Genomic DNA, 60,369 nt, shown 5'->3' on the forward strand with positions numbered 1-60,369 from the left:
GTTAGCGTTCATAGTGTTAATTTGATATCTAACGGGTCTAAATCTCCAACGTAGACATTAACACTACTGTAAAGACTTAACCACAGTACTCAAAACTTAACTCTAACATCTAAGAGTTTAGACAAAATACTACAAAATCTGTAGGTGTTAATTCTATAATCTAAGAATTAGTTTTAAATGAACATTGTAAGTGTTTAGACTTAACTCTAGGTGATAATGCTATGTGTTAATTCTGAGTGACTTAAGGTTTGTAGGTGTTATTTTGACACAAAATCACTAAGGTTAGGGTTCTAATTCATGTGACACCTATTTAAAATGTAGTTTAATTTGATTTATTTAAACATTCCATGAGTTACTTGTACACACAAAGAGGTCATTCTACACAGTAAAAGTTACCAGCAATTTTGAGTCAATAGTGTAGGTTTTAATTGAACAGTTTTGTTAATTCTTCAATAAAAATTAAACACAATATTATAGGAGTTAACGCTACATACTAGCTGTTAATTCTACACAGTAAGAGTCAACACTGTAGCTTTTAAACTCTACACACTAAGTGTTAAGTCTTGTCCATTCATCATTAAGAGTTAAGCCCAATACTGTATCCTGTATGACTTCATGACACACTAGAAGTTAATTCTACACGCTAAGATTTGAACTCTACACACTATATTTTAATTCAGCACAAAAATACATTAAAAATAAAAGACACTTAAGACACTTTGGTCATCTGTCCTTGCGCGTGTCCTCACAACTTCACCAACCTGTTGAATGCATTGATCACAGCTGTATTTTCATCCACACGTGTTTAAAGCCTCTGCGTTCTTACCTGGCCGAAGACTGACTTTATGATCGGACGCAAATCCTCATGCGTCTTTTCTCGCGCTGGCGCTGGTTTCGGGTTCGTTTTTGCGCTTTGGCTCGATCCCTTTCGCGGGTTTGATGCATTGGTTTCGTCTTTCGGCTTCGGGGTTTTCTCACTCTGGGGTTGATTAAGCGATTCCTTGCGTCTCGTCCTTTCCTCCTCCTGCTGGCTCTTTTGGCCGCGTCTCACGCCTCCGTTCCGCGTGTTTCCGCGCGCGCCTTCTGCGGGCTCCTCGTTTCCGGTGTCCCCGGGATGCTGGGGATGCTGATGTTGACGGTGAGCCGAGGATCCTATCAAAGATGTTTTAGACTCGCTCTTAGGAAGCGACGAACTCATTTTAATCTAGCAGTAATATCAGTAGAAGTAACCTTGTGTGTGTGTGTGTGTGTGTGTGTGTGTGTGTGTGTGTGTGAGTGAGTGAGTGAGTGAGTGTAAGAGAGTGTGCTTCTTTTTTGAGAAAGAAATAGAGAGAGAGAGAGAGAGAGAGAGAGAGAGAGAGAGAGAGAGAGAGAGAGAGAGAGAACAAGCTGTAAGATGGTACTGGAGGAGTGTGAAAAGAGTGTGCTGGAGAGTGCTGTCTACACTCCTCCAATAGAATCCCTCTATTATGATGAGGAGTATATAAACAGCCTCCACACACACAGATGAACCATTTACAGAGAGAGTGAAATGAGATGCTATGTACAGCTGAACCACTTTATCTAAGTGTCAAACACAAAACAACCTCAACCTATGTTAAGTTAGAGCTGAACGGTAATAGTGCGTATATGAAGATCATCATATCTGATCAGAGGTGATCAACTTTTTGGGAACAGTGCAGACTTTCAGACCACTGCTAAATGTGTACCACAAACAGTCACACACTACACATTACATACAGATGTGATCCAAATAGCTTCAAGAATATTATTCATTCATTCATCAGCGTGAGAAGGACACTACTACATTGCATCAGACACACATGTTCACACGCTCATTCTCATCTAGTGGGAATACTTTTGGGAGGTGGGAGAAAATCCAGAAAATCAGGATGTAGCATCATGCTGCCCTCCAAAAAGATTCCTCACTAGGTTCTGCCTCTACAACCAACAAAATGACTGTTTTTACTGTAAAATAGAATTTTATGAGTTTGATTTTAAAGAAGGGGGCACGGTGGCTTAGTGGTTAGCACGTTTGCCTCACACCTCCAGGGTCGGGGTTCGATTCCCGCCTCCACCTTGTGTGTGTGGAGTTTGCATGTTCTCCCCGTGCCTCGGGGGTTTCCTCCGGGTACTCCGGTTTCCTCCCCCGGTCCAAAGACATGCATGGTAGGTTGATTGGCATCTCTGGAAAATTGTCCCTAGTGTGTGATTGTGTGAGTGAATGAGTGTGTGTGTGTGCCCTGCGATGGGTTGGCACTCCGTCCAGGGTGTATCCTGCCTTGATGCCCGATGACGCCTGAGATAGGCACAGGCTCCCCGTGACCCGAGGTAGTTCGGATAAGCGGTAGAAAATGAATGAATGAATGATTTTAAAGAAAGCAAAAGCACCTTTAAAAACTGCAGGAGCAACAACAAAAAAACAAACGAAAAAGTGAATCATGAAAAATGTGTAAGAGGTACAAATCTATCCAAACAGAACTAAGATATTTGTTAAATAAAACAATCAGAAGATTATGATATGAAACACTAGAAACGCTCAGTGAGCATTCATTCATTCAGTCATTCATTCATTCATCTTCTACCGCTTATCCAAACTACCTCGGGTCACGGGGAGCCTGTGCCTATCTCAGACGACATCGGGCATCAAGGCAGGAGACACCCTGGATGGAGTGCCAATCCATCGCAGGGCACACACACACACCCATTCACTCACGCAATCACACACTAGGGACAATTTTTCCAGAGATGCCAATCAACCTACCATGCATGTCTTTGGACTGGGGGAGGAAACCGGAGTACTCGGAGGAAACCCCTGAGGCACGGGGAGAACATGCAAACTCCACACACACAAGGTGGAGGCGCTCAGTGAGCATGAAAAACAAAAATAAATGAAACATCAAAAGAGTTATGAGAGAGAAACTTTTTTAATACAGCATTAATAAAAAATCCCTCTTGACCAACCAGTAATTAGATGAACTGAGCCTTAAGCTTATATATTTAAAATTTATTTCAATCCAATAAAACTGAGTATGAGCTGAGAGCACCAATACTGAAATACTTAAATACCGAACACCTGAGCTACAGGAGGCTCTGCTCAAATTATTCAACCCTATCCACAGCTCAAGATATTTTCATGACATCCGGAGACTAGGGCTTAGTCTATAACACCATTAAAGTACACACAAACTTTACTTGAATAATTAAAAAGGCATTTGTTAAGCAGAATTTTGACCTTGCTTTCTTTTCACCAGTTTAGACTGAATTCCTTCCAGTTCTTCCATCTTAAACCTGAACACACTTACACTCTACTCACTAATCCATCACCAAAAAAAAAACACAGTAAGATCACAACATGATCACGGATCACAGAAAGATCACAGTTTTGATTAACTGCGTAAGGGCGTCTGCTACATGCTATGAAATGCTAATTGTTTTTCTGCTGCATTGTTTTTCTGCTGCTTTGCTAACATTAGTGTTGGATACAATGGATTTATTTATAAATCTTTGGAAGGAGCATTTACACTACACATCTGAGAATTTTAGAGAAACGTCCATTTCTTACTTGTGCTGCTAATTGTGTGTAAATGTCTGGTTTACCATCACAATCCATCAGTGACCGATATTCTCCAACAAACACCAACATTCTCAATCAAACACCAACATTTTCCAAGACAAAATTTCTCCAGTATTGTCTCCAGATTTTCAGGTGATTTTAAAATGCTGAATAATTTAACTGCCTTTTCGTTCACCATTCAGTAGTCATTTTGTGTTTCCAGTTCCTTTTTGCACTTGAGCTTTTATGCAGTTTTAATGGTTTCATTAATTGCAAATGAGCTTTATCAGGAACATGCTTTGCAGTTGATCCCAGATTATCAACAAATGCAGGAGTAAGAAGAAAATCAGTGTTTTCAAAATATTTAGTACCTCCAAATTTCAGTTTGGTTAACCTACTCACCTTTGCTAAAAAGAATTATAAATGAGGCTCAATGTTTTACATAAGGTCAGTCGAGGTCACTCTTATTATTCCATGGCATGGCATCTGTAGCAGGTGAAAGCTCTTCGGTTCAATATGTTTAATAACTGAGGTAAGCACTTTAAGAGAAACACGAACATGCTCTCTCTCTCTATTTCCTTCTTTTTGTCTCACCATCTCTCTGTTTCCTTCTTTTCTTCTCTGTCTGTGTTCATCCTTCTTTTTCAGTCTTTCTTTAGCTCTTTCCTACAGCAACCATCAAATGAATTATTATGCAAATGCCCTCTCTCTGTGAAAAATAGAGAACAACAAAACAAAACAGGAAAATGATTCATACAATGATAAATCCCCAGAACATTAACACCTACAGTTCTGAATTAACACTTAAACTATCAAATATTTCCCTCAGTGTTCATTTAATAATTAGCAAATCCAACGCTTACATCCACAGATTACCTGAGGTTAAACAGTTACAGTTGACGTCATTGACGTATGATAGGTAGTTAAGTTCATTCATTCATTCATTCATTCATCTTCTACCGCTTATCCAAACTACCTCAGGTGACGGGGAGCCTGTGCCTATCTCAGGCGTCATCGGGCATCAAGGCAGGATACACCCTGGACGGAGTGCCAACCCATCGCAGGGCACACATACAGTACACTCTCATTCACTCACGCACTCACACACTAGGGACAATTCTCCAGAGATGCCAATCAACCTACCATGCATGTCTTTGGCCCGGGGGAGGAAACCGGAGTACCCGGAGGAAACCCCCGAGGCACGGGGAGAACATGCAAACTCCACACACACAAGGTGGAGGCGGGAATCGTACCCCGACCCTGGATGTGTGAGGCGAACGTGCTAACCACTAAGCCACCGTGCCCCCCAGGTAGTTAAGTTATAAAAGCCAATTCTTCTCTCTAGTGAAAATTACTATAATGTTTAGTATAGTGTGGCCTAGGAGTCTGTAGCCAAAGAACAAAAGGACTTTTTATTTCATAAATGAAATATTCAAGGATTTTGAGTTATTCATGGACATTTCAAAGAGAGCTGACCTTAAAAAATCCAGCTACTGACTGTAGCCTAATTATTAAGGATACTTTGCATCCTGTCATCACCTAAAATAGAATCTCTGGAAGAAAATGATATATAACAGGGTATAAAATCTGTGTACTAGTTATCTACGTATATAAAAGGATTTTGAAAGCCTATAATCATTAATAAACAGTCAGAGGCTCTAACTTGAAACTTGATAATGAAGAAATGTAACAGAGGTTAAACATTTTCAGTTTCCTATGCATCTGTTATAAAATTGCTGGTGTGTCCTAACATATGCAGAAAAATTAATTTGGTATTTTAATGTCCAGCACCCTTACGTAAGAGTGCAGAGGATACAGCGTACATTTTAATTACGTCCTTCAGCTGCAGTCTGCAACAGAATAAACAATATATTTAAGAGTGGACATACTAGAAGTAAAATTCCGTAATCCTGTGGAGCAGCTGGATTAAAGTTTGATTAAATATTGAATATAAAACATTCCTGATAGAGACTTTGAACCCTGCTGTAGATCTAATTAAGTCCCAGGGAGCATGTGTGTGTTTGTAAGAGTGTGTAGTGATGATTTTTTTTACTCTTTGATTTCTCTTGGGAGTTTATGTTCGTTGACATCTGCGTCTCTGTTCAGTTCCTGGGAGAAACAGACATTCTCTTAGTCTCTTTCCATCTGCCTTTTACAGATCATCACACCAGCACTGCAACATAGCAGTTCTCTAAAAAAAAAAACACCAACATTCCAAATAAAACACCAATAAACCCCAGCAGAAACATTCTCCAACAAACACCTACATGTATTAGCACTAACCATAAAACATTGACATTCACCATCATCAATAACCGATAGTTAAGGATAAATGATATTGTTGTCTGATCGAGAATGTTGGTGTTTGGTAGAAAATGCTGATGTTTGGTAGAAAATGTTGGTGTTTGTTAGAGCATGTTGTTGTTTGTTAGAGCATGTTGGTGTTTGGTAGAACACGGTGTTTGGTAGAGCATGTTGGTGTTTGGTAGAACATGGTGTTTGGTAGAGAATGTTGGTGTTTGGTAGAACATGTTGGTGTTTGGTAGAAAATGCTGGTGTTTGGTAGAACATGTTGGTATTTGTTAGAAAATGTTGGTATTTGTTAGAAAATGTTGGTGTTTGGTAGAACATGTTTAAATTTAAAGAATTTGGCTGTCGTCATTTCCAGAGTGACTTACATTTATCTAATTTTATATAACAAAGCTGTCTAGGGGTTAAGTGCCTTACTCAAAGGGCCCACCATTGTTTAAGCAGTCTGACATCTTAACCACCAAACTAGTGCTTTCCACTTAGTGAGTCTTGGTGTTTGTTAATAAATGTAGGTGTTACAGAATGCTGGTATTAGAATGCTGGTATCTAGAGAATGTTTGCGTTTGATAGTAAATGTTGGTGTTAGAAAATGCTAATGTTTTCTAGAGAATGTTGGCGTTTGTTAAAGAATATTAGTGCTTTATAATAAATGTTGGTGTTAGAAAATGCTAATGTTTTCTAGAGAATGTTGGCGTTTGTTAAAGAATGTTAGTGCTTTATAATAAATGTTGGTGTTAGAAAATGCTAATGTTTTCTAGAGAATGTTGGCGTTCGATAGTAAATGTTGGTGTTAGAGAATGCAAATGTCTTCTCACAGAAACAAAGAAAAAAAGAAAGAAAAAGAATAACACAATGGAATTTTTCCTCTCATATGCCAATAAAAATAATCTGATTGCAGTAATGTTCTTTAATAAAGAACAATTACTGCCGTTGCTTATTTTGGTTTGTACCACTGTTTACTTTGGCAGTGTTACATGGTGCAGATATACAAACCTTAGTTCTTTGTAAGTCTAATCATCTTACTTTAGTATTATAGTCCAGACAGCAAAATATCTAAAATATCTTTTTTATTTTTAGTAACATTTAGTATTAAGGAAAATTAATATCATGTTCATGGACTTGTGTATACAGATACTGTATAATGACATGGAATGAAATTATATTAGTAACTGCAAATTGTTGTAAATATCTATTTAATATATCTTCTATTCCAATATCCTAATGATATTGTGTCATATATTTTTATAAGTGTGCAGGTGTTAATTCAGAGATGTGGTGTTAATATATTGGGGATTTTGCGGTGGATAATTCCACATCAACAGATTATGAAGATCCTTACTGTGTGTGGGGTTTATTTATTGTCTGTACATGTCACACATTCACTCACATTATCATCAAAACCTTGGAAGCTTACTTTGTGTGTGTGTGTGTGTGTGTGTGTGTGTGTGAGAGAGAGAGAGAGAGAGAGAGAGAGAGAGAGAGAGAGAGAAAGAAAGAAAGAAAGAAAGAAAGACAACACAAGGTTTTATTTTATTTTATCTTATTTTATCTAGCTTCATACAGATATGAGCTAAAGATATGAGCGCACACACACACACACACACACACACACACACACACACACACACACACGTGCACTCAGTGATACTTATTTCAGTTTGTAGCACTTAACAAACAGTATCATGTTTCCATCCATCTTGTCTGACATTTCACACACTCCTGCAGCTTACAAATAAATATCACATCAGCTTTGAACACACACAGGCTCATGTGTCTGAATCAGGTGTTGTTGTTTTTTTTCATTATACAACAAGCTCTCTCATATGACTCCACTATTTGTTACCACACTCACTTCCTGTTTTAGCAAGAATCAAAATAATACAGTTTTGCACCATGTTACACACTCTCCCTAGTTCTTAGGGAAACTTACAAAGTGAATAAGAATCACTTGCTAGTCCTACAGTATTCCTGTTACTTCCAAGTATCCCTGTTATCCCATCTTAATGGTCAATCATAGCAGCACAAGAGATAGTGTGCACCTTCAAGTTCATGCATGAGGAAGAGGATTGACAGAGAAGGATGAACTTCTCTGAGGGTGACGCAGCATGAACAGCTGTTTGAAAAGATGCAGTTAGTCTGCATGGAGGAGGTACATGCTAGCATTTGCCCTTATGTTAGTCTTTCCTGTTGTCATATATTAGCAGAGAGCTGGAAGATAGGTAAGAATTGGCAGATGAACAAACTCAGAGAACAATGAGAAAAAAAATTGTTATGTTGATGGGACAATTGTTTTGCTGCCATGATTTGGATCCACGTGTCAATCTATCTATTCATTTTCTTGTTCCACTTTTCCTACACAGAGAGCCTGGAGACTATCCCAGGGAACTGGGGGCACAAGGAGGGGGAAACTCTGGACAAGGTGTCAACTCATCACAGGACATAATCATACACACACGTACACTCTTCACACACCCATTCACTACAGACCGATACCAATCACTCTGCAACATATCTCTTCATGGTTATTCAATTATTGAAAATGTTAGCGATTGGTTAGAGATAATTACTAAGTTAATTTTAAGCTTTACATTTTTTATTGCATTTATACTTCTGTAAAGCTGCTTTAAGACAATGTAAATTTTAAATGTAAATTTTTACAATGTAAAGTGCTATACAAATAAAGTGAATTGATTTTAGACTTGGTTAGGAAACCAGAGAACCCAAAGGAAACCCATGAAGAAACATTTCTATCCTGATGGGATACCAAATTTCTTCCAGCATGACCCTGCCCCCAATCACAGGGTTTAAGAGCTCACTGAATAGAAATGCTGCAAATTTTATTATTATCCTAACACTCACCAGAAATTTCCATATCACACTGTTTATGATAAGTGTCCAAATACACAAATTTAAAGCCCCAGTGCTTTATCTCATCTCTGAACGACTGACAAACAGCGTTTTAACATCATCTACCTACTTCCGTGTCTGTAAATATTTGTGCACATTTGACCTCTGTGTTAACCTGCTGTTTGGAAGAATATGAAATATTCATCAGCTCTGTGAATCATTCAGCGGTTGAATTATCTCATGAACTTGTCCCTGCTCTCACCTGATTTCCAAAGGGTGCATGCCAAATCACCAAATGCACTACTGCGCTTCATGAATAAAACAATGGCCAACATGACAGACAGCAGTGTGTGTGTGTGTTTCCATCCCCTTCATTTTACCGTAATAAATACTGCATTATAAGTGGAGCATATTATTTAGCCAGCACCATTTGCTATGCTAGCTGAGCCTTTTGTAGTTGCTGCCACCAAGCTTTCACTGTTACACTGACACCAGGCTGTGTGGGGCTGCGTTCTAAAGTGCACACCAGATAGTATGACAATATACCACCCAAAACATGGCTATGAACTGCTTGTTGCTTCTTATCAGAATGCTCACACATTCAGCTGGAGCTTTCACAATGGCTGGTTGTGATATTATATAAGATATGGGAAGCACATTGGCTTAGTGGTGGCTGCCTCATACCTCCTGGTTTGGGGATTTGACTTTGGTATCCTCCCCAGTCCAATGACATGCATTGATTGGCATCAACTGGCATCTAGAGATGCGCTTGATTGGCATGTCTAGTCCAAAGACTTGTCTGTAAGGTATGAATGGGTGTGAGAAGTGTGTTTGTGATTGTGCCCTGTTATGGGTTGGCACCCCATCAACCGTGCCAGGATTGGCTCTAGTCCCATCATGACCCTGACCTGAATGAAATTAAAGTTTTTTTTCTTCTTCTTTATTAGAAGAATGAATTCTAATAAACACTGCAATGGATTACTAATGAATTCTCAGTATTACGCAAGTCTTTGTGCAATGAGAATAACAAAGCATGAACAATGAACATAAAATAATCACGAATAAAATAGACAAATGAATAAATCAGCGCTAATAACTGCATATCTGACAGAGCCTTATATCGTGACCGAATACAGTTTCATTTATGTTTGTACTGGGTGTGGCTTATCATTGGCAGATTGGTAAGTGTGGAGCCAAAGAGAGAGCATTACTGAGAAAGGGGGCGGGGCTTCTGTAAGTGGCACAGGGGGACAGAATAATTTGCATGGTTGTTTACAGTGAGTGTAATCCCTTTTATCTTGCTAGCAATTACCCATACTGCCTTTCTTGGGTTTCACTTTCAATAAATATTTCATTCTGTAAATTAAATTTCATTTAATCTGATACTGTGAGACATTTGATACCATTGTAAGCCACTTAAAAAAACATTGACCTACAGTGGGAATGGGGATCAGCTTTGTTGTTGAAGTGGAGATACTTAAAGTGTATAGAAGCTTATAGCCACCAGTTTTCTAGTATGCATAAATCATTTGACATGTTGCCTATGCAGCTCCTTGCACTGTTTGACATTCTGGTATCTACACTGGGAGGGCTAATAAACAACCGTAACTTAACATCACAGCCATTTTAATGCACTTGGGTCATTTCTTCTTTGACCTGCTGTTTGTAGCAGGCAGGGCCCTATATTTGAAAATTTCCTGATATTCAGTTTGAACATGAACATGAACCTGAATTTCTTCAGTTTGAACATGAGCTCTTGAACATGAGGTATTGTGGGTACTATGCAAAGTTTTTTATACATGTTCTCACCATTTTCATGTGGTAGATGGATAGGTAGACAGACTGATGCCCTTCCAGAAGGTTTCCCAGTATTTCCTGGGTGGTGGAAGGACTGGAATCCCATCAAAGATGGTTTGCCATCTTGTACGTAGTTAGTCCAGAATTCCCTGGCTGGTGGAAGGACTGGAATCCTGTCCAGGATAGATTCCTATCTAGTATTTAGTAATCCCAGTATTCCCTGGCTGGTGGAAGGACTGGCATCCTGTCCAGGATGGTTTCCCTTCTTATACTTAGTAATCACAGAATTCCCTGGCTGATGGAAGGACTGGTATCCTGTCCAGGATGGTTTCCCTTCTTAAACTTAGTAATCCCAGAATTCCCTGGTTGATGGAAGGATTAAAAACTTATCCAGGATGGTTTCCCATCTTGTACTTAGTAATCCCAGAATTCCCTGGCTGATGGAAGGATTAGAAACTTATCCAGGATGGGTTCCCTTCTTGTACTTAGTAATCCCAGAATTCCCTGGCTGGTGGAAGGACTGGTAACCTGTCCAGGATGGTTTCCCATCTTGTACTCAGTAATCCCGGATTCCCTGGCTATGAATTCCCTCTCTGAACAAATTAATTGACTTTGACCAAGATAAAGTAATTATTTTAGATGAATGAATGTTCATTCAGTGATGTTCAGTGTTTAGCCAATCGACGCTACAGAGATGTTTTTCCTAAGTGTTTCTGTGTCCTGTCTATCATGTAATATGAGGCACATGATGGTCAATATCTGATTGGGTGTCAGTTGCTAAGCATTTAGTCGTAACATACTAACACTTTCCTTTCACACTGTACAAATTTTGTACCACAATGTTATCACTACAAATGTGCTGCTAGTAATCCGTAGTCTCATAATTCAAGGAAAAATGCTGCGCTAACCTCACAAGACTATCGGTGTTCCAGGGATAGTCAGAACCTGATTAATTCTTGAAAAAATGCTAATGCATTATTTTTTTCGTCTGAACGTGTAACGACCCACACACAGAGCTCTCATTTACCGTAAATAAAGCGGGAAGGATAAAGGATAAAACACTGCAATCCAGACCAGGATAAAGTAGTCATGGAAGAATTAGATGAATGAAAGAATGATGAATTTCATTTCAACACTTTCAATTTCTGTAGAGATTTAAAACATGTTTCAGGACATACAAGACATGTCTTTGTATAATACAACAGTGTAGGTTGTCTGTCTGTATTTTGTGAATACCTGCAGTATTTACATATGTTGGTGTGTATTTGTTGTTCTTTGTGTACTTGGTTGTGTGCTTCTGAATTAATTGTAATTGCGATTACATGCTACAAGCTGCGTTGACACTTCGACACTGAAAATATGATGCAAATTTCCCTAATGAATAATTGAATTAGGTGTATGTTGCCTGCATAAATTATTCATTAAAGCAAACAACAGAGAATTTGACACTCATCCTCACTGAACAGCAACTTTTCCTATCACTCGGAGTGACAGTTTTCAGTATCTCCTTACAGCTTCCTGTTTAAAGGACAACTTTATACACCATCTAAAAGAGTGCAGAGGCTATGAGAGGGACATCTATCTATCTATCTATCTATCTATCTATCTATCTATCTATCTATCTATCTATCTATCTATCTATCTATCTATCAATATTAGTATTGAGCATTTTACCACAGCATTTGACAGATGTTATTATCCAGAGCAATTGCATTGATCTCATTTATATAACTGAGCAGTTGATGGTTAAAGTACTTGCTCAATGGCATAAAAGTGGCAGTTTGGTGGTCCTGGGATTTGAACTAATGACGATCAGCCCTGTCATGTGATATCTGATATTCCTCCACTCCCACCCTCATAAAAGTTTCTTAACCTAAAACAATGTTCTCTTTTAATTGACCTCTTTTTTGTGATGTGATTGACATTACTTCACAATTGACCTCACAAGCATCCATCAATAATCCAGCAATTTAAGAACTGAACTTCCACTTCTACACTTCCTCGCAGAAAGATAGTTTCTGTAATTTCTCTTTACCACAGAGCAGTAGTGGCTCAAGTGGTTAAGACTTTGGGTTGTTGATCAGAAGGTTGGGGCTTAAGCCCTCGCACTGCCAAGCTGTCATTTTGAGCATTTGAGCAAGGACCCACCTACTCCAGGGGCGCTGTATCATAGCAGCTCCTGTGCTCCGACCCTAACCTCCTCAGTTGGGATATAATAATGTTGGGATGTGGCAATAATGAAGGCTTCTATGCCCCAATTTTATTTACTGATAATGATAAAACACATTTAAAACAACCTAAAAATGGGTTCTTTGTCTTTTAATTCCTTTTTGTGATTTTACTGACATTACAACAGACTTTCCATAACCAGCCACAAAATATCACCTACAGTCAAAAGATTGAAGATAGAAGATTGAAAAAAGACCAACAGTTGTCTTTCCGATCATAAGCAGTTCAGTTTTGGTGAGCTCCTACTGTATCCTCAGGTTCTTGGTCTTGGCTTTTCTTGTTCCTGCTGTTCTTGATGTGTTGTGCTTTTTGAAATGTTTTTGTGTGCACCATGGATGTAAAGAGTGGTTTCTAGGTGGAAACCTTACAAAATACAATATTTATACTGTATTGCATGGTGTAAAGATCTCTGTAAACATGGAGTGCAGTCGAACATGGTGTTATCTCATACTGGTACTAAAGTTGGTGGACTACACAGATATTTGCAAAAGAAAGTGCAGAAATGAACGGTGCAGTAGAGAAAATGTGTTGTGCTCGACAGGCATATCGCTTCTGCTGTGAAATTAGATTCTCCTTTCAGTTTTATTTCTGCCACATGCCCACACTAGCATGGATTTAAGCTAGAAAAATAAATATGGCATCCAGTATTTAAGCTACATTCTGCAGTGTATGTGCATCATCTAAACAGGGCTGTGTTCCAGCTTGTAGCTCTACTAATGCAGCTCATCATCTGGTGTCTGGTAAACAAACACTTAGTTTTCAGTAGACAGATTGTGATCATTAGTGATATGGTGAGTTTATAATTATCTGACAACCAGCATGTACTGTATACTTGAACATTATGTACAGTTGACAAAACCAGGGCAAAAGAAAGCCCACAGTAATGAATGAACACTCTACATGCAGCACAGTGACAATCCTGCTGACATAAAATCTGATTAAAGAGAAACATCCAGTCATTTGGGATAAGCAGGTCTAATTTTTCTAAACATTTTTTCTTGTTAAATCTTTCTTCTTTTCTACTAAAATCTACGCACGTTTTCCAGTGGATATGCGCTATAAAATAACAACAGCGCCCTCTGCTGTTGCTCTATTGCATATTCATACAATCACAGTGACCTGACCTGATTGCTGTTAGTCTCTGTAATATGAACTTTCTCTCTCTCTCTCTCTCTCTCTCTCTCTCTCTCTCTCTCTCTCTCTCTCTCTCTCTCTCTCTCTCTCTCTGTGTGTGTGTATGTGTGTGTGAGTTTATTATATATTGTCACTTCGGTGACAAATTTATTTTACATTCGTTGTAAGATTGTGTTTTTTATTTTGTCCACCTGGATGGTGTGTGTGTGTGTGTGTGTGTGTGTGTGTGTGTGTGCATGTATGTGTGAGCATATACCCTAGGATTTGTGTGTGTGTGTGTGTGTGTGTGTGTGTGTGTGTGTGTGTGTGTGTGTGTGTGTGTGTGTGTGTGTGTGTGTGCGTGCACGTGTGTGTTTATATTGGGCTTGCCACAAATTTATTTTGCATTCCTTTTTTGTAGGATTATGTTGTGTGTCTGTGTGTAAGCATGTATGTGTAGGCATATACCCTATGATTTGTGTCTGAGTGTGTGTGTGCATGTTGTGTAAGCATATACCCTATGATTTGTGTGTGTGTCTGTCAGTGCGTGTGTGTGTGTGTGTGTGCATGTTGTGTAGGGATATACCCTATGATTTGTGTGTGTTTGTGTGTGTCTGTGCGTGTGTGTGCATGTACTGTATGTGTAGGCATATACCCTATGATTTGTGTCTGAGTGTGTGTGTGCATGTTGTGTAAGCATATACCCTATGATTTGTGTGTGTGTCTGTCTGTGCGGGTGTGTGTGTGCATGTTGTATAGGGATATACCCTATGATTTGTGTGTGTGTGTGTGCATGTTGTGAAGGCATATTCATTATGATTTGTGTGTGTTTGTGTGTGTGTGTACAAGCTGTGATGGTGTGTTTTATCAGCTGTGTTTGTGTCCTTAAACCGCTCTACAAAAATCACTTCTTGGTTTTGTACATTTATGGTAATAAATCTGCACAGGGAGATGATGAGGATACTGATCCACATGGCCATGTTTGAACTGCAGAGTCAGCGTGTTTCAGCTATGTCTCAACAGGCCTTTTTACAGGTTGTCAATCTCAAAATACAGAGCTCTGTTCATTTCTTCCACCTTTACAAAACATGACGATCGGTGGATTTGGTTACGATAAAAGACCTCTAGGTGGATGTGAATGTGTATATGTGTGTGCAGTATGTCCCGTCCTGGACTAATGTCCCGTCTGGTGTGCATGCTCAGTGTCCCTGCGATCGACCTGGTAATGTGGTCACTGAATATGAATGTATAAATGAAAGAAGGAATTTTAATAAAGATTCTGTATTTAATGGATTTGAATATTTAAGAGTTTACACTGTTACATTATCAGCATTATATTTTGCATTTCAGTCACACAAACTACTTAATGATTGAATCACAGTAATGTTTGTGATCATTGAAGATTTGTTTGAGAATGAGGACCTTTTTCTTTTCTTTTCTTTTCTTTTCTTTTCTTTTCTTTTCTTTTCTTTTTCTGCAGTGGTCTATGTTTGCAGGCTTCAAACAAGATGTGATCTGCATAGAAACTCTTCACACACACTCACACACACATACACACACACACACACACACACACACACACACACACACACACACACACACACACACACACACACACACACACACACACACTTTTTCAGCACCTTCTATGCACTTGCAAACTTTTTAGCTGTTTAAAAAAAAAATTAAAAAAATAAACAACTAATAAACATAGGAAAAAAAAATTTCGAGGGGTCCCAATAAGGGCAGATATTCCTTTCTGGCACCTCTAGCCCCCTCCCAAGGAGTAACAGCACACACACAGGCACACAGACCCAAACACACACAGACCCACACACACACACACACACACACACACACACACACACACACACACACACACACACACACACACACAGAGCAGCTGTGTTTTCAGTCAGTGAGAATTTGATGTTAATGCCAGCAGTAAAATGTGTTTGCATGATAATGTCAGCATTATTATGATGTGTTTCTGAAGTCAGCAATTGACTTTTTACTCACTTTATATAAAATGATGATTTTGAGAAATGTGTTGGGACACGAGAACATACAGTACACTACACTCTGTTTACTGAAATGTGTAAACAACTGAGAAGATTAATTGCAGTCCAAGCCTTGCTGCTTGGTTACTGTCGCTATGCAGCTCAAGGAGCTGAAAAACGGGAGTTTGGCTTTATTAAGTAAAGTGGCTAGCACAAGGGATGATCAAATACCTTTTTGCATTTAAATGTAAAATCAATGATCTGGCCATGTACATGTATTGCTGTAACTCATTTAAGGTGTATAGTGAGATGTTTCTACTTCTGTTTTGCATGCACTAACAAATCTTCATTTTTTTTTTAAATATATAGTCCAGATGTTTTGCGATACACCTCCACAGGGATTACTGTGATGATTGCTAGTGTCAGAGTTAGTAAACTGGTGAAAGAAATGATTTCTGAGAAACAAGGCTGCAATTATCTACGGCTGTCATCACCATTCTCTCTTCACTTTACAAAGATCATGAAAAGAGAATCTTCATTGTGTATATCAGTGTGATGGCCACAGCTAACCACCTTTTAGGTGAGAGCTATAGCCTGAGATCAGTCAAAAAGCTGACAGTTTTTTATCTTCTAAACAGTTAGACATGAGTAGACATGAGAACGTGCTGTGACTGTAACTTCATGTTTGCACTTTATTTACATTTTTAAAAAGTGCCCTTTGTTTTTTATACAATACTACTACCCCTATATATACATATATATATATATATATATATATATATATATATATATATATATATATATATATATATATATATATATATATATATACGTATATATATATATATATATATATATATATATATATATATATATATATATATATATATATATATATATATATATATATATATTTTAAATGCTTAGAATAAATAATGAACCAATATCAGGATGTATTTTTTGAAAGACTTTTTCTAAAGACATTGTCCGAATGTTATAAATGTAAATAAACACATTATTTAAATATATCACATAAAGGTTTATCATTTTAGTATTTTGCTACATAATTAGCCAAAAATAAATGAATTAAATAAAATGAATAAATAAATAAATAAATAAATAAATAAATAAACAAATAAATGTTTACAAAAAATTAATATTAATAAAAAAAGGGGAAAAGATATTGTAGCTCTTGCCATCTCTGATAATAGTTTTGTTTAATACTTAGTTAATTGCTAGTGTGGTAGTCGTGGCATGTTAGCTTGAGTACTCCATTTAAGTTACATTGTTAACTTAGCTATGTAGGTACATAGTCAGATATGTTAGCTATGTCATTAAATATGATCGATGTATGCAGATATCTGTGTATATGTAGATGCAGTGTTAGCCTCCTGTAAGTAAATCCTGCTATATTTTAATGAATTGTTCACACTATTATTTTATTTTAAACTGAAATAGTAAATATTTACAAATCTATTTCTTTTCTGTTTAATGCTAATCACTCAAGACCTTCTTCTGTGGTGATATTACAGTGCCTTGCAAAAGTATTTATACCCACTGAACTTTTTCACATTTTGACACGTTACAACCAAAAACAAAAATGTATTTTATTTGGATTTTATGTGATAGACCAACACAAAGTGGCACATAATTGTGAAGTGGAAGGAAAATTATAAATTGTGTCCAAATGTTTTTTTTTACAAATACATATCTGAAAAGTGTGGCGTGCATTTGTATTCAGCCCCACTGAGTCAATACTTTGTAGAACCACCTTTCGCTGCAATTACATCTGCAAGTCTTTTGGGGTATGTCTCTTCCAGCTTTGCACAACTAGAGAGTGAAATTTTCGCCCATTCATCTTTGCAAAATAGCTCAAGCTCAGTCAGATTGGATGGCGAGCGTCTGTGAACAGCGATTTTCAAGTCTCGCCACAGATTCTCAATTGGATTTAGGTCTGGACTTTGATTGGGCCATTCTAACACATGAATATGCTTTGATCTAAACCACTCCCTTGTAGCTCTGGCTGTATGTTTAGGTCTTGCTGGAAGGTGAACCTCCACCCCAGACTCAAGTCTTTTGCAGACTTGGTTTTGATCTAAGTTTGCCCTGTATTTTGCTCCATCCATCTTCCCATCATCTCTGACCAGTTTCCCTGTGCCTGCTGAAGAAATGCATCCCCACAACATGATGCTGCCACCACCATGTTTCACGGTGGGGATGGTGTGTTCAGGGTGATGTGCAGTGTTAGGTGTCCGCCACACATAACGTTTTGAATTTTGGCCAAAAAGTTCAATTTTGGTCTCATCTGACCAGAGCACCTTCTTCCACATGATGTTTGCAAACTGCAAACAGGATTTCTTATGGCTTTCTTTCAACAATGGCTTTCTTCGTGCCACTCTTCCATAAAGACCAGATTTGTGGAGTGCATGACTAATAGTTGTCCTGTGGACAGATTCTCCCACCTGAGCTGTGGAGCTCCTCCAGAGTTACCATGGGCCTCTTAGCTGCTGTTCTGATTAATTCTTGCATGGCCTCTCAGTTTAGGTGGACGGCCATGTCTTGGCATGACTCTTTCCATTTCCATATGATGGATTGTACAGTGCTCCGTGAGATGTTCAAGGCTTGGGATATTAATTTATAACCTAACCCTGCTTTAAACTTCTCCACCTGTCTGGTGAGTTCTTTGGTCTTCATGATGCTGTTTGTTCACTAATGTTCTCTAACACACTTCTGAAGGCTTCACAAAACAGCTTTATTTATACTGAGATTAACTTACACACAAGTGCACTCTATTTACTAATTAGGTGACTTCTGAAGTCAGTTGGTTTCACTGGATTTTAGTTAGGGGTATCAGAGTAAAGGGGGCTGAATACAAATGCACACCACACTTTTCAGATATTTATTTGTAAAAAAAAAAAAGTTGGAAACCATTTATAATTTTCATTCCACTTCATAATTATGTGCCACTTTCTTTCGGTCTATTTCATAAAATCCCAATAAAATACATTTTTCTTTGTGGTTGTAAAGTGTGAAAATGTGGAAAAGTTCAGTGGGTATGAATAATTTTGCAAGGCACTGTAGCTAGCTAGTTATTCAGTTCTAGCTAATATCACCATAAAAGAAGGTATTGAGTGATTAGCATTACAATCTGAGGTCTCTTAGTTTCACAAGCTGTCATTGAGGTATATTAGCTAGAAGTGAATAATTATCAATCGAATATACTTCAATGACAGCTTCTTCTTGTGACGCTAGCCTTTTCACAAGCTAACCTGTATTAGATTTAATGATTGAAGTACTGTTATAAATGTAATCATTTTTTCTCACATGATTTCAACATCTTGTGAAACCTTCATTTAAGCAATACAAGTAACCACTTTCCTTATTACCACAAACTTTTAAATAATCACAGCTTTTAATAGTATGAGTAACAAACTCAGAGATTTTCTCAGACCTTGTTTAACCTTACTCTCAGACTGCACAATGTTAAAGTAGTAAGACTGAAACTAGCTGAAAATTACATACATATGGTTTACTTGTCAACATCTGGACTCTGTTTAAGCCCAACACTGCTGTGATTGATATTACAAGATTCTACCCAAATGTTTGTGTGGGTTGTTGATTTTTTTATTTATTGTTTTAAGCTTTACTTTGTTTAATAGATCTCTGTGTGCAATCTATTTTCAGGCATGTTCAGGCAAGATGCATGTCTTAACAATATTTACAAGATTTGATAAGGGGGTTTAGGGGATTTCCTGGGGGTTTAAAGATATTGACTCACATTTTGTTTTTCTTTCACTCATTTTCAGTAAGCACTTTATCTTGGGGATGAGGAAATGGTTCTGGAGCCGAAAATGGGAACGGTGGGCATGAGATAGGAAAAGATCCTGGACATGAACCCATCTCTGGATAGCACCCACATACACATGCACTAATATGCAAAAACATGGATGATGATGAAATCCTGAGCTCATCTTCGATCCCTTGACCTGGATGCTATGAGGTACTGATTCTACCAGCTGCACCACAGAATTAATCAAGTTTATAAAATGTACAGAATGTCAGCTTATTCTCATTCATGTCTTATTATGTCTTTCAGCTTAAGTATACAGAATCTTGATATTTACATCTTATTGCAAATGAAAAGCTCTTCTTTTCTATAGAGAAAATCGAGGAGAGGATTTTATCCAAGATGTTCTGTATCTTCAAGAAACTTTGTGCATTATGTTCAACTTTTACTACATCTGAAGTGTAGCTACTTCAACATACCACACATTGACCAATATTATTAATGTGTCTAGCATAATAATCATATTTTATATCAAATATTACAAGTGTAGTACTGGGAATGTGAACATCTTGACATTTGATCAAAATCAAATCAAATCAAATTTTATTTGTCACATACACATACATACAGGGTACGACATGCAGTGAAATGCTTTTTGCATCTGTCCGGTATATAAGCATTAAAAAAAGGAATGCAATTTAGGATAAAAAATAAACCAAACCCAAAAGGAGATAGATAAATAAAAAAGTATAAACTATATAAAATATGAAAATATAAGTGGAAAAATAATGTATATACATATACAGTACTGTGCAAATGTTTTAGGCAGGTGTGAAAAACTGCTGTAAACAAAGAATGCTTTCAGAAATATAAATAATGAGTGTTTATTTCTGTCAATTTACAAAATGCAAAGTGAGCAAACAAAAGAAAAATATAAATCAAATTAATATTTGGTGTTTTTTTTTTGCCTTCAAACCAGCATGAAGCGATGGCATGGCCCCCACAGAGCCCTGATCTCAACATCATCGAGTGTGTCTGGGATTACATGAAGAGACAGAAAGATGTGAGAAAGCCGACATCCACAGAAGATCTGTGGTTAGTTCTCCAAGATGTTTGGAACAACACCTGCCTTTTCAACACCTGCCAACTTTTTCACACCTGCCTAAAACTTATATGCATAAATGTGTATGGTTTTTAAAGATAATTTGAACACTTAATTTTTGGAATTGATAAGACTGATGTTGTGTATATACTAATTAAGGGTATATACATATCTATACATAATGTGTAAATCTGGCAATCATCGCTCAGTAGAGGTATAAAACAGCTGCCTACAGTATATGACATGCCATCATGATGTCTGTGTTTTGCATGAGTGAAAGTGATAGGGAAAGTTTAGAGATACACTTCACCCTAATCTGATAAATGTGGTGTGGGTGTGTGTGTGTCTGTCTGTGTGTGGTTTTGTGTGATGCATGAAGAATCACTCTCAAATTACTTTTAGATAAATAATAATAAATAAAAAATAATAATATAATAATAATATAATAATATGGTGGAACAGTTTTTTGCATTGTGATGGACAAGGGTAAATATACCTGATACCAAGGGTAAATATACCTGATACCAAGGGTAAATATACCTGATACCAAGGGTAAATATACCTGATACCAAGGGTAAATATACCTGATACCAAGGGTAAATATACCTGATACCAAGGGTAAATATACCTGATACCAAGGGTAAATATACCTGACAAGCTGTAATTGAGGTTCATGGAACAGTAGGAACAAAAATGCACGTTTGACCTTTTGTGTTTCTGACAAATTGGGTTCTTTTTAATTTCTCATTTATACATTTGTAGTAACTGAATTATCCTTGTCAGGAATATCGAGAAAGCGGAGCTTGTCTTTAAGGAACAATGGGAATACAGCGAGTGAGGTGGGAATACAGGTTGAATGGGAATTGCACCATGCACACACACACACACACAAAAACACACACACACACAAACACACACCCATTCATACACTCATTCATAATCTAGCAGTACATTATCTTCATTTGGCCTGTTTTTCGGTAGGTTGGAGGAAATCAGAGAACCCAATGAACCTGAGGAAAACTCGTAGGTGAACATTCTGATTGAAAACCATTTTGGAGCTGCCTTTATGCTGCTTTTTTATTTATATGTTAATTGCAGTTCAAATGAAGCTCAAATCATCTTTCACAAATTGTCTTTTATATGCAGTTATTGAGCAATATTGAGCAATAATACACCTAATAACCTGACTGGCCAATCAGAATCGACCACAGCGTCATGATCTCTATTGACAGGCTTGAAATGTTACTGGCTTGTGAATAAGATTACAGTAAGATTCATGATGATCCTCTTATAAGCTGTAAATTAGGGACACTGTAGGGACACAGACTCTCAGCCCTACATTTATATATATTGTTACATATTGTTACGCACTGTAAACCTTTCAGAATTACAGAAACTAAATGAAAGCATAAATCTAGTTAGAATTGGTCTTGAACTTTATTAGCCATTTGAAGTATTCATGAACATCTCTATTTTACAATGACAAGTCGGATAAATAGAGTTATTTGCAGTGAAGTGCCTTCATCTTCACATTTCGTTTAATCCACGCGAGGGGAGCGGCTTACAACTGTCTCTCTCTCTCTCTCTCTCTCTCTCTCTCTCTCTCTCTCTCTCTCTCTTTTCTCTCTACTTAAACTCTCGCATTTCTCCGTCTATCACTCACTGTGTGTGGATGAAAATGAAGTCGAGGTCGAAGTCGAGGCTTGCGTGCGTCTTCTGCGTAACGCTTGGGTGCGCCGTGGCGCTCATCCTGGTGTGCGCGCTGCTGCTCATGCGGATGCATCGGTGTTGCGAGGATGACTTCACACATGGCGCAGTGGCCGCAGACTCTCATATGTGCTCGGAGATAGGCAGGTAAATGAAACGAAAGGCAACCGAAATGAGAGTGAGCGCGAGGAATGGAACGGGCAGTGGGTTTCCGTTCCTCGCCCTCAGATTCGTGCACATACTGTAAAGCCTGTTTCTTTTCTTGAATTGCTGTTTCTTACCATTGCTCTATTATATTTATTTGTTGTAAATAGCAGGGGATCTCAACGTGGGAACAGGGGACCCCTGGGGTCTTTAAAGTGCTTAAAAATAAAGCCTGCTATTATCAAAGTTTTTTTTTTATTATTGCTGAGGTCTTATAGTTACTGTGCAGTTTGACTGGACATGTGATTTCTTTCAATGCAACTATTGTGATCATTCAAACTTACAAAGTATAATTAATGCCTAATTGGTTCTTGAAAAATCAGGAATAAAGCAGCTACACATTTACATTTAAAGAGCTTAATATTTGAATAGCCAGATTATGTTTGAAGGGGGCTGCAAAATGTTTGAGAAACTCTGGCTTAGGTTCTGACAATAATACCTTTATTTTCTTGATTATTTTATTCTCAATACTCAGTTAAAGCTGAGCTGAATTGAATTTTATCACCCGATTAGTTACTTTAACTTTTGCAGTGTTCACACTCATGCACCTGGAGAGAACCCAACACTGTGGGTAAAACTGAAACTGAGCCAAAAATGTGCTTTTTGGCAGAGAGATCCATGATCCATGATCCATGAGCATCAAACCATGATTAATTAATGTGAATCTTTTTTTTTTCATGTTGAGTTTTCATGCATTTTTAAGGCACAATGTAAAGAAAGCTATGTGATAGCTATGCAATGAATTTATATATATATATATATATATATATATATATATATATATATATGTGTGTGTGTGTGTGTGTGTGTGTGTGTGTGTGTGTGTGTGTGTGTGTGTGTGTGTGTGTACAGTATATTGATATTGATAGCTATGCAATGAATTTATATATATATTTAGAAACATATATATGAAACTGAAACATAATTGTCAGTCAATAGGATTTTCTAATCTGTGTTATACAGTGGCCAAACAAAACTACACAGACATTTGTTTATTTATCTTAAAACATTCATTCATTCATCTTCAGTCACGTCTTTATCCTAGTCAGGGTTGGGGTGTGTCCTCAGTCTATCCTGGGAACAATTGGTGTGGGGTGGGGACAGAACCTGAATTAGACATCTGCCCATTTTAGGGCACCAAACATTGGCTTTACACTTTGGGGCAGTTTAGCATAGTTTAACGACCAGCATGTTTTTTTGGGATTTGGTAGGAACTTGGAGAAAACATTTATATCTATGACATTTAGCAGATGGCCTGATCCAGAGCAACCAAAAGTGCTTTCTCTTTCTATCAATAAATGCATCCTGATGCTGGTTCACTAGGTCATGGACCAAGAATACCACCAGGCACAGGGAGAGCATGTGAAACTGCAAAGATGATAACACATCTCTCAGGAGGTAGCAACACTATCCACTTCACATCTCTATCAAAACATTATTTTAAAGAGAGTATGTCAACTGAAGTTTAGTGTCAAATGCCAAAATAAATTCTTTGAGAAATGGAGCTGCCATTTTTGTGTTTTATTTAAGACTATATATAATTCTTCAGATAACTGTATATATTATCAGGTAGAAAAAGCATGTTGGTAGTGTACGTTTTAATCATTAAGGGAGAAAAGAATCAGTTGATTGAATCTGAAATTACTATAAAATATAATATTCAAAGCTACAAAAAAATCTTGTATTTTGTACCAATTTTCTGGACCTTCCTAAATAATTTTGAATAAATGTCCATGTTATAATTTTCAGACTTATGGCTCATGACAACAATCATGGTTTTAATGTAAGAAAAGTTTTAATGTGTATTTCAAGAAATGTGTATTTCAAGAATTTCAAAGGTTTTAAGAAAGTTTTAATGTGTATTTCACATCACTGTGCAAAAAATCACTAAACATTTTACTTTTGACTCGACAACCAGACGGACAGGGTGTTTTGGCTTTGATATGCCATCAGGAGCATGTCGCTTTAAATCATCCATATACATAAAGTATGTAGGCTATTATATCATTTATACTGCTTGTGTTGTGGTGCTTCCGCATGAACCAGGCCCAGGAAACACTTAATCCTGCAATTAGTACAGCAAATGCTTCAGAACATATTGCACAGTAAACCCAAATTTGGAGTCAAGAATTCAACCCAAGAGAATTAATTCCAAAATGAATGAAAACACACTGTTGGATCCTTGAGCAAGGATAGTGACCCTATCTGTTCTAGGGGTGACATATCATCACTGAACCTTTGCTCTGACCCCAACTTCCTAACTGCCACAAACAGTGAGTCGAGACAGATGCAAATGCAGTTCAACAGTTATTTTAAGAGAGAAAAGCAGAGGTATCTAAAATGTTAGGCGAAGTCAAAGTCAAAACACAGGAAAGGTCAAGCGATAAGCAAACAGGAAACACTAAGCAAACCAAACACCTAACAGATAGAGAGACTGTAAACACAAACGTCACAGCTTACTGAATGTTTTTGGTCTGTTTATATACTGTAGCTGCAAGTGTAATTGTGAACAGGTTTGCATGGTTAAAAGTCTGGTGATTGTAAATGAGTAAACTGCGGTCATGTTTGTAGTGCGTTGTGTCTTCTGGGAAGTGGGGTTTTTGGTCTTGACACAAACAAGCTGCCGAGGAAAGAATCTTTTTGTGTTGTAATGTACTGTATATTTGGCAAATGAAGGCTTAAAAAGGAGAATATTATTCAGCAACACTTTGCTGGCTGGGGAGCCAGTGAGTAAATGCTAAAACTGTTAAAATCTGTGCTGAAATGTGAAACCTTCTAGCTTCTTATTCACTGTGATGCACCCAAGATAGGGTTAAACTATATACATCAGTGCTCGACATGCTCGTAATGATTCTTCTGATTAAAGGGATTGAGCGTGATGTTTTTGAATTGGGCTGCCATTATATGGGAATACAGGACACAGACACAATCATTACAAATCAGTCACTCTTGGTATACACAATCACAGGTGCACAATCTGTACAACTACACACACTAATAATAAAAGAGTAAAAGGGGTAATCATGAGGTCAGTGAACAGCTTGAGGGTAGCAGCATAACAATAGAGAACACACCTAGATAGTCAACACACACGCACACCTTCATTAGGAGAGAGCTAGATGTGGATAAACAGCGGTTTTGTAGTTGTTTTGTGAAGGTTGAGAGATAATTATAGACTTCAAGCCTGTACCATGGATCTGGTTTAGCTGGTTAGCCATTGGAGATTAGTTATTTTTCATCAACCCTGGGTTTTAGGTACCATGGAAGTAGCTCAGCTTTACTGGTGCTCATTGCCATGGTAACTTAAGCTCCACGTCTTACCTGATCTGGGGCAGGTTAAGATCACCGACTGTAATTTGACCAATCAGCTATGAGCAAAGTCACATAAAAGACCCAGTATCTGTTGCAATGGCATCACCTTTTCTTCCAGGTCCTGTGGAAATCTTTGCACAATTGTTAGACTTTGCTAGATTTGTTAGATTGTTAGATACTGATTTTCCATGGAAGGAATCTCATATCTTTACTAACTTCTTGAACCACACATTAAGAATGTGACACATCAAAACCATGCCCTTACTGTACCACAAATGGTGTTGTATTGCGTTGCCTTTTTTTCCAAGTGCTAAAACACAGTTTGCCCTCGAACTGCAGGAGCACATAAATAGCTTCATTGTGTTCAACGGACATTTATTGGCCATGTACATAAAAGAGGGCTTTTACAATATTGCCGGTAAGACATACTGATTTGAAGATTTTTCAAAATGTTTTTTACACATCTAATGACAGGATCCTCGTCAGGAGTCATAGGAGCAATAGACTGTACGCATGTTGCAATCTCCACAGCTCTAGGAGAACATGAGGCAGATTATTGCGAATAGAAAGTCATTTCACAGCCTTCATGTTCAGGTAGGCCTATACATGACTTGAACATTAAATAAATAATAATAACAGATATGACAATGAATTACTGTGCATTTCATCTGCAGAGGAATGTATGATCACAGGCTTTGATGCCAAATCGCCTGGATCAGTCCATGACTAAAACATTACCTGTGAGTCTGTGTCATGTCAGCGCTTTGAGGTAGCCTGGGGATGTGGTAGTCTAGTGGTTAAGGTGTTGGGCTGATAATCAGAAGGTTGTGAGTTTGAAGTCTGGGACCACAAAAATGTTAAACTTATATTCTATGACAGGGCTTTTTGATGGCCTTTTGATGGGAAACAGTGTTTATGCATGCCAGAGGTTTTTGCCAACCCCCTATCCTGAACCTCAGACAGGGCCAAAAAAGTTCTTCAGTCTGGCCCTCAGTAACACCAGGGTGAAGACTGAAATGACCTTTGGCATCCTTAAGGCACACTTCAACTGCCTTTGGTGCTTAAGGGTATCACCAGAAGGGGCATCATAAACAGAGACTGCATGTGCCATTCTGCACAATATAGGCATAGAAAGGAGCAAGTACCACCACAAAAACAGCTTCTCCCTGCTGAAATTCACCCCATCACATTTGACCCAGCTGGTGCAGCTGACAGGGATGCAATCACTGCACAACATTTTACTCTATAAAAGCACATTAAAACTGCAGATAGGTCTAAAACTGTTTTATTGGTTATCTAGAGGAAGAGGAAGTTGCATTAATAACTAGAATGTACATTACATGAAGAAAATGTGAATGGTGCTTGCACGTGGCAGGTTCCCATCATCGTACTGAGTGTTTTGATATGTCACATGTCCATGTTGTGCTAACTTTTTGATTTCGCTTATTTTGGGGGCGGGGCTACACGTGACGTACACGTAAGTGTTTTGATATGTCACATGCTCATGTTGTAAAAAGTTTTTTGATTTGTGATTTGATTTGTGACTGCGGCACAACCGAAAGGCCAGTCGGTACACCAATTTAAAAGTTTGTTCAGAGTATCACCCTAAAGGAGCTGGCTGAGTTTGGTGTAGATAGTTCGAAAGTTTGCCAAGTTATAAACCTCCAGAGTATATGGGAAAAAAGGCCACTTTGAGACCCGGTACCGGAAGTACCGGTACTCGGATCGCTTATAAAAGTCATAGCACACCTCTCCTCAATGAGCCGGTCGATTTGACATGTCGTTCATGGGTCTAGGGCAAAAGCTGTGGGACAAGTTACGCGCCGAAGTTTTGTCCGGCACAACAGTAATAATGTTGCTTTGCAAGCACCATTAAATATTTATTATGTGCATATTAAAATGCTACTTGGTTAAATAGGTTCACATCCTGAGACCTGTTTTTCCAGCTGTCTTATCCCTAATTATTTTTTTGAAAATTTGACCCCTCCTCAGCTCACAGTCCAGCTCCTTTAGGGTTACATTTTCTGTTAAAAGTTCTGGGGCCCTTTTATAGAGGGTCCTGACGGAGTCTGTTTGCACCTGAACAAACATTCATTACAAGTTTTTTTGGAGGTTAGTTAAATCACAAAAAAATTGCAATAATTTCTAAAAACACAGGACTTACTGTAATTTTCAGTATGTCAAGGGTTTAAAACGTTACTATGTTCTCATTCCTTCTGAAGCCAATTGAGGTAGAGGCCGCAGTTTCTGGGGCAGTTTGCGAAGTGTAAGTGCCAGTCAATTTTTTTATGCCACACATTCAAATGTCTCAGAACACACCCTAATAAATAAAAGTAGGCCAATTTTAAATTTGTTTACAGTGTTCTGTCTGCTGCATGCTCAGCTCTGTGTGGGAGACTGTGTGAATGTGTGCTGACTTCAACAGGTACACTGTATTTTCCTCTACTACAGAACATATAGTCAGCTATACTGAAAACTTTTAAAAAGCAGTAATGCATTGCATACATACCCAGAGAATCCAGTACCAGGATCAGATTGTACAGCACCTGTAATCCCATCCATAATCGGCTGCCCCTTACTGCTACTCAGAGCCAACTCCTTCTCCACAGTGTATTCTGGAGATTCTATTCACACATTTTATGTTTGCTGCAAAGAAATGTTTGTGATAAAATGTTCACACACAAAAAAATAAGGTTATGGTAAAAACTCACCACTTTGAATTATATGTTATATTTTGTCTTGATCTACTGGAAGAAACATTTGGAGTTGTGGAGTAATCATAGCTTAAGTATCAAAGCCTGAGTTAAACGAGAATGTTGTTGAGCTGCATCATGGTACCAGTAACGCCTGATTTTATTGGTTTGGTTTCGTCAACTCAAAACTAATCCTGTAACCTTAAGTTTGTTCAGCTACCTTCATGGTACAGTGACAAAAAAAACTACTAAAAAACTGGCCTGGGGTTGTAATATTGTCACTGTATCAGCAACGGATAAGATTTTTTGTTATTGTTTTGTTAAAGTGGCAATGCAAATGAATCAATGAGAATATTCATTTTCCTGGCAGCTCCCATGAACAAATTACAAGATACACTATATGTCTGAAAGTATGTGGACATACGTTTTGCTGAACATTCCAGATTTAGTTCTCCTTTTGGTTAGATTTACTGCCACTCTTCTGGGCAGACATTCCACTAGGGATTGTGTAGGGATTTGTGATTTGTGATCATTCAGCTACAAGGTATTAGTGAGGCACTGATTTCGTGTGAGGAGGTCTGGGGTGCAGTCAGTGTTCCAGTTCAGCCTCAAGGTTTTCAGAGTCAGGTCTGGACATTTGAGTTCTTTCACTTCAGCCATGGCAAACTATGTCTCATTGAGCTTGCACAGTGTGTGCAAAGTGGCATCATCATGCTGGTACAGGTTTGATCCTCTTTGTTCCACTGAATGAAAACTGTAAATCTACAGCATACAAAGATATTCAATACAGTGGTGTGCTTACAACTTTGACATGTAATGGTTGGTGTGATGGTTGGGTTTCAACATACTTTTGTCCATATAGTATACACCATGTTATGTTATGTTACCTGATAATGTAATAGTTTGGCTCTTAAATACAGGGCACACCAGAAGGTGTATGTAAAGGTGGATGGCTCAATAAAGTGCTTATTTCTTTTAAGAGATTAGACAAAATTGCTTATGCACAGCTGGAAAGAAACAGGGAAAAGTCAAATTCCCAATTTCCCAGAATTCTCAAATGCCAAATCTCCTCAGTAAACCCTTAATCACCCGAAACATGCACGATGTTGGGTTGTTCAGGCTTGTGTTCAGACTCACATCATATGACTCAATGAGAAGAGCTGATTTCCAAATCCGATTCCTGTTTTTTATCTTGGTTCATCTGGCAAAACGTCAGCTCTTAGGCAGTCAGTTGTGGTGGGAGGGTATGGCCAGTGTACTTAAGTCAAACTGCATAGTTGTGTTTTTGCCAATATCTAGGACACTTTAATCTACTTGAATCTACTTGAATCTACTTGACCCCCCTTTTTGCAGCATATCCTAAAAAGTTTCTGTTTAATTCATGTTTTTGTTCCATCGATTTCTCCAGGTATGACATTCTCTCTTTTTCATCCTCCCTGTTGTTTTGCAATATAAACTCACCCAGTTAGCATTTTGTCTGCTAGTATGCATCACTACTGTCTCAGACAGTATTATTTAATAATACAAGTTGCATGATTCTAACCTAAATCTATGATTAATCCTTACTCTGGGAGTGAGATCAACTTTGTAGCTCCAATACAAAAAAAATCACTGAAACATGACAGTAAACATGGCTTGATTGATTGATTCTGCTTGAGGTAAGTAAGACATTGTGTACATTTCTTTATTTGGCTTTATTCTTTATTTAAGGGTCAAGAAGTTATACAGGCATGAAATCAGAGAGACATGCCTGAAGCTGTTTGGTCTTTGTCGGAGTTGGTTACTCATGCTCACTCATTTAGATCAGTGCAAATTAAATGCATTTCACCATCATTTTTTGCACAGAGAGGTTTAGAAATGAGTCCATCCAGAACAGCACAGGCAGATTGACCGCACAGTACAATACAAAATTCCACTAACAGAGTTCACATGCTTTAGCAACTTTTATACCTTTGTATTTTATACCCCATTTCCTGAATGTGGTGCCAGTTTACAGGTTGTGTTTCTTTGATCTTTGGTCCAAGTATCTCTTGAGGCCAATTATCACATTTTATAGTGAATACACACACGTACACATACACACACACACACACACACACACACACACACACACACACACACACACACACACACACACAAGGGTCGGAAAGATCATGACTCACTAAATATCCTGAATCGTTTGATCATGCTAACAAGGTTCTTATGATTCAACTCAGTTTAAAAATTTTGGTAATTAAACCAACCAAAATAAGTAAACTCATTTTCATAATTAGTCCAATACTGTTAACTCAGTGGTAAATCAGTCATGTCCATGTAGCCCCCATAAACTAGACAAAAATATCAAATTTATTTGAAAAAATCAGTACAATGGAATCATTTCATTTTTCTTCAAAAATTAATGCACATAATTTAAGAAAAATATGGGAAATATTAAAAAGTTACTGTGAAATAAATAATACTATGAAATGGTCTTTGTAGTCTTATAGCAGAGCTTTTTTTCTGTACTTTTACTATGCTGCATGTGAAGATATATTCAGTCTTGTCTGCTTAAGAAAGGATTTATTATTTCTGTCCTGGCTCAGGTGGAAGGGGTTAACAATGTTTTAGACACTGTGATTTGTGCTTATATAAAAAAATCTGATGGCATTATAAAAGGAAATATATGAGTTAATTTGATCCTGCCAGCCAAGCTCCTCACCATAACTGGTTAATAAGACTCTCACCGTCGGCAGATAAATGAGAAGACAGTAAAGCTTTTGATGATTGCATACAAACTGCGATTTCTGCTGTGCTTGAAATATTTATGGGTTTTTGGCAAAGTGCATTATGAACACTGGATTACCTCCAAAAGCGGTGAATTTCCCCTGCGGGATTACTAAACTATACCTCTGTACTTTCTTATGAAAGCATAGTTTCTTTGGAATTTATCAAGTTTGAACCGCATTAGCGTGTTTACTGCTCAGAAATCCAGAGTTACATGTGCCATTTCTGCCCCCAGGAAGGGCAAATTTGTTGAAACCTTTGTAGACCGTGACACCCAGGTAGCACCAACACAGATGTCCTGGTGTAGCATGCAACTAAGTAATGCCCGAGGAGACACTTGAGCGACGTGTCACAGTCAGGAAGCACAATCGTCTCATGTGTAGTCCTTGGTGATGCTGTGCTTCATCCAGGGGGCAGGTTTCTGTGTAGACGGCGAGCAAGTCCTCAAGTCTTTCCTCCATCACAGATGAAAATTTGATCTGACAAGTGAATTATAAAAAAAACTTTGTAATCATTGACCAAAACAGAATTCAGCAGACTTCTGGGCTGACTGAATTTATCTGTTGTTATCTGTTGAAGTTATCTGTTATACCCTCCACACATGACGTTGCTCATGGAAACGTATCAATTTCCATAGTATTGTCCTGATATTTCTAAATAAATTGTTTTATAAATTTTTGTGGTTGTTAATACCAGCTGTACTGTAGGTTGGAGCATTTCATTTTGCACTTTAATTCATATATTTTCTCATACATCTCTTACATATTCTCCCACTGTTTTACTTTACTCATCAAGGGTTAAATGTGTATGAAATGTGTATGCTTATTTTTTTAGAATATGTTTCTACTTGCAGTTTTTTTCTGTCCTGGCCAGCATTAGGTATAAAGCACTGGACAGCAGCCATGTGTTCTAGGCAATCTAACTGTGAATGTGTGTATGTGTGAGTGTACCTATTTATGAGATGTCTTGTTTCCTCATGCACAACCTGAAGGCAGGAATATCACACTTATTTAAAAAAACATTCCTATTAGTCATGTATTCCATGCATGGAATTAAAAATTACTTGTAACTTCTAAACTGACATTTATATGTCTGTTTATTCTGTTTATATTCTGGACTACATGACTGGACTTACAAAGAAAACAGGATAAGGATTTATTAATTTTTTTTAATGCTTGGTGTGCACTTTTTTAATGCTGTGTGTGTATGTATGTATGTGTGTGTGTGTGTGTGTGTGTGTGTGTGTGTGTGTGTGTGTGTGTGTGTGTGTGTGTGTGTGTGTGTGTGTGTGTGTGTGTGTGTGTGTGTGTAAATGACCTCTGGGATATATCCCTGTGTCACCAGATCAGACTTGCCCTGCTCTATTATGACAAACAAAATGTAATAGTACCCCTGGAACTGTCTTTTGTGTGTGTGTGTGTGTGTGTGTGTGTGTGTGTGTGAGTGTGCGTGTGTGGGTGTATGAGTGTGTGTATTTATTGACATTATTTCTGTAGAAGACTCATTTATTCAGGATATACCCTCATGTTCCAATAACACACTCTTAATTGCTTTTTTCTCTTTCAGTGTCCACGACTTGATTTTGGCAAAGTTTTTACATACCTAGTGAATGCAATACAAAAGACTACGTCAGATTGATACCTGGAACGGAAAAGTTAACATTAGATTGCTTTGTATGATCTAGGATAAGTCTGGCTTTGTTAGGTTGAATTACAATGGCAAGCCAATGAATTGAAACGAGGTGCTAGTATTGTTTACAAGTTTGTGAGTGGTGGATGAAATTTGACCTGTACTGTACCCTGGGGCTCTCCTTTAAGGGAAATTCCAGGATGAAGAAAAGCAAAAATTGTTAAAACCAGTACAGCTGATATCCTTATTGAAGTCTGATGGGTATATCGTAACTAATGTATAAGATGTTTTTGAGAAATGATGAGCCATGTGTTATGAAGGATGTTGAAGGTACATTTCATTCTTGTTAGTCTTCTAGCATCATAGTGGAAGAGCAGAAGATAAGCTCAGAGAAGTTAGAATCAAACCCAAATTAATTCATACAAAAATAAAGGTTAGTCATAAGCTGACCCCAAATACAGATCTATCACTATATAATCCTCTAGCTGATCTGAAGGAAATAATCTAGAAGGTCTGCTGGCTAGCTATCTAAATAGCATGCATGTTAGAGGCATTTCCTTATTCTGTGGGTCATTTAATTCACACCCAATAATACTAGTCTAGTTAGTTATGTGAGCCAAAGCTGATTGTACATTAAATTGTGGTAGATATCTCATTAGATAGCATGCATGTTAGAGCCTTTGGTCATTCCATTATCACCCAATTATGCTAGTTTAGTTAGTCTAATTAGTCAGTTGAACAAAATCTAACTACATACTACTATATTTGTTTGAAAGATAACTAAATAACAAGATGGCTAACTAAAGAGCAAGTTTATTTAAGGATCCTTTTGCATGTTCAACTCTATCTTAATAAATCTAGAAATGACGTCTAGAAGCTGAACTTTAGTCAGTTCAAAATGAAACATGTCTGGAATTTTGACACCACGCAGTCATTATCCGCTGTGTCTTTTCCCTTCCTTTGTACTCCTTTATATGTCAATTATTTGATGAATGTTTGTGTCCTAGTACCCTTGTTAATATCATTTTAGGGATTATCATATGTGATATGGATATGATATGTTTATGGTTCTATAAAACAAGGGTTTAAAAACCCTTGTTTTTAAAAATAAAATCAGTGTGAGGTGTGAATGTTCAGTTTAGCATGACAGTGTAACACGATATCTTAAGATGTTAAGATGAGATATTGTATCTGTATGATAAACAATATATCATGTATGTCTTTGTGTATAGGAATGTACTTGCCCTGATATAGATATATAGATATTGTCAGATCCCTCCCGATCTAATTTGAAATGTCTTGTAGAAGTGTTTTGTTTGCTAATGGAGCGGCACGTGGTATAGCAGGTAGCGTTGATGTCTGACAGCCCCGGCGTCACTGTTTGATCTTGAGCCTTGGTTGCTATCGGTGTGGATTTCACATGTTTTGTTCATACTGGTACTGTAGATAGTTTGGCTAAGCTAAATTAAATTTATCAGTGCTTTGTTTGATGGTGCTCTGTGATGTCTTCCCATTTGATTTCTGGCGTTTTTGGGATGATATCCAGCACAACCCTGACTAGTATAAACCAGTTCTCTCACTCTCACTCATTTTCTACCGCTTATCCGAACTACCTCGGGTCACGGGGAGCCTGTGCCTATCTCAGGCGTCATCGGGCATCGGGATTTACCCTTCAGTTCAGCAAAGGTTTGTTCCAGCTTTACAGAGTTAACTTCAAAGAGTGACCAGTGTTGTGTATCTTAACATCTAACAAATGTTACACTGGCTTTCTGGTAGGTAGAGATGGTTTTTAGAATACTATGAGCCCCAGCGTCTGTAGAAAAAAGCTTTGTGTAGCTTAGTTTACCTAAAGAACCACCCCTTAGAAGCAATTTGTCATAGCAGGTTATGTTGTTAGACAAAGTAGAAGCTAAAGAGACTCTTGGTGTCCTGAGGTTGCTGTTTCAGCATGTTAAGCCACATTAAGCTGTTTTCATAAAGCAGGTTTCTTTGTAGGAAAAAATCTGTAGCCTAAAATGATTGCTTTGTCTTTTAACAAAGATTCAATTTTTTTTGTTTGTTTCTTTGTTTTTCTTTGTTAGCTGCTTCAATACAGTACATTCAACAGATATTCTGATATAGCTAATTTCCTTTATGGGAAATCAGGTACAATGGGTGAACAGACATAGAAAATCTTTAATATCTCCTGATCTACTGTGTTCAAATAGATGTTTGGAAGAAAAATGGTTGATTCTTTTCATGGTCCCGGTTTGATATTTGGGGGAAGTTTGGTTAGCAGTTAATTAATTGTAAATTTCATCAAATGACAAACACATCTGAGTGAAATGTTGATATTCCTGACAGTTTGGCCTAATTTGTAATGAACTTTACTTCAACTTTACTTTGTGCATGTAAAAGAATCCTTTAATGTTTTGTTTGCTAATTGAAATATTAGCTTTAGTCATAATCTAGCTCGCGTTAGAGTCGGTGTTTCCTATATTTCCTATTTTCTACACTCCCAGTCACTTAAATGATAGTATTATTGTATGTTTCCTTTAACCATGCTTTGAAACTAACATAGCAGGTTTCTTAACCCGATAATTGAAGCTTTTTTATTTTCTGGCATTAATGTTGTCCTCTTTGAGTTTAGATACCATGATGAACACTATAACTCTGAATAATTGTTCTGATGTTTCTCATTTTTTAAGGGATATTCTAATAAAAGGTGGCTCGGCGGTAGACGCTGCTATTTCTGCGCTGCTATGTACATCACTAGTTAATCCTCAGAGCATGGGAATCGGAGGAGGCTCCATCTTCACTATCATGGACAAAGAAGGTATGTTTATTCACTGTTTTCAATGCTCTCTCATTCACCTCATCTGCTTAGTTTGTATCCTAACCAGAAGCAAACGAGTGCTCTTTAATTCTCCTTAAAGATAAATGCCACTCAGCTAACAGTTTGTAGAAGGCTAAGGGGATTCAAGTGAAGGAAAGTGGAGGGGAAACAGCTAAGAGTCACTAAACCGACATCAGTGTGTTTCCTGTGTCACTGACCTGCTACAGGAACTGTATTTGTCTATTCATAGCTTAACTTCTGAAAGAATATATAGCTGTAACAGCAAAAATTTTAACAGCTGTTATGTTACAGCTTTGTAAAAATATTTGTGTTGGAACAAATCCAGCTGAAACTAGATATAGTAGATACATTAGCTTGAGTATAATTAGCACACATTTATGGTACAAATTTGTTTTATGAATTCTGAGAATTATAAGAAGAATTAAAGATTTTTATTTATTTTTTTTAATTAACATAATTATCAGCATTTTGAATCTTACAGCAGAGGGAAAATTAATCAAGGCCATTGTTCAAGCATTGGGCATACAGCACAGCAATGTGGAATGTGGGAAGGAAAACCTGCGAGGAAAACCTGCTATTGTTTCTTACAAGCAGACACCAAACAGGTCAGCCAAGTAAAGCAAATGGCTGATTACAATCATTACGAGAACTGAAGAAAAACCCAAACACAGTCTACATCAAGAGCATTCCCAACATCCACAGGGAAGAGGTGAAGGTATCACAAGCCACTGTTTGAAGAAGAATTATGCTACAAGACCAAACTACACGATGGAATCCACTCATCAACAGTAATCAGAAGGTCTTATTAATATTTCCATAGAAACACATGTTCTGGAACCAAGATAAACCTCTACCAATGAGGTGGAAAGATCAAAATGTAGAGAAAGAAAGGATCTGCTGATGATTGTAAGCATACAAAGCTCATACAGTATATCAAGAACAGTGGAGGTATTGTTAAAACACTGCTTGCTTGGCTGCTTCTAGAACAGGTTCACTGATGAGCTTAACTCATGATGGTAGCAGGAGAATAAATTCAGACAGCTAGAGAAACAGTCTGTGTGCCAATTTATGCATTCAGTCATATTGGGGGGAAATGCATTCAGTCATATTGGGAGGTCTATCTCATATTGGAGAGGTTGAAACATGGAGGTGGATGCAAACAAGATTTATTAAAGCTGTTAGCAAACAATCTAAAGCACAAGAAAAGTCCAATAAACAGGCAAAAGTTTGGTGATCAGCAAACCGACATGTAGGGACGACACTGAAACTGACACCTAAGGGTTTAAACAGTTGGACAAATCATAGTGGAAAAGATAGAACAGGTAAGAATAATCAGAGGCATTAGGGCCACAACCACTGACAGGACAGGGCAGAGACAAGACATGAATCAAACTGCAAGTAAACAAGACAAAACACACTGCTAACACAACAAACTACTTTATCTAAAAGTGGAAGGTTTAGAGTGGCCGTATCAATCATTAATTTCACTTCCTGAAAAATAGACTGAGGGGAGAAACTCCCCAAAACAAACACCTGAAAGGAGCTGAGGTAATAACCTGGATGTCAGGGACGCGGGAATAAAATAGACCCAAATGCAGGATAGCTAAAATAAGCAAGATTTATTTACTAAAAAACACAGAACAGGGACACCGACTCGAGATAAGACGACAATGATGGACAACAGCAACAGAAGACAACAGAGGATTCCGCGCTGCTAGCAACACGACTCGACTAAATACTAATCACGATTAGACACATGAGGAACAGGTGTGCAGAGGCAGGGAGGAAGAGACAAGGGTGGTGCAGACACGTGACACAAAACATAAACAAATGCACATGGCCAAAGTCCTGACACTGGAAAAGCATCACAAAAAAAAGAAAAATGCAACAATTTTGTGATGTCTGTGGGTCACCCGCTTGATGCAATGATTGCAGGCAACCAATACACAACTAAATATTTTAATTAATTAAGTGTTTGTTCCTATACTTTTGCTTACCCATATATTTGGGGGTCTGCCACCAAAAGTGCCATGTTTTAAGTTGTTTATTACATCTAGATACAAATACCAGAAAATTAGATAATAATAATAATAATAATAATAATAATAATAATAATAATAATAATAATAATAATAATATGCTTTTTTCTTTTCTAGGTGATGTGACTGTGATCAACTCAAGAGAAACAGTCCCTAAAAGCATCCCATCAGACCTGCTGGACAAATGTCCCACTTCTATAACATTTGATAACATTGGTAGGACAATCTGCTTTAATTTAATAATCTTATCATTTCACTTTTAAGTATAACAATATTCTGTTAATAATCACTCACCATCTAGTTTAATATGAACACTTGTACACCTGCTTATTTATCTTATATAATCTAATCAGATAATCATTTATCAGAATGGTGCAATGCATACAGTTATGTAGATTGAGATAATATTCATAACAAACAAGAGAAAGAGTACAAATGTGAGCTCTGTAATTTTAATCGTGGCATGGTTGTTGTGTGTGAAAATGAGCCCGTCTAGCAACAACAGTCTCTAGGGTATATTGAGACAGTTCTATGGGTAGAAATGCCTTGTTGATGAAAGAGGTAAGAGGAAAGAGACCAGATAGGATCGAGCTGCCAGGTAGGATATAATAACTCAAATAATCACTCTTTCCAACCGTGGTAAGAAGAAAAGCATCTCACCATGCACAAAACATCAAACCTTTAGGAAGAGCTACAGCAGAAGGTCACTCCATTCAGACTCCACTTCTGTCAGTCAAAATAAAATCAACTGGTCTCTTCCCAACGCTCTAATTTACTGAGTAGCCCATGAATGCTTCAGATTCCTGTTCTCGTCTGACAGGAGCGGAATCTGATGTTTCTGCTGTTCTAGCAAATCCACCGCAGGGTTTGATGTATTGTTTTTTCTGAGCTTTTTTGCTGACCACCATTGTAAAGAGTGATTGTATGAGTGACTTTAGACTTCCTGTCAACTGAGACCAGTCAGTTCATTCTCCTCTCATCTCCCTCTCATACACAAGATGTTTCAGCCTGAAGATACAGCCTCCACACACAGGATGAGTTTTGTTTTTATTACCATTCTGTGTACATTCTAGAGTCTGTCTGCGAAAATCCCAGAAGATCAGCAATTTCTGAAACCTAACCCTAGGTTTAATGTGAATATTAACTGAAGCTGTTGTATTGACCTGCTGCTACATGATTGGCTGATTAGTTAATTGCATGAACGTCTAGTTGTACATGTGTTTGTAATAAAGTTTTAGGTTTTTTTCATACATTATTATGGTCATGCATTAAAATGTAAAGTGATGTCCTGGGCTGATGGTACAGAACAGTGATAAAGCCTTTACTTTACATAGTGTGTATTTTCACACAGATACGTAATACTCATAACCAAACCATGTTTTAAATCGGTCCTGTGCAGCTACTGTAAGCCACAAAGACTCTCAGAAACACATTCCTGGCGGCGAGCCAAACCCACACAACGTTACAAGGAACATTTTTTGTACATTCATTTAAATCACTTTTTAGATACTCTTTCCTGGAGCATCTTATATTTACCTCATCTATATGACTGAACAGTTGAGGGATAAGGACCTTGCTCAAGAGCTCAGCAGAGGCAGCTTGTTTCAAACTCCCAGTCAATTGATTAGTAGTCCAACACCTTAACCAGTGAGATACAACACACTCACTTCAGTCAATAAGAAAGCACTAAACTGAACCTATATTTATATCTCATTTTGTGTGTGTGTGTGTGTGTGTGCACAGGTAAAGAGTGGATTGGTGTTCCAGGTGAGCTGCGTGGTTATGCTGCTGCTCACTCCAAGTTTGGAAAACTGCCTTGGAATCAACTGTTTGAACCCGTCATCAAACTGGCCAGAGAAGGCTTTCCTGTTCCGCCATACCTCGCTCTGCTTCTCAGACACCCAATAATCACTAAACTGGTGGAGACCACATCACTGTGGTACTCACACACACACATACACACACCAAAATATATACTGTATATACAGTACACCAAGACACGAAGGACAGAAAATCACACAGCTATATAGACTGTGTTTTAGAAGTATAGACTTTCATTAGTTTTAATTCATTGGGATTTAAATAATTCATTAACCCTTTAGAAATCCCTCCGTTGTCACAGCCTCAAAAGTAACTGACAAAGGAAGAATATTAAGGTGGATAAACAAAACAGAGATGAAGAAAATCAACAACTTGATGCAGTTTTAAAATGAAGGATTACACTCGAGACACCAAAGAGCCTGGAATACAACTGGAGAGAACTAAAATGGATTAATTCTTTCCTTATCCATGTATATATATTTACACAGAGAGAGAAGGAGAGAGAGAGATAGTGAAAGAACGAAAGTGAGAGAGAAAGAGGGAGAAGAAGAAAGAGGGAGAAAGAGAGTTCACTGTCATTATTCTAGTTCTTCTAGTTTCTCCTCTTTCCTCTAATACTTGTTCTGTAAGTCGATCTTGATAAGGGTAATCTGCCAAATGCTGTAAATGTAAATGTACAGTAATCATAAATGCACTTTCTGTTCCCCTTTTTCTGCTTATCTTAGTGATATTATTACCCTTATTTCCTTGTCCCTCTGTCCACGTTCTTCCTATTCCCTTGGACCGTCTTCTTTCTTGTACTTTCCAGATTTGCCCTGGTTTCTCATACCTCAGTGTCTGATCTGATCTGATAAACTCTGCGTGTCTCTCTGAAGAATGATGGTTTTTAATCATATTAAATGGAAATGTCTGAATAAAGCAGAAACTTAGTTTGTATACATTTATCTGTGTGAAACGTTATTAGTAAATCACATACATCATTGGATAACAGATGCATTTATCTACTTGTTTAATCAGACAGTTGATCTGTAATAAATTGTTGTGTGTTTTTTGTTGTTGTGGCTTTTTTTGCAGTCAATTATTTTGCCATGAGAATAAAACGGTTTTCGGTCAAGGAGACATACTACGATACCCAAAACTTGCTGAGACTCTGGAAATAATTGCAAAAGAAGGGGTTGATGCTTTTTATACTGGCAAAATCGCACAAGACTTAATCGAAGATGTGGAGAAAGCAGGTACTTTCCTTTGTGTATTTGTGTGTGAGAGAAAGAGTATTTAGTGTTGCTTCACTTTTATTAACAGATTTAAACAGATCATTTGATGTCAGAGAGAATAGAAAGAAAGAATTTGTGTGTGTATGTGTGTGTGTGTTTCAGGTGGATCATTGTCATTAGATGATCTAAAATCTTTTAAGGTAAGAATGACTAGAGTTTTATTGTGTGTGTTTATTATATTATATTATATTATATTATATTATATTATATTATATTATATTATATTATATTATATTATATTATATTATATTATATTATTATGTGTGTTTCTTATGTTTTCAGGAGACATCCAGTAAAGCAATTTCGGTTCCTTTGGGTGATTTTACGATGCACTTCCCTCCTCCCCCATCAGGGGGCGCTCTACTGAGCTTCATCCTCAGTGTCATGCAGGGTTTGTTTAACTTTAATAACCATGTAATAAAATTTTGAATATAGTATAAATGGACAAAAATGACACTGCTCATGTAGAGAATGTGAGGATGGAATATGTATGTGTGTGTGTGTGTGTGTGTGTGTGTGTGTGTGTGTGTGTGTGTGTGTGTGTGTGTGTGTGTGTGCAGGCTTTGGACTTTCTCCATCGTCTGTGAAAGGAGAGGAGAGGAAACTGACCCTTCATAGGTACATAGAAACTCTAAAGTTTGCAAACGGACAGAGGAAGAGTATCAGAGACCCACGGTACAGCCGACACGGAGTAAGCACAATTGTGTGTGTGTGTGTGTGTGTGTGTGTGTGTGTGTTCAGATCACTGGTGTTTAAGTGAAGTACTCTCTCTCTCAGCATGTGTTTTACAATTTTTCTTTGTCAAACAACTCATTTTTAAAATCATATTATTATTATTAGTGTTTATGTGGAGCTTTTCCCAAATAAATAATAATAAATCCCTGTGTGCTGTTACAATAGATAAAAAAATTACATATTAAAAGGAGGTTGTTAATTTTAACCTGTCATTCTCATCACAGCTGGAACTACGTATGTGAGTCATGCTGTTAGACAAAAATAATTTGTTATTTGCTCATTTTGAATCTTTTTGACTCTCTGGTTGCTTATTTCTGTCACCTTTAGTCTCTTTATATCTTCCTGTCTGTTCAGTTCCTTCATAACCTTTTGTTTGCTCATTTCACTCATAAATAAACTTACAGTTTACTCTCTTCCTATTTCAGGTAAACCACCTGATGGAGGAAGACTTTGTCAATCACATCAGGTCAATGATCACCAATAGTGGTAAACACCCGCCATCGTACTACAACGTCACTCCCTCCACTGATGGATTTGGGACAACGCACGTTTCTGTTCTAGCGAGTGACGGCTCAGCCGTTTCTGTCACCAGCACCATCAATCACTTGTGAGTGCTGCAGTTATAATGTGTGTATCAGATACTGATAAATGCTAATGTTTGATTAACTATGTTGGATTTTGTGGTGGTTTGTTCAGTTTTGGATCAAGTGTCTATTCTAATAAAACGGGGATCATACTGAACAACGAGCTGATGGATTTCTGTGGAAGAGTAAATTCTGTCTCTGCAGGTAAACTTCTTTCTAGCTACAGTACTACTACTACTACTACTACTACTACTACTAATAATAATAATAATAATAATAATAATAATAATAATAATAATAATAATAATAACCCATCATACACTGCACACCATCTAGTCTTTTTATATTTCGGTTTTCTTTTATGTTTCCATTGTTTTCTGTACCATTGTATTTTAATCCATCAGCTGGTTCCAGCCTCAATTCCAACTTTTAATATTTGCTCATCATTTCCTGTTGGATTAATATAAAGAAATCACACATATTTTGTCTTTTAATTATTTTTGAATTGAATAATTATATTTATTATATGTAATTCTGTGTGTCTGTGTAGGTGAACAGCCTCCATCCTCCATGTCACCTGTTATTATCCACTCAAAGAACCGAGAGAAAGTTCTAGTTATCGGGGGATCTGGAGGGAGTCAGATTATCACCGGCATAGCTACAGTAAAGCAAACACACACATACACGTGAACACACACACACACACACACACACACACACACACACATAGGTAAAACTGACATTCTGGACTCAAAATTTCTCAATAAAGAATATCTTTAATTAAGGCTTGGCATATAAACTTATGAGATATCTGATGAATGTTCTAGAATTTTTTGTGTGTTTTCTATTTTCAAATGATCTTTTCTTCTTTGTCTCACTTTGTAAACAGGCTATAATGAACAAGCTGTGGTTCGGGATGAACCTGGAAGACGCCATCAAAGACAAAGTGGTTTTTGTCAAATCGAGTAATTTAGTGCATTTAGAGCCAGGCTTTGATGAGGTAGATATCATTTCAGACCAAGAGACAAGGCGTTCTGTTCCTCTGCACTTTTATACATCTCTCTCTCTCTCTCTCTCTCTCTCTCTCTCTCTCTCTCTCGCTCTCTATCTCTCTCTCTCTCTTCCTCTCTCTCCTCCTTGATAGACTTTCAGCTGAAATTGAAATTAGCTGTGATGGGAATGATGATAATTTCACAAACATTTTTTTTTCATTTTCTATACATTTCAGTATGTTTACTCCTGAACATCGTGACATTTTTGTTTGAATGTGTCTTTAACAGCTTTGAAAGCAGCGTGTTAGCATTCGAAAACTGTGCTGCAGCTGTCTGGATCTTTTGATATCTAGGTGGTGGAACGTGACTAAAGAGTTATTGGATTTTGGAGGATGTGCTCATGCATATAAATGTGCACAGATTTTGTGTGAAATCAATGAAAAATGATTGACAGTTCGGTCTGGATACAGTAGATGTCTGTTTTGTCACTGACGGTGTGATGAGTTTCAGAACGTGATTTCAGTTTTAAACAGCACGTGTTAGCAATAAAAAATTAATGAAATAAATAAATAAATAAGAAGGTATGTTTCCATTTTTTAAACATTATGTTTTGTTTTTTTTGTTTTTTTTACAGTTGATGAGAGATGCCATGCAGACTTTCGGACACGACATACAAAAAAATGACAGACCTTTAAACGTTGTGAACGGCATCATGAAAGAGCACGGCTGCATCAGGGCTGTCTCAGACAGTAGGAAAAATGGAAAATCATCAGGTTACTGATCACACTGGAGAAGATTCAACATACAATGCTTTAATTTGACTGTAGAGGATATATGTATGTGTGTGTGTGTATATATATGTATATATATATATATATATATATATATATATACACACCATGTCTATATGATACCATGTCTTATACTGTAAATCTCTTCCTACTTCTTACACCCTAGAGTAGAACATGTAATTTCATGTAATGTAGCACACTAATACAGGGTTTAACTGAGTTTAGACTCCACTGTAAAATAACACGCCAAGGACATTTTACTCTATTCAGTTTTGTTTGAATTGTGACTATCTATACTCAAGAGAGTGAGCCAAACTTTAGCCAACTAAATAATGTGACATTATCGACTATTTTTCATGTAGCATTATACTTTATATGATGTTTAATACTGTTTTCTACTGTATTTTCTACTGTTTTTTTAAAACTACAGAGGTTTTTTTTTATCAAATTCAATGTTATTTTTTTTGTTTATATTAGCCTTGCTGTTTTTATCATTTATACACACAGGACCATTAAACGAAAGCTGAAATATCAGGAAAAACTGTCCAATATTTTAGCAGTAGCAGGCATTAAAATGATTACAAATATAATGGGTTGTTTTATGATATTTTTAATGTGACCTTTGATGTGTAGGTCTTGGTTATATCCGGTATCACTTACATGTTTTGCATGTGTTTATTGTAGAACAATCTACAAACATGTTTGGTTTTTTTCTATTGTGTAATAAAATGATTACTTTTTTGAAACCATGTTTTTTGGTAGGTACATCACGCTATCTGCTTCTACATACCTGTAACAAATCTATGCTAAAAAGCAAATAAATATTAAAAACTGAAAAACTAATACATTTAATTTTTACTTGGATTATTACATTTAATTTGTCACATACAAAGACATTTATTCGGTGGTTTAAACATAAATAATCTGTGATGTCACGTCTATGACAGAAGGTCACGTGTCAGTCCGAACGATCGAACATCGCTCATACTATAAAATCTAAACAGATGATATGACACATCATGGATAAATTGGAAACAGAATAAGTTTTGTTAGTATCCTGCAGAGTATCCTCCCTTTCGAGGATCGGATTCGGCGTATAGACGGTTTCCCTCTTGCAGGATCGCCTGAACGACGGCGCCCGTTGATGTCAACATCTCAATCAGGTGATTCTTCTTAATAAGTCCCTCTATTACGGCCTGCACAGGGAGACAGAATAATCCACACTTCATATATGATATACATGATATACATGATGATATGTTTTCCAAGACTACAACAACTACTTTTTTCTAGTTTTTAAAAATTCACATGAAATATACTGCCAAGGCAAACATTTTTGAACATACTGTTGAATAGTATTTTTGTATAAAAGCTTTAATTTCAAGTATTCTAAGGTGACAAATTACTAATTGGTTAGTAAATTAAGAAATGTTAAAATGACTGAAACAATCGTAATCTAATCTAATAAGAAAAGGTCACCCTGATTAGACAATTAACCACATGATTATGATTAGCTTTACAGCTAAAACCTGCACTGTCTGTGAGTCTCTATGAGTCTGTTGTCCATAGGTTTAATTATCCTTCAAGTACACCTGCCTTTAATATACACTATATGGCTAAATGTTTAGGGACCCAGGTTTAGTGCACCAAGATATATAACGTCCCCAAACATTTGTCACAAAGCCGAAAGCACACAAGTGTCTAGAATGTTTTTAGTATGTTATAATATAACGATTAGTTTCTGTTAAAACATTGCTGTGTTAAAAAAAATTCTGCTATGTGTTTCTGTTCCAGAATGACAATGCTCCCATGCACAAAGCGAGGTCTATAAACAGATGGTATTCTAATAAACACTTTTGGGATGAACTGGAAGTCTGTTTGTGTGACTGTTTTTCTCATCAGACATCAGTCCAGGAGCTCACGGATGCTCCTGGCACTGAATGGGTCATTTCACAAAGACAGATTTCAGAATGTACTGTATTAGACATCATTTTGAGAAGACTGGAGTCTGTTATAAGTAGTAAAAGGGGGACCGACTCCATATTTTTTCAATACACCAGTTACATCGACTTTTAATGGTTTAAGAAAACACAATTACATCGCTATTTATTTTGAAGAAAGAAACATTTAGTGAGAAAAAACAAACGATTTAATTTTATAAAGGAACTTTATTAAGCACACTGCCTTAAAAGGGCAGCAAACATACTAAATTACCCTTCTCACCCTCTGCATCACTTATCTTATCTAATCACCTCTGGCAAATGATTCAGGTCCATTATCTCACAAACCAACAGACTTAATAACAGCTTTTTCCCCAGCTCCATGCAGGAGCTAAATGCTGACAGGCTTGTGAACACACAGACATACACATAAACTGAAGAATTGCAACAATCTGATCCAGGTTTATATACACAAAATCTAGGTTTATATACACTGTATACCGCAGTATTTGTTTATTCATATATTTTATTACTCAGTACATTTACATTCTATTGTACTTTATACTTTATATCATTGACATATATAATATCCATTTTGTTACTTTAGTAACCTCTCTTTAATTTCAAAATCCCTGTTTGACTATTGTGCAATAACTTATTTAACACTTAACACAACTTGCAGGTGTTCTTGCTCACATTCGAGCCCACCGCAGACCGGGAAGGCTGGCGTAGGGTTGAGTGGGCAAACCTCCTAGCCCCTCTGCTCACAGGAGAAGCTGGAGGAGGAGAAGGCCCTCGACTACGAGTGGGTGCGTCAGGAGATCCTCACTCGCTGCAGCCAATCCCCCATAAATGCGGCCATCGACTTCCATCACTGCCGGTATTCCCCGGAGCTGAACTCACGATCCCAGTTCAAGGAGCTTCTCCGGATCACCCGCTGTTGGCTCAAGCCAGAGTTTAAAGGAAGTGATAGAGCGGGTGGTGATGGACCAGTTCCTGCGAGTGCTCTCTGCCAAAGCATGAAGGACAGTGAGGTTAATAAGAACCACCTCACCCCAGGAGCTGCTACATGCCTCGACTGCGGCATCACCACATTGGAGATCGGTCACGACCACCAGCATGATCTTCAAGCTGCTCCCTGCCGGCCAACACCCTACCTCCAGCCTGAAGCAGCACCATTCGTTGAGAGAAGGAGGCTCAAACAACGCCCTGTCCTGGGGGGAGTCAGACCTGCCCTCCATGTTCTTCTCTTATTGGGATATGACTGGCCTGTGTTCTCGTCCTTGTCAATTACGACACCCGCTACCTTGATGCGGGCCCACTTTGGAAAGCCACCGCCCAGAACATCGCCAAGGAGCTCCTCATGCCATTCATTCATTCATTCATTCATTCATTCATTCATTCATTTTCTACCGCTTTATCCGAACAAACTTGGGTCACAGGGAGCCTGTGCCTATCTCAGGCGTCATCGAGAATCAAGGCAGGATACACCCTGGACGGAGTGCCAACCCATCGCAGGGCACACACACACACACACTCTCATTCACTCACGCAATCACACACTACGGACAATTTTCCAGAGATGCCAATCAACCTACCATGCATGTCTTTGGACAGGGGGAGGAAACCGGAGTACCCGGAGGAAACCCCCGAGGCACGGGGAGAACATGCAAACTCCACACACACAAGGCAGTTCAACCAGATGCTGAAGAGGATGCTTTGGAAGGTGGTAGATGAGGGATGGAACTGGGAACTCCTCCTTCCCTACGTCCTGTTCTCCATCCGAGAAACCCAGAGAGCATCAACTGGTTTCACCTCCTTTTAGCCGCTGTTTGCACGGCGACCTCGGTGGCTGTTAGATGTGGCCCGGGAGGCATGGATAGAGCAAACATCCCCCATCTGCTGCGACATCGACTTCGTCCAGGATATGCAGGACCACATCAACAGGGTAGCCCCGATCATATGGGAATGTATGGAAGCTGCACAGTGAGATCAGCAGCTAACCTTGGCCTACACGAATACCTATACCTTATACAGGGCTGTCAAGTGTCACGCATTAAGTGTGACAGTCACGCATTTCGGTCTTTTGTCACGCTCTCCCGCCACACATCGTATTTCTAACGCAGAAAAACTTTTTGACTATTTATCATATATTTAATAAGCCGCAGCACCCAAAATGTATCAGTCCACACTGCTGTCTCTATGGAACCGAGCAGGAATCAAGCGCGTCTCCCCTGGAGTTCATAGTCGAGCCTGACATTTATCAGCCAATCAAAAAAAGAAGCTACACAATAGCCAATCAGAAAATAGCACTATTGTATCTGGGTAAGATTTAACGCAACAACCAATGAAAAAAAAAAAACATATTCATTAGAGAGGGTATTTTCGAAGGTCGGTTTGAACAAAACCTCAGCACGAAACAGCTTGTCAATGGACGGGACATTGTCCTCAATCATGACCCTAAAAATGGCTGGGCTTGAGCCGAACTGTTTTAAAAAGGCAACAAACACTTACAATAAACAACACCAGTCATAATCTCTCCCTCTCTCTCTCTCTCTCTCTCTCTCTCACACACACACACACACACACAAATTAATAAATGGAAATTAAACAAATAATTTGTATTTGGTTAAATTGCGGTCAGTGATCATTACAAAACACAACTCCCCCATTATTATTATTACTTTTTATTTTTTTTTTTGGGTTGGAGATGTCACGCTTGCCTGTCTTCAAAACTTGAGAGCCCTGCTTATGCATCATTTAAAATATCAGACTTTATTGACTTGACTGAAATTTTTGTGTTTTTTATTATTTCAATTCTTAAAATTATAGTTTTGTTTGCACCAAATTATTTGTGAATTACAGTAGAAGGACTGCTTTAATTTCCCTGTACTCAGTATAAGGAGAAAAAGGAAGTGGCTTTAGGATTTTGGGAATGGGATATCAAACAAAAACATGTGAATGTGATCAGCTGGTATCCATAAACATTTAGTCATACCCTATAGTCTAGTGCAAGTTTAGACACATTAGGATCTGTCTGTAATGAAACGGCAGTAGTTGAAAGGTTTCATTTATATGCATATTCATGTTGTGAATATACATTCAGTGTCTTTTTTTTCCACAAATGTTCACTCCCACACTGTAAATGTATACTTAATGATAATATCGTTCTGCATTAGTGCTAGTAATTAATGGATTTTTTCACTCACCGTATCAAAGTCTGGCTCTAATATAATGAAGTCTGGACTGAGCTGATGATGAATTCGGGGATCAGAAACAGCTTTCTTCAGATCGTAGTTGAAGAACAGTGAATTTAAAATGACCTAAAACACAATTCTGTTACTTTACCGGCAACATTTTCTTTTCCATTTTCCTCCTTACTTTCTTTCTCCTTTCTGCCTTTCTTTCTTTTATATTTTATAACAACTTACCAAAGCAACAGCTGTTGTTATTTTTGTCCCTCCTGAGCCACCAACCACCAGTTTAACTTTATTATTTTTATCAAACAGAATAGCAGGACACATAGACGACATGGGACGCTTATCTAGAACAAAAATCATGTACAACATAAGAAAAAAGTACCTTCTGTTTTTTTTGTTTAGGTTAGAAACAATGAAGTATTATAACATCTGTAATATCTTTAAAATCACATCTCAAAAGTAAGATATCATCCACTGTAAACTGATCCTTAATTCCTCAGAAAATCTCAGGAAGGTAGTTTACTAACGTGGTACGATGAAGTTATTAGGTGAAGGTGGAACACCGAATCCATTAGTTATGAGAGGAGAACTGAAATCGTCCATCTCATTATTCAGCAACACTCCAGTTGATGGGGACATGACCATGGAGCCAAAACTATGATAGATAGATAGATAGATAGATAGATAGATAGATAGATAGATAGATAGATAGATAGATAGATAGATAGATAGATAGATAGATAGAACATCCTGGCCACTTACAATTGATTAATGGTGCTGGTGGCAGCAACTGCATTTCCATCTGCATCCACTACAGAAATATGAGAAGTTCCATGATTTTCCGGAAGAAAATATTCAGGTTTGTAATAACTTTCATTATGTGTCGTGATATCTGTGATTTTCTGCCGAATCGAATCAGCAAAGCTTTTAGTTGTGATGTTCTGTATAAACTGGGGAAGTAATGTGATAAAGCAGTGTGTAAAACCTCTGAACTGAAATTTCTTAGCAATAAAATTCTAACCATGACATTCAAATAATCTCAATGATATTCTTTTTATCGTAGTTTAACACAAACAAGCATTATCTGGTGCTAATTCTAAAATGGCTATCAACAGAACTTACATCACTGATGTTAAGAAATTTGGGGTCTCCCAAAACACTGCGTTTAGCATATGCAAATTTGAAAGCTTCCACTATACGATGATATGTGAGTATTTTCTCCTGAGTGTTGGAAACGCTGTCTGATTTAAAGTTATATCCTGCAAAGAAGAGAAGAGTTTGGGATCAAATCACACCATCAATGAGCTTGAGGTGAGCATCGGGACTCATATGCAGTTAATTAATAATTTGTTCGTATTCATTATGAGTAAAGTGAAAATATTTGAGTCAAGTGGTTGAGAGTGCCAGTGAGACGTATTCTCACCGCTCAGTATGTTGAGGATGAGGGTGAGAATGGGGCCACTGGATGGAGCATTTGGCACAAACATTGTAAATTCCCTCAGTTGTACTTTCAAAGGATTTTCATTCAATAGTGGAGTGTAATTCAATAAATCTTCCATAGTTATGATACCACCTATACATACACACACACACATCATCATCATCATCATCATCATCATTTTTTTTATTCGTATTAATGCATTTCAAAATGCAGATAGGTGAGACATTAAAGGGAAAAACAGTTGCTTCCTGTTAGGTGTTTAGATAAGGAAAGTCCACCTGCATTCCTGATGTCTGTTACAAGATTTTCTGCGATCGAGCCATTGTAAAAAGCATCTGCCCCTTTCTCTGCAATCTGCTGATACGTATCCGCCAACTTAAGGAAGGTGATTGTGTCATTTTCCTTTAGGATATCTCCGTTTGTGTTACAGAACACAGAACTGAAACACAAAGCCGAGAACTTTAACACAAAGCACAGAACAGTAATAATGCACACAGAAATGATACACAAGACCTGGAAATGCAAGAACTGGTGCGAAATAATGAAACACGTTAAGTGAAACCTGTTAGCACCAAGTTAGCAACAACCAATATGTCTGTGTGTTGATTAATCTAAAGCAAATTGTTACTATATACTCTGTAACACATTTAAAGATAAGTGTCAAGTGCTAATAAGTCTGTTTACTGGAATTCTGACTTGAGGGTGTGTTTTTTTTTTTTTTTTTTTTTTTTTTTGTTTATCGGGAATTACAAGTCACATCCTCTAGTCTAATGTTTTGAGAGATTCTTATGTCCTTGTCAAGTACAAATATTAGAATTCATATCCTTGTGAACGCGAGCTCACAGTGTTAAGTGAGGACTTTTAATGGTATGTAGTTCTTTGTGTGGAAAACACCATTAGCAAGATAGAGACAGGATAACTCAACAGCGAATAATGTTTTCGCGCACGATACAGATCTGAATCACAAAACGAAAAAATCAAAAACAAAACAAAAAGCTTAAACACAAAACAAAGAACTTAAATGCAAAAAAAACACAAACACAAAACAAGCTACTAAAATACAAAACTCAAACACAAAACAAAAAACTAAAACACAAAACAAACAACTTGAACACAAAACACAAAACAAAAAACTAAAACAAAAAACTCAAACAAAAAACTCAAACAAAAAACTCAAACACAAAACCATGAAGTCAAACCATAAAATTGAAACTCATTGAAACTTTTAGTTCTCAAACCACAGAACTGAAACATAAAAACAAGGATTGAAAAATACAATAAAAAATTTTAACACAAAATAAACAACATGTAAAGTGAAATACACGGACATGGAATTGAAGTTCAAGCATGAAACCGAGAACTGATGCAGAGAAAAAGAGAGATATTTATATTACAAATATAGATATTTACCATAAAGTTTTGTCATTCCGGATCATGTTTCTCTTGCTGTAAATAGCTCCACCAAGAGCTTTACCCACAGGAAATCCCTTCTTTGCAAGTTCGATGCTTGGTGTGAATAGATCTTTCCAGGCCAGTTTCCCATGACGCTGATAAGCCAGTTCATATCCTCGAATTTCTCCAGGAACAGCAATAGAAAGGCCGCCTGAAAACAAAGCAGCTGCAGCAGAAACCGTTCACAAAATTCACAATAAGAATCTTACACATTATTTTTATTATTATTATTATTACTTACCACCCCAGTAATACCATATACCCTATAATACCAATAAACCTTGTGATGCAGCCTGTTAGCTCTATCCCCTGATCCTGAAGACTGGATCCTGGATTATGTAAATAGTTAATGATTTACCCTTCCGTGAAAGATCAGTGCTGTTCCCGAACATGTCCCGAGAGGAGTTAGATGGTGCTGTCTCACGCGCATCAATCGTTTCCACTTTTCCTATCAAAACAAATAATCAGCAGTCTATTACAAACATTAAATATAAAAAAAAGAGCATGTGAAGTGGTGAAGGTGTGAAAGTTTGTGGTCTGATGAGATGTTTGATGTGGCTGATTTCTGGAAAATTCTAAAATCTAGTATCTGCTAATACATGTATTTGACCAAATCTTCACGGAAGTGGTTTACTTTGGTTGATTCTCTACACTAAACATGGCTGTCTGCCTGACAAGATCATGTTGTAGGGAGCCTCTTTAACATCCGCATCAGAGAAGGCAGTCATTATTCATAACACTGTGGTTAGCAAAAACACAGTATGCATGTCACAGTGAAATAGTTATGTAAGCTTAATCAATCTGTGCTCAGATTTGTATCAATTTTAACATCCAGCTCTTGGATGTCTGCATTTTCTTATCTTTACATCTCTTCATCTCTCATCACTCTTTCCTCAGGCTCTTAAGTCTTGCCATTTATTCAGGTTTCATCATGTTGAAATGTGACTCTTACAGAGAAAAATGCAGCACTGACACCAAACACAGGTGAACTGCACTTTCTGTGTTATGCTCTTTACTAATCTTGTAAATATGAGAAGATTGCTAAAATTCAAATGACATTTTTAAAAATTTATCCTTGCTGCACTTTACAAATCACACATCTATTGATATTATTTATTTAAAAACGATTACGTAACTATAAATCTTAGATTTTTTTACATTTTTTAATAATTTCAGTGCAATCATAAAGTGCAATCATAAAGAGTAGTGACAGTGATGTAAGCTAAATAGATGGCAGGCAAGATCTGGAGGCAGATTGGTTTGTGTGTTTTTTGAATATTTGAAATGTTTTATTTAAAGACTGTGGTTATTTTACATCTAGTTCTATGTAAATCTGTCTGTATGCCCACATTATAATCACTATTACAACCCTTTGATTCCTGTCCTCCAAATAATTTTCCGTTAGCTCAGAATAATTTCTCTCTCTCTCTCTCTCTCTCTCTCTCTCTCTCTCTCTCTCTCTCTCTGTGTGTGTGTGTTTGTGTGTACCTGTTGTAGCGTTGTAGATGGTAAGGAACAGGCCTCCTCCAATACCCATACTGTGAGCATTCATCAAACCTGCACACAACAGTCCAGCAATTGCTGCATCTACAGCAGAACCTCCCTTTAGGAGAATGTCTCTGAAACACACACACACACACACACACACACACGCACAAACACACACATGCACACACGTGCACACACACACACAAACACACACACACACAAACACACCATATATATATATATATATATATATATATATATATATATATATATATATATATATATATATATATATATATACACAGTATATTTGCATTCTGTATATTCAGTTTCTGATTGGAGCTCAGCCATTAAAATTTACAGCCAGATATTTTGGAGTTTTCAGCACTGAGGAAATAGAAGTGGACTATTTTCCCACTGGGCTTGGTCAGCATTAAAGAAGTACTAACAACACCCAAGATACTGTCAGAAATGTGTGTTATGATGCAAGTTATTACAATATCAGGATCATGCTGTTACCCAGTAACACTGAGAACAGGATATTTATGGAAGTGACAAAAAGTGACAAAAGTCTAAGAATGCTGCTTTGTCTGACACACAACACAGCATCACACACACAACAGTGTCATGAATGATCCACCATATGAATAATATCTGGCTCATATTGGTCCTGTAGTGGCTCCTTTCTACTGACGGATGGAGTAGAAGCACTTTGTTACTCACTGATAGACTACAAACATAAATATGTAAAAATTGCGCCTGCATGAATTGGACAATCTACTTCCCACTACACACTACACTCCTCCATTTTTGAAACATTCTTGTGAAAGTAAATGTTGGAGACAGTAAATTCACAAGACTTGTTATTATGTTATTTAATGTTCAGGAAATTAGCTCTCACCTGCCAACTTCCGAGCACGGCCCAGCGTCTGCTGCTATGGCCGCGTGTGTGTAGGATCTCTCAGTGTTGACAGCTGAAGGTTTACCCCTATATCCAAAAAACACACCTAAAAATGTAGCAAGGGAAGCAATTAGCAGCAACGCCAAACTCACCACCACTGACTTCTGCACCATCCTGATGCCAAACACCAGCAGATAAATGTCCTGTTTGTAGAAGAAATTCTGTTTCAATCTTGTTGTTTTTTTAATTACAGGGAACAACAAATAACCATCAAAATCCTGCCTATATTACAAGCTACAAGAACATTTTTGACCTGATGTGAAACACGTCTCTGAGTAAGAGTCACGTCTTTTACAGTAGCTTAATGATTCTTACTGAAACAGTAACCTTGTGACTAGAATGCAAGCCCCTAAGTTATAATGCATTTTATTAGTTACAATCTGTTGAACCATTGTGTGTTTTACCTTTGAACCCTTTTCACCTTTCACGACTCATAAAGCTTTACACCTTTCATGAATGACATGTTTTTCTTCAGTGACGGTGAAAGATTAACCATGTTCAGATGCACTTACTGATTAACTAAGGAACTGTGTGAATAAAATAGACCATTCCCAATCAGTGTGACTGTAAATATGGATATTTATTTCCATGTGTTAAAATTGCTTGATGCCTTTTGGTTATAATAGTTGTTTCCACAGTATTAACTTCACTAACTTAGACCAACACTAAGACCAAAACCTTATGTATTGATTGATTTTTTATTTTCTTAACTTGTTTAAAATTTGTTTAATATGTTTGTAATTGCCAATCCCAACACAGAAGGTGTGGCTGTAAAGAAACATGAGATGGTGAGAGGATCTTACCTTATTATTATCATCAATGATAATAAGCTTTAAATCTTTTCCAAAAGCTCTCAAATTTCATCATATCTCTTCAAACAGACACTTTTTCAGAACTCCTTCAGTGTCATAACTGGCCTCTTGGACACATCTCTGACAAGTGGCCTTCTTAGCCATGGACTTAATTTTTAAGGACGGCTGTGGTTTTGGAAGTGTCTGGTTTGTGCCATGTTTTGCCATGTTGTTATAATAGATTCCACAGTGCTCCAATGAAAGGTGAGACCTTTTCTGATCTTTTTGGAATCTTCTCCACCTTTTTTTTCTTCCAAACATCATCTACTGAAAGGTTCACAGGCAGTTCCTTGTTCATCATGACCGCAGTACTGATCCGATTTGACATTAAACCTGTTAGACGTCTAGACTTCCTGGTAATATTTATCTTGCAACCATGGACCATGTACATGGACAAAGTTGGATATGAAAAAAAGCACAGTTCTTAAGTGTTTAACTGTCCATAGTTCTAATTTAGCCTGATAAAAACACAGTGGGTGAATACTTATAGGCAGTGTTTAGATTTTTTTTAATTCTAAGGACGTATTAAGAATTAATTACATTTTAGGGAGCTGCTTGAAGAGGACCAGAAAAAATCCAATTCTAACACTCTTAAAGTAAATAAAACTACTTAAATTACTGATATAATTTTCCATTTTGTTTATTTGCTGATGCATGAAAAAGTCATGCTCTGGACTTTCTACAACTTTCTATTGCGGTCATAGCTTCTGACTGCATTAAAAAAAACAATATTCCAATGTTATCTTATTTATTTTTATGTTTGAGCTCATTGGTTGTAAACAAATCACCCAGAAACAATGCACTGCGTTACTATATAAATAAAAGCCCCTACTAGAGATAAATAGCATTATAGTACCGGCTTACTATAGTGTTATTTAATGTACATATACTTAGCTTATACTGTACAGACTGTACCATACATTGCCATTATACCCAATACCCAAGAGATGACAGGTAATGTGGAGTCTAATTTTAATGTTTAGCTTGGGATATATAGTATTTTTTGTTGTTGTTATTAAAAAAGTATTCTGAAGAATATCTGCAGTAATAGTCTATTATGTTTAATATCACAAGATATAAAATATCCTCTTATTCTCATCAATATTACTGCCAGCTGTATCACCCTATAAAACCAGTGTCATCTAAAACACTTTTTTACCAGTATACTGGTGATACTTTCTGTTGGAATGGAAATCAACAGACATTTTCATTCAATATAAAGAAATGAATTATTTTATCACTGCAAGTGTAATACAAAATGAGTCAGGACTCTGCTGGCTTTCAGTATGAGACCAGTGTTTAAACCTTACACAGAATTTTAGTGGTTGCAGATGTTGATGTTCAAATTTTAGATGTCGATGAACAAGAACTTGCGGCATCTCAGAGCAGAAATGGGTTTGATATCAGCATTTACTTTGAATATAGAAACATTTGTGTGGGAAAAAATCTAACCATTTTTGTTTTTTTTGGAACAAATATATCGCCCCTAGTAGAATAGGGAAAAACAGAAGTACTTAAGAAACACTAAAATTACTTGTGTCTACTTTCATATGGGCCATTAACCACTACTGTGGAATGTGACATTACAATAAAGACATTCATTGTTGAACATGAACACAACAAAACAGGAGCAAATTCTTTGGCCTTCTGGGAACAACAGTTAGTGATACTTTAAAAGATATCATGAATTCATTGAGGATTTAAAAATGTATGAATATGTGTTCATATGAATATTTTACACATTACATGTAAACACAAACTCCACATAGATATGATTTTGACCATATGACCATATGAACATATGACCGTATGTGTTTAGTGTTCTGGTCATCTTAACACTGCTGAACCACCATGTGGTTGTCAATAAGATAAGCACAGTGAGAAATGTGTGTACAGTAAGTGTGTATGTGTTTTGAGCAAATCACTGAATGTGAATGCTTCCATTCTCATGACTTTTTTAACTTTTCCTATAAATCTGTTTATACAACGCTGGTTTGTGTCCTTGAGGAAGGGGAATTCTGGCTGTTCAAAACCATTCAAAGTGATGAAATCAACAGACCTGAAAAAAAAAAGTATTTTTGGGAAAAACGTTTGAAAAACTAAGAGTGAATGCAGTCTCTTAGTCACTTGGGGATTATTCCCGGTTAATGCACTGTGTCTTTTACGATGGACTTTTTTCTGTTTCTTGGACAGTTTTTTCTCTTGGGTCTGTTTGGCTTCCTGTTTACCTAACCTCCACTTTGTAATATTGATATATTTGTCATATTTTCATCATTTGGCTTTTTTTTTTTTTTTACTTTGATTAAATTGCTTCACCTATTAGCAATATGTCCCTGGTGGTCCAATGGTAGGTCACACTCTTGCTGCCGTGGCCTTGGTTTAATTCCTGGGTACTGTAGGGAACTGAGGGGTTACCTCTCAGTGTTGGTCCCAAGCCCAGATAATATGGGAGGGTTGCATCAGTTAGGGCATCTGGAGTAAGATTTGTAACTTGTTTAAAATTTGTTTAATATGTTTGTAATTGCCAATCCCAACACAGAAGGTGTGGCTGTAAAGAAACATGAGATGGTGAGAGGACCTTACCTTATTATTATCATCAATGATAATAAGCTTTAAATCTTTTCCAAAAGCTCTCAAATTTCATCACATCTCTTCAAACAGACACTTTTTCAGAACTCCTTCAGTGTCATAACTGGCCTCTTGGACACATCTCTGACAAGTGGCCTTCTTAGCCATGGACTTAATTTTTAAGGACGGCTGTGGTTTTGGAAGTGTCTGGTTTGTGCCATGTTTTGCCATGTTGTTATAATAGATTCCACAGTGCTCCAATGAAAGGTGAGACCTTTTCTGATCTTTTTGGAATCTTCTCCACCTTTTTTTTCTTCCAAACATCATCTACTGAAAGGTTCACAGGCAGTTCCTTGTTCATCATGACCGCAGTACTGATCCGATTTGACATTAAACCTGTTAGACGTCTAGACTTCCTGGTAATATTTATCTTGCAACCATGGACCATGTACATGGACAAAGTTGGATATGAAAAAAAGCACAGTTCTTAAGTGTTTAACTGTCCATAGTTCTAATTTAGCCTGATAAAAACACAGTGGGTGAATACTTATAGGCAGTGTTTAGATTTTTTTAATTCTAAGGACGTATTAAGAATTAATTACATTTTAGGGAGCTGCTTGAAGAGGACCAGAAAAAATCCAATTCTAACACTCTTAAAGTAAATAAAACTACTTAAATTACTGATATAATTTTCCAATTTGTTTATTTGCTGATGCATGAAAAAGTCATGCTCTGGACTTTCTACAACTTTCTATTGCGGTCATAGCTTCTGACTGCATTAAAAAAAAACAATATTCCAATGTTATCTTATTTATTTTTATGTTTGAGCTCATTGGTTGTAAACAAATCACCCAGAAACAATGCACTGCGTTACTATATAAATAAAAGCCCCTACTAGAGATAAATAGCATTATAGTACCGGCTTACTATAGTGTTATTTAATGTACATATACTTAGCTTATACTGTACAGACTGTACCATACATTGCCATTAGTAGTAGTAGTAGCCTTTATTGTCACTGGTCACAGGTACCAGCGAAATTAGCCATCAACCTGCCCATACATACAATACATACAATACAAGGGGAGGACAGGACAGGAAGACAGGGGATTGAGAAGAGATACAGCATAACATGAGGGAAGGGAGGAGAAAAAAAAACAACAACCCCCAGACTATCCTCCGGTGGGGAGTACAGTGTGGGAACAAGAAAAAAACACCTCAGCAACATAAGCACATAAACAGTACGCCATAAACACATGACTTGCAACAGGGGAGGGGAGTGGGGGGTGGAGGTAATCCAGCACAGGCAAGCAGCCATCAGGTCCTGCGGCCTTTCGGCGCTGGTCACAGACCCGCTTGTCAGACTGGCGGTACAAAGCGGCGAAGGCGTGGGATGGGGGGTGGGGGGTGAGTGCATATCTTTATATATGTATGTGTGTGTGTGTGTGTATGTATGTAAGTGTAGGCCTGGAGAGTCGTTGCTCCCGGCATCAAATCTTGGTTAAATCAAATCATTATACCCAATACCCAAGAGATGACAGGTAATGTGGAGTCTAATTTTAATGTTTAGCTTGGGATATATAGTATTTTTTGTTGTTGTTATTAAAAAAGTATTCTGAAGAATATCTGCAGTAATAGTCTATTATGTTTAATATCACAAGATATAAAATATCCTCTTATTCTCATCAATATTACTGCCAGCTGTATCACCCTATAAAACCAGTGTCATCTAAAACACTTTTTTACCAGTATACTGGTGATACTTTCTGTTGGAATGGAAATCAACAGACATTTTCATTCAATATAAAGAAATGAATTATTTTATCACTGCAAGTGTAATACAAAATGAGTCAGGACTCTGCTGGCTTTCAGTATGAGACCAGTGTTTAAACCTTACACAGAATTTTAGTGGTTGCAGATGTTGATGTTCAAATTTTAGATGTCGATGAACAAGAACTTGCGGCATCTCAGAGCAGAAATGGGTTTGATATCAGCATTTACTTTGAATATAGAAACATTTGTGTGGGAAAAAATCTAACCATTTTTGTTTTTTTTTGGAACAAATATATCGCCCCTAGTAGAATAGGGAAAAACAGAAGTACTTAAGAAACACTAAAATTACTTGTGTCTACTTTCATATGGGCCATTAACCACTACTGTGGAATGTGACATTACAATAAAGACATTCATTGTTGAACATGAACACAACAAAACAGGAGCAAATTCTTTGGCCTTCTGGGAACAACAGTTAGTGATACTTTAAAAGATATCATGAATTCATTGAGGATTTAAAAATGTATGAATATGTGTTCATATGAATATTTTACACATTACATGTAAACACAAA

General features: G+C 37.3%; 3 protein-coding genes across 4 annotated transcripts in view; 1 reads left to right on the top strand and 2 right to left on the bottom strand.

The window, feature by feature from the left end:
• The window catches only part of cabp1b (calcium binding protein 1b), a 19,932-nt gene extending 18,685 nt beyond the window's left edge, over positions 1-1,247 (bottom strand). The window contains exon 1 of the mRNA XM_060895926.1: positions 827-1,247. Coding sequence (XP_060751909.1) covers positions 827-1,198 — 372 coding nt within the window. The 5' untranslated portion in view covers positions 1,199-1,247. The remainder of the gene's footprint in view (positions 1-826) is intronic.
• A 21,121-nt stretch (positions 1,248-22,368) lies between these two features.
• ggt5b (gamma-glutamyltransferase 5b) lies at positions 22,369-44,867 on the top strand. Its single transcript, XM_060895463.1, has 13 exons — positions 22,369-22,595; positions 35,737-35,864; positions 38,042-38,140; positions 39,668-39,863; positions 40,820-40,980; positions 41,122-41,159; positions 41,302-41,410; positions 41,580-41,710; positions 42,180-42,361; positions 42,451-42,542; positions 42,889-43,001; positions 43,228-43,338; positions 43,965-44,867. The coding sequence occupies exons 1-13, from the start codon at positions 22,414-22,416 to the stop codon at positions 44,109-44,111; spliced, it is 1,689 nt and encodes a 562-aa protein (XP_060751446.1). The 5' UTR covers positions 22,369-22,413; the 3' UTR covers positions 44,112-44,867.
• Positions 44,868-44,961: 94 nt separating this feature from the next.
• ggt1b (gamma-glutamyltransferase 1b) lies at positions 44,962-54,938 on the bottom strand. 2 transcript variants are annotated; one of them, XR_009650084.1, is made up of 13 exons: positions 54,544-54,938; positions 53,643-53,773; positions 52,513-52,602; positions 52,113-52,305; positions 50,981-51,141; positions 50,685-50,834; positions 50,384-50,520; positions 50,024-50,211; positions 49,789-49,916; positions 49,493-49,605; positions 49,271-49,384; positions 46,758-47,070; positions 45,177-45,317 (listed from the first exon to the last, which is right to left on the bottom strand). XR_009650084.1 is itself a non-coding variant. In XM_060895461.1 (12 exons), exons 1-12 carry the CDS (start codon positions 54,714-54,716, stop codon positions 45,171-45,173), a joined length of 1,725 nt encoding a protein of 574 aa, XP_060751444.1. In that variant the 5' UTR covers positions 54,717-54,936; the 3' UTR covers positions 44,962-45,170. The 2 variants fall into 2 exon arrangements, 1 of the variants encoding a protein (XP_060751444.1); XM_060895461.1 differs by lacking the exon at positions 46,758-47,070 and having other exon boundaries at positions 44,962-45,317; positions 54,544-54,936.
• Between the last annotated feature and the right edge of the window lie 5,431 nt (positions 54,939-60,369).

Source organism: Tachysurus vachellii, chromosome 20 (assembly GCF_030014155.1).
Source record: "Tachysurus vachellii isolate PV-2020 chromosome 20, HZAU_Pvac_v1, whole genome shotgun sequence".
Classification (NCBI taxonomy): Eukaryota; Metazoa; Chordata; class Actinopteri; order Siluriformes; family Bagridae; genus Tachysurus; species Tachysurus vachellii.

Coding starts and splice junctions, on each gene's coding strand:
- ggt5b (XM_060895463.1), top strand. CDS start 22,414: ATGAAAATGAAGTCGAGGTCGAAGTCGAGGCTTGCGTGCGTCTTCTGC. Junction 40,981..41,121: donor CGAAGATGTGGAGAAAGCAG/GTACTTTCCTTT, acceptor TGTGTGTTTCAG/GTGGATCATTGTCATTAGAT. Junction 42,543..42,888: donor AGTAAATTCTGTCTCTGCAG/GTAAACTTCTTT, acceptor GTGTCTGTGTAG/GTGAACAGCCTCCATCCTCC.
- ggt1b (XM_060895461.1), bottom strand. CDS start 54,716: ATGGTGCAGAAGTCAGTGGTGGTGAGTTTGGCGTTGCTGCTAATTGCT. Junction 50,835..50,980: donor AACAGACATCAGGAATGCAG/GTGGACTTTCCT, acceptor GTGTATGTATAG/GTGGTATCATAACTATGGAA. Junction 49,385..49,492: donor TAACAACAGCTGTTGCTTTG/GTAAGTTGTTAT, acceptor ATTGTGTTTTAG/GTCATTTTAAATTCACTGTT.